We start from the raw sequence: 72089 nt of genomic DNA on the forward strand, positions 1-72089 counted from the left end.
TGATTCTTCAACTGTATTATTACATTCAACTACTCAATTAGGCGACAGTGGTAGTAGTAGACTGCCAGACGATCACGTCTACTAGATCGTAGCGGATTGGAAAAGGTTTTTTTTTTACACAGCACTTCCCCCTTCCTCTCTCTCTTCCTGCTACAGTAGACAGATGCGATTCTGAGAGAACGGGTTGATCCCGAGCCCCTTCGGCGGCGATGCCGGCCGGAGGTGGCGGAGGTGAGGTGCCGGAGTAGGGTTTCCTAGGATAGGAGTAGTTCCCGACGGTTTGCCGGTTAGGTGTGCAGTTGAAGCCCTGGTTTCTCGGCCAGATCTAGAGCGGGCCGTGTTTGGAGGTGCTCTTGCTGCTCCGGAGGTCGGAGTCCAGGATTCCTCCACCTCGACCGATCTCCGTAATAAGGCCTTCGTCATCTCTCGAGCTCCTGATGGCACCTCTTCTTCCACTCCTGGCCGGCCTTGGTGGTGAGGGGGATTGGTCGGAGTCGTCGTCAAGGACTCCATTTGGAGGTGACAGGGGCTGAGTGCCTCTTTGGTGCTCTGGCGCGGCACCAGGTGGCCCGTCGCCGGCGGCCTCTCTCCAGATCCATGGTGGATCTTGGACTGGAGCTCGTCGACGGCTACCCTCTTCGATAAGGCGCCTAGGAGTCAACAGCCGAACAAGAAGGTTGCCTCCTTGCCTCCTTGGTCGGCCATGGTGGCGGGGGAGGTGGGCATGGAGGCGGATTGCTTGGTTTTCTTTCGACCTGACCGGCCGTGGAGGCGAGGGGGCGGGAGATGCTGGACAGTTTGTGCTTCTCCCTCTAGTTGTTGACGCAGTCCTCGTCGCAGCTGGCTCTCTCGCTCGTTTTCTCAAGCCCCATGGTGGTGGTTTGATTGCGGATTTCGATTGCCGGCGGTGACGGTTTCGAAGAGGAGCTTCTCTCTGATGTTTCAATGGCGTTTTCCCGTCTTCGCGTCGGACCAAATGGTAGTAGGGTTGTCGCTCCACCGCTGCTCCGCTCCGGCCATCGGTGTACTCCTGTGCTTCGTCTCCAAGTGGCTTGTTCCCTGGAGGCGAGGTCGCAGTCCGTTGTCGGAGCTCGATCTGGAGGAGGAGGAGGACGGAGGGCTTGATCGCGTTTCCGAGTTCCCTCTAGGGTCCTCGTTGCTTATTTCCTTGACCCCTTTGTAATTCATTGTATTTCTTAGGATCTTCTTGTACTCCAGTTTATTAATAGCAGCTTTTGTCGGGTGGTTCCACCCGATAATCTTTTAAAAAAAGGTTTTTTTAAAAGCTTTGACAAACACCCTACATTCCTCTTAATAAGCAATCTATAAGAGCATAACATAACAGACAAGGAGGTTGTTACGTATGCGTATTCTTCTCTTTCCATTCTGGGAACGGCAGCATCAATCGGCGGGGAAGTCCCTTCAAGATCATCTTGATAGTCAAAACTTCAAGATCATCTTGATAGTCAAAACCTTAAAGGAATAACTCTGGGTCCAAACAGCCCTGCCATCCATTCTCTCATGTTTGCAGATGATCTGATCGTATGTGGACAGGCAGATGCCGAGGATTCTTTGGTCATCAGAGATGCTATCAATACTTTTTGCAGAGCCTCTGGACAAACTCCTAATTGGGAAAAATCATCTATACTTTTTAGCAAGCATGTTACTCATAAACAAAAGGTTTTCATTAAATCTCTCTTTCCGGTTCAAAGTATGGATAACACATCGGTACACTTAGGACATCCTCTTATCATGCCTGCAAAAAACAGAAATGAAGCTTATTCCTTTGTTCTAGATAAATTTAAAGCCAAATTGTCTACTTACAAGGCGAATAAGCTTTCTCATGCTGCTAGACTGGTTCTTATTAAATCTGTTTTTTCTTCAATCCCAGTTTATTATATGGCAAATATTATGTTCTCCAAAAAGCTACTCTCGCAGATAAGAGGAGTAATAAGAGATTTCTGGTGGACTGGAGTTCAAGATGAAAATGCGACCAAGCCTTTGTATTTGAAAGCTTGGACAGAAATATGCAAACCAACAAGAGAAGGAGGTTTAGGAATCAGAGATTTAGAGGCAGTTAACAAGGCTTTACTTGTCAATGCTGCGTGGAGAATTGTAGTCAATACTGAAGAAACTACCTCAAAAGTGTTAAAATCCAAATACTTTCCGGACACTTCCTTCTGGAGGTCTCCGGTTTCAGTTCCAAAATCTGCATTCTGGAGTTCAATTCTCAAAGTGAAAGATTGTCTTATCGACTCCTGTGTTCTGCAGATCTCCAAAGGTAACTCTAATATTTGGAACTCGCCTTGGTGTCCTTTCTGGAAGAATATTCATGATCATCTTATAATTCAAGACCAAGGTTTTGTGTATCCCTCTACAATTTCAGATCTTTGGTTGCCAAATACTCACACCTGGAATATGAATTTGATTGCTCAATTATTTGGTCGGAATAATGCTCAAATAATAGCTGAGATTCCGATCGATCCTACTGGTGATGGTGATACTCTTATTTGGAAGCACACTCCTTCCGGGATCTGCTCAACTAAGAGTGCTTACCAAATTTTTAAACCACCTCATCCTATGAATACCAATATGCAGAACACTAATCTTATGGCTCAAACTACAGGGATTCTTAAACAGGTTTGGAGTAACAAGACTATGATTCCAAGGGTGCAAACCTTTGCTTGGCGACTACTCCGGCAGGCTATTCCAATAGCAACTAGAGTTGCTGCAAGATCTAATCACGTGCTTCCTTACTGCAGAAGATGTGGACTACTGGAAGATGATATTCATTTATTTTTTACTTGTGATTTTGCCAGGGCTGTTTGGTTCATATCTCCCTTATGCCTAAGAGTGGATGGCATATTACAGCAAGGAGGGACAACTGTTTCTCACTTTATTCAATTCCTCTTGGACAATTACGAGGATCCAAATTCCTTAGAACTAATCTTTCTTATTCTTTGGTTTATTTGGAAAGCGAGGTGCGATTACCATTTCAATGCCAAGGAATGGAAAGTTCTCCAAGTCATCCATGCTGCCAAGGCGCAACTTACTGAAAGAATCCAAGAGATCAAGACACAAGGTGAAGTTACGAAAGACCAAATAATTAAAAAAGACTTTATCTCCTTGCAGATTGACAAAGAGAGAGTACAAGCAGGACCAAACATCTACACAGATGCAGCCTGGAAAAACAACAACACTTCCACTATTTCTAATTCTGCAGATACTCCTCAACATGCTGGACTAGGGGTTTTCATCATCTTCGAAGAAGATGGCATCAACCATGCAATCTACATCGCCGCAAAGACCAAGGCAAACTCTGTTCTGCATGCCGAAGCAAAGGCCATGGAGCTGGGATCTTCAGTAGCTGAGGCGCTGCACCTTAGAAGAACAAACTATTTGACTGACAACTTCACACTCGCAGAAGCAGCAGCAAAAAGAGAACCAAAAAACTATCCTGGTCACTGGAGCATCATGCCTTCTTTGAATCAATTTGTGCAGAATACAAAGAATCAACAGTCAAGGGTGTTCAAGATTAATAAATCCTTCAATGAAGTAGCACATAAACAAGCTCAGGAAGCCTACAGACTTCATGATATAGAAACTTGTCTTTTCTCTTGTTTAGGAGCTAGTCATAACAAAGATAACTGCCCCGTTGCAGCAAATCTCTCAAGTCTGAAGGTGCATGGTTGCACATTGTTGTATGTAACTTGTTTATGACTTCAATAAATGGTTTTAATTTTCAAAAAAAAAAAAAATCGGCGGGGAAGTAGCGCCATTTTCGTTTGATCATCCGTGGAGAACACGGAGCAGAGAGTCACAATCACAACACCTTGCCCTCGCCATGTAAACACCTACTTTTTTTTTGAACAAATGTAAACACCTACTACAAGTCTACAAAGGCGGAGTTTACAGGGAAACTACTCTCGCCGAACCACTCAGTGGCGGAGCTTAGTGCATGTCAGGGGGGCCACCGCTCCCCATGATTTGCACATGCACTGAAGATTTTTTTTGAAGAGCCTAAATTATGGATTTTTGTGTATTTTGCACCCATGAACTTATGAATTTCATTTTGCCCCCCAGCAACTTCCACTAAGCTCCGCCACTAACCACACTCATTGCCCCTGCGATGTTTTGTTTTGCACCCTTTTGCAGGAATGGTTTTGCACAACCTAGTAGGCGAGTACGGAGGGATAGAGCTCGGAACATGCTGAGTGGGATCGGGATCAGGCCTTCCCCTTCCAGGCTACAGTACGTGGACGCGCACCGTAGCACGGCAGATCTAGCGCGCAGTTTCCTCCTCCAATCCACGTCCGGTCCTTGTCCGAGTCAGGCGCCACAGGACACATCACATTTTCATCTTCAGATGAAAAACGCGTCTAATTTTTTTTTCAAACACAACGCGTCTAACTTGAATGTGTTGTTGCACTAGCAGCGGTACCGGTACTGGAAGCATATGGGCATCACTTTCCTTTTTTTTTGCGAAAAAAACCTTAGCATTAAAAGAAACATCAACAGTACAAATCAAGTCAACAAAAAGGAAAATTACAACCAAATTCTTGAGATGTCCTTCGTCTTCAACCTTGCCGCTCCTTCATCAGTTGGCATGACGCGTTGGATGCGGACGGGAAGTCGCCGAACGGGTCAAGAAGTCCACATCCGTCCCAGAGATGAGGAAGAAGGAATAACCGTTGATGAAGCTCCATGACGGTCCGAAGATCCTCCTAGCCAGAAAAGGTTCTCGAGAACAACACCACTCCCACAAGCTTCTCGACGTCGCCGCTGAGATGGGGCTGAAGCTGGGGAGAATTTATTGGAGAAGACATCGCTGCCGCCACCTGAGCGCCCTCTGTAACACCCCGACCACCCCTGGCCAGGCCTGTTACCCCTGGCAGCTCTCTAGGATCTCTAGACTAGTCCCACAGACCAACACATGTCTTTCCTGCGCACTTTGTCCTCACTAGTGTGCACCCGGGAACTACTTCCCGGTCGGTCACCCATCCTCAAATTACGCCGGGCCAAGCACGCTTAACCTCGGAGTTCTTCGCTGATGAGATTCCGGAAAATAAGTTGCAACTTGTTGGTATGAGTATCCTATCAATCCTATTAAACCCTGGGCCAGGATATCACACTCATCCCCCCTTAGAAGATCGACGCCCTCGTCGATCAGCCCCAGGCCAGGAACGTCCCCTCTTGGCACACATATGTGCGTCCAGTGCCGACACATGTGCCATGCCGTGTGCCACGACGGGCCACACCAGCCATGCGCCACATGCCCGAACCCCTGACCCGCACACGCCCGTGTAACCGCGAAGGTCGGCTCTGATACCAAATGTAACACCCCGACCACCCCTGGCCGGGCCTGTTACCCCTGGCAGCTCTCTAGGATCTCTAGACTAGCCCCACAGACCAACACATGTCTTTCCTGCGCACTTTGTCCTCGCTCGTGTGCACCCGGGAACTACTTCCCGGTCGGTCACCCATCCTCAAATTACGTCGGGCCAAGCACGTTTAACCTCGGAGTTCTTTGCTGATGAGATTCCGGAAAAGAAGTTGCAACTTGTTGGTATGAGTATCCTATCAATCCTATTAAGCCCTGGGCCAGGATATCACACCGTCCCACCAAACCTTCACCCTAAAACCAGAAAAACGGAGCCCTCCCGCCGATGGAAACCAGATCCTCCCCTCCTCCATGGCCTAAAGGCCACAGACTTGGGGCAGATCGGTGATGCCGGTGGGAGTCGGCTGGGAACTGAATCCATCGCCTCCTGATCGTTTTTTCCTGGAGGTTGACGGCATCACTTTCCTTGTGTACTCACCCCCTCTATAGTTATATATTAGTTAAAAGTTAAACCATGCTAAGTTTGATCAAATAATTACGAAATAAATCAATCTATAATGTTGAATGAATATACTGAGTAAATAAATTTTATGATGAATCTATTGATATTGATTTAGTATTTTAGATGGTAGTGCTTTTTAGTACAAATTCGATCAAATTTACAAGATGATGGTTTTTTACTAAATTTACATGACTTATGTTTTAGGAAACTACAGTAGCGTATTTCCTTGATCCCATTGATTTATCGGTGCCTTTCTCCAACAACTCTCACTAGTATTCCCTCCGTTAGGTATTATAAGGACCGAAGGCCAACTCGCTAAGACTACCCACAATAGAGGTATTATAACGTGTATCATGCACTACATGAATGCAAAAAACTGATGTGTCACATCAATTAATAATGAAAGATATGATAGTAGTATCATAGGAAGATACCGTATCGTAGCACGTAGAACTATAAAAATTAATTCCAAACAAATCTTGTACACAATTTTGGATTGAGATTCTACAAATCAATAAATATAACTAGGATATGATACTACTACTACATGATAGCTATTATATGATACTTCCAACTGTGATTACTAAGACTCAAAAAAATATAACTAACCTTATTAATTGCTGCATGCACCAATAGTTTTCTATGTACTCCCTCCGTACCGGTTTAGAGGGCAATTGCACATTTCGAGAAAGAAGTTTAACTACAAATTTAATCAACAAAATATAAGATATATGCCACAAAAATTACATAATTGGAAATCACTATGGAGGGAGTACTAGAGAGAACATGCATTGGGAAGAGGAGAATAAATAAGAGAGGCTTTATAATACCCCTATCTAATAATTTTAAAAAGCTCATAGGTCGTATGATCCCTAACAGAGGGAGTGCGTGCACGGTGCACCGCAATAAAACTCTACTTTTCAGATACGTAAAAGGGCAGTTAAAATTCTTTCATTCCTCGGTACCAGCCGCATGTAGAGATGCTGCCTTTGGCTGGCTAACCTTTACCGGTTCTCCTCTCGCGGAAAATGACAGCCGATGTCGACGGATGGATCTCCAGGGACGCAGCCACCGTGAAATACACGCCGGTCAGGCGAGATAAGGAAAAATGGTACGGCGCCATAGTGTCGTTTTGGCCGGGCTCACAACAATCAGCATCCTTTCTTTTGCGCCAAATTGCCAAGGCTTTCTGCCATTTTTTCGCCACCTTTTGGTGAGCTGGGATCGAATATTTCCACTGGCCGGCCGGAAAGGGGATCGGCTAAATTCGCCGTCTGTTTCAATGCGCGCATATATATTCGCAAAGCTGAAGCTGCTGCTGCTTTCTGCCGATAGGCTGATGCCTCCACGCACTCAGCAGTCCTGGACGACGGCGCCGGCGAGTCGACTGATTCGCACCGTCACCCGTCAGGTTGCACCCGTGATTAATTAATCAGCGAGGGTTAGACGACCTGCAGCAGAGACACCAACCGGTGAGGCAGACGTGTGCTTAACTGGTCTCATTTCATAAGGAAATGTGCTCTGTCTGCTTGCTAGGTTCTGGACGTGGACGGGTTTCCATCCAGGAGTCTCCGGGCTGCTACCTGCATAGCTTGACCGGAGCAAACACTTCACTTGTCCTCGTCGAACTCCTCTCCTCGGCCATATGTCTCCTACAGTAGTTTTGAATTGAATTAGCTTAAGACGCTGACAGCCAGCGATGACCATATTAACAAGGATCACCAAATAGTCTAGGAGAATTTGTCACCGACTGGGGGAAGCTAGCTAACAACGTAGGTGAGCTCAAATGTTTGGAGTCTTGGTGGCAGAGTGCAGACAGCCAAGACTCGAATTAATGGGTCCTCAGCGCGGTGTTCAGATGAGCAGCGCAACTTATCCGCTGATGATTCACTTCGACCGTGTCAAACGCACCTCGCACGCCAACCACGATGCGGCAGCCGCTCTTCTCCCAGAGGACAAGAACTTACATGAATTTTCGCTCATTTTTCGTCGACAGAGAGCACCGACGGAGAACGGCTGGGGTGCATATCTGGGCCTTCGGCCCGAGAAGATTACATGGACTGTTGGCGCTGCCTGCCTCCACGGGGATAATACAGAAAAAAAAAAACACAATGGGAAGGCGAATGTTTCGGTTGGGAACTGCAAACCAGCAACATTTGCACTGAATCACGGAACACTTGTTTACATGCCTCACCACATTTACATGCGCAGCAGCTGCCCGATGCTACGGTTCCGTCTACCTTAACAGTGCAGGCACATACACCGCGTGTGATTAGCAGGAAACGAGCACATGTTCGTCAGAGAACGCACCTACAGGCTACAACGGCCAGTCAGTCAGCCATGCTCGTCTTGGAAGACTTCGGAGGCTCATGCAGGGACAAGGTTACGACCACGACCGACTGACGACAACTGAGAAAGAAAATCCAAGACAGCAGTCCATGTCTCAGCTTGATGGTTGCTTACGGGCTCTGAGCGCTTCCAGAATGCTTTCAATCCACCTGCCAAGACCAACATGGAGAACGACGATGATACAATAGCCAAGGGATACGTACGTAAGTCATACTACCAATGTATGATGTGGACGCACAGTTCTGAATGTCCAACAAACCGACTTGTCCATAAGACAACCAAATAATGTTGTTCAGAAAAGGGACGATGGCGTGTGCGTGCGTACCCTTCAAGTCCAGGGGGTTGCAGGATAGTATATGCTATCTAGACCAAGTTTCTTCGCCGCTGACGCTGAGTTGCACCAGTTGTCAAGTTTCTTAGCCAACCCCTGCATCATCATAATGAAACAGTTGTAAGAAAGTAAAGGCAGAGCTTAGTGCAAGATGAAAATAATTACAGTGATCAACACCGGGGGCAGACAACAATATCATATTCCAAGCTCTGCATGATCTGTACAGAACAGTGTGTGCTTGTGGGCCAGCAAGCTGCCCTTAAATGAATGAAGCATAAGCTCCAATAAATAGGGATTTATGTTTACTATCTAACAACGATCCTTTGCACGGGTAATTGTATGATTGTGTACGCAAACATTACGAAAAACATAGCAACTGAACACTTGTGTACATGCCTCACCACATTTACCCTTCACAGTGCAGGCACAAACACCGTGTGCGCTTCAGAAGGAAACAGGCACATGTTCCTCAAACAACGCATCTGCAGGCTACAGCGTCCGGTCACCCATGCTTGTCTTCAAGACTTCAGAGTTTCGAGCCTAGTGCAGAGACAGATTTAGAGAAGGTTATGACGACCGACGAGAACTGAGAAAGAGAAATCCAAAGGAGGAGTCAGTATCTCAGCTTGATGATTGTGTACGGGCTCTGAGCGCTTCCGGGATGCTTTCAACCCACCTGCCAACAGCAACATGGAATACGATGAATAGTCAACGGCTACCTAAGTCACACGAATGTATGACGTGAACGCCAAATTCTGAATGTCCAATAAACCGACTTGTCCATGACGTGTGTATGCATACCCTTCAAGTCCAGGGGTTGCAGGATAGTATATGCTATCCAGGCCGAGTTTCTTCGCTGCTGATGCTGTCGTCTCCCCTATGCAATGCAAGCGACCGAGTTGCTCCAGTTGTCAACTCGTGACATGAGAATTAGCCAAGCCCTGTATCATCATGATATCACGAAACAGATGAAGAAAGTCAAAGAGCAGCTTTCCGCAAAATGAAACTGTATACAGACAGTAACATCATATTCCAATCTATGCATGATATGGACAATAACAGTTGTGTGCTCGTGGATCAGTAAGCTTCCCTTGTATGAATAAGAAAATAAAAGCTCCTTTAAACGGGGACTCATGCCTTACCATCTTATCATGGAGCACTGTATGACTATGTAAACTATTTTTTTATATATAAAAATAGCCAAGTACAATACCATAGTTACGGGAGTGCAGAAGGAAAGGCTACTGCAACAGCTGGTGCTGAAAGAGCAGGCTTTAAAATTTGTGGGTCGACATCTTGTACAGGTACATGCTTGTCAACAAAGCTGCTTCATAAATTACCATTAGCCCAAGCCCATGTGCACATAGACTGTGGAAATATAATTTGAAGGTCATGATATGCCACAGTCAACCTTACACAAATAAATATAGCACTGTCAGGTAAAAGAAAGCTAGCTGCAGAAGATATAAGATCATGAGGTAAGTATTGGTTCAATGGATAAGATTATGTGGTTCAACAGCATTGAGTTCAAGAGTTCACTAGAATACACGAACAGGCAGCAAATATTCGGTTCTAGTTCAGAATTATGTGATGTCTTCGTGATAGTTGCTTCATATGAAGCTTAAGACTGAACACACAAATAAAATTAGAATTACACAGATTAAGGAAAGATCAAGCTAATTAGCTAGACATTATAGGTACCATAGGATCACAGGAAATAGCTCACAAGATTAGGATTACTTGTTCTGTATGCAGGCTAGGGTAGAAACCGAACAGGAATTAAATATCATGACTTGAGTCAACAAAGCCGCTTCATAAATCACCAGTAGCCCAAGCCCATGCGCACATAAACCGTGGAATATAATGTGAAATTCATGATATGCCACAGTCAACCTTACAGAAAACAAATATGGCACTGTCCGGTAAGGGAAAGCAAGCAACATAAGATATAATATCACGAGAGATTATGTGGTTCAACTGCATTGAGTTCAAGAGTTCACTAGAATGAATCTAGATGGAGAAAACACAAATATCTGGTTCTAGTTCAGAATTATGTGATGCATCACAAAAGGGCAGCTTGATACGAAGCTTAAGGATGGACATAGAAATAAAATTAGTTCCACATTGATTTAGGAAACATCAAACTAAATATGTACATGATGGGTACCATAGATCACCGGAAAATAGCTCAAAACATGCAAACTTGTTCTGCATGCAGATTAGGGCAGAAAGAGAATGGGAAATAAATATGGAATACGTGAAAATCTTACAGTTATATATGTGTTGAGTCTTGTTACCTCAAACCGTCGAGCTGACAGCCCATTCTCTGCATTGCAGGGCAAAACTAAGTAACATAAAGCCAGAAAATATCATGCAGTTGTTGTGGAAGACAGGAACCACACAATGAGGAACACAAGAAGTTGAAACTGAAACGAGTACTTAAAAAGGTTTAACAGTACAAAAATTAACTACAAGAACGCAAGTACAAAGTTATTACAGATCTATAATGTGGATCGATTTGCAAAGCCCTGAATAATTCTCACCATAATTTACTCTAGAAAAAAAGCAGAAATCCCTTAGCTTAAATGAAGGGAATGAAATAAATACCGAACATATAAATGCCAATTGCACGGACACCAAACTAACTCACGAATTTCATGTCCAGCCTTTGCAGATGCAGGATACAGGGGAATCCCCTAGAAAAAAAACTCAATGGCAAGGCAAATGTTTGGTTGGCAACCGCAAAGTGCAAACCAGCAACACTTGCACTTCATGTCTGAATCACGGAATAGTTGTTTACATTCCGTACAACACGCCTCACTACAATTACATGCGCAGCCACTGCTGCGGTTCCGTCTCTCTTCACAGTGCAAGCACACACCGTTTGTGATTAGCAGGAATCAAACACATGTACCTCAAACAACACATATACAGCTACATCTGCCGGTCAACAGGCGATCATCTTCGAGCGTTTGGGGCCTAGTGCAGAATCAGAGAAGGTTACAAGAAACAAAGAAAAATCCAAGGGAACTGCCAATGTCTCAGCTTGATGATTGTTTATGGGCTTTGAGCGCTTCCAGGATGCTTTCAACCCACCTGCCAACAGCAACATGGGAAACGATTACGATGCAATAGGCAAGGGCTGCGTAAGTCACACAAATGTATGATGTGAACGCCAAATTTTGAATGTCCAACGAACTTTACTGTCCATGACAATCGGATAATGTTGTTCAGAAAAGGTGTGTGTGCGTACCCTTCAAGTCCAGGGGTTGCAGGATAGTATATGCTGTCCAGGCCGAGTTTCTTAGCCGCTGATGCTGTCGTCTCGCCTATGCAAGCGACTGAGTTGTTCCAGTTGTCAACTTGTGACATCAGATTCAGCCAAGCTCTGCATCATCACCACACAACAAAACAGAGAGTAAGACCGCAGCTTTGTACAAAATGAAACTAATTACAGGGAGACAGACAGTAACATCATATAGCAAGTTCTTCATGATATGGACAAAAACAGTGATGTGCTTGGTGATCAGTAAGCTTCCCTTATACGGTCCTATAAATAGCCACTCATGTTTAAATGCTAGTATCTCATGATCTGTTGCACATGTGCTTTATCTTACCATATTACAATGGAGTACTGTACGAATTACGTAAAGCAAGAATTATGAAAAACATAGCCAAATACAGTTAACATGTTTACCGGAGTGCAGAAGGAGAAGCTACTGCAACAACTGGTGCTGAAACAGCAAGCTTTAAAATCTGCGGGTCTACATCTTGCACAGGTACCTGCTTGTAAACAAAGCTGCTTCATAAATTACAAGCAGTCCAAGTCAATGCGCACATAAACTGTGCAATATACGGTGAAACTCATGATATGCCACAGTCAACTCACAAAAGACAAATATGACACAGTCAGGTAAGGGGAAGCAGGCTGCACGAGATACAATATCACAAGGAGATTATGTGGTTCAACTGCATACAGTTCAGCAGTTCACAAGAAACAACCTACAAGGAGAGAAACACACGTTCTGGTTCTAGCTCAAAATTATGTGATGTCTCACAAAAAGGCTGCTTCATAGAAGCTTGATACTGAACATACAAATAAAATTAGTACCACAAAGATTTAGGAAAGATCAAGCTAATTAGCTGAACGTGATAGGTACCATATATCACCGAAATAGCTCAAAAGATGCAGTAACTTGTTCTGCATACATATCAGGGCAGAAATGGAACGGGAATCAAATATGAAATAAGTGAAAATCTTACAGTTGTATACGTGTTCAGTCTTGTGACCTCAAACCCTCTAGCTCTCAGCCCGTTCTCTGCATTGCAGGGCAAAACTAAGTAACATAAAGCCTGAACATATCATGCAGCTGCTGTGGAAGACAGAAACCACAAGGTAAGGAACAAAAGAAGTTGAAATTGATACATATACTTAGAAAAGTTAAACACTACGAAATTTGATTACAAGATTGCAAGTATATAGCTATTACAGATTTAAAATGTGGATTGGTTTGCAAAGCCCTTAATAATTATCACTATAACTCACTCTATAAAACAAAAAGGAAGAAATCATGTTGCTTAAATGAAGGGAATGAAATAAATAGCAAACATATAAATGCCAACTGCACGAAAACCAAACTAACTCACGAATTTCATGGCCAGCCTTTGCAGATGCAGGATACAACACTTTACAGACAGTCTCACTGGACCTTGGAAGCTCTGAGGCCAAAACCTTGCCCATAGCTGGTAAACAGTTAAATGTAATAACTAATAAGTACCGAAAAAAAACACTTCAAGTCTTCTTGATGCATGAAGTCATTAAAGTGCAGGAATAGTACATCATACAGTAGTATAAACTATGGGACAAGATACCTTTGGAAGGAGAAAATGCAACCTCAAGGGATCCATCATGAGATTGCAATACTTCATCAAAAGTTCTTGCAGTACCTGCCCCAACGACTGCTATTCGCACCTTTGGTCTTCCAGCAGCCCTGGCATTGAGTTATTGTGTACATCAAACATGGTAGTCGTCGTAGATTACTTTTGAGTTGTTCTGGTGTATTCATGTAGCAATGAGTTGATTGCAGAAACAAAGTTCAGTAAAAAAAAAATGTACACATGTAAGACACATCATCTACTTTGTCAGCCAACAAATGAATCACAGAAAGCGCATGGACCTTCGTCCCACGAGTCCATGACTTAGGGCCCCTTTGATTCAAAGGATTTGCATAGGAATTGTGTAGGATTTGGTTCCTATGGGAAAATTTCCTATACATGTTGTTTGATTCATAGGAACATAGCCTATAGGAAAAATTCCTATAGGAATCTTGTAGTGTAATTCCTATAGGAAAAAAGCATTAGCCCATACCTCATGGAAAAATTCCTTTGCTACAATCAAACAAACTTCATCTTCCTATAGGATTCAAGTAAACATGTCATTCCAATCCTATACCTTTCCTATTCCTATGTTTTTCCTATCCTTCAAATCAAAGGAGCCCTTATGTGTAATGACTCGTGAAACGATGCATGCATATACTCTATTTGTGTAGCAACGTTGCGCACAATAACTGCATTATGTTTGAGTCTTACTTCCATCCCTCGAGGAACACTGCAACCGCCTCAGGAGATGTTACAGTGATCCAGTCAAACTTCTCATCTGTAAGCACAGAATAGTGAAGTGACTAAATCATGTGTTCTCGGTTGCGAGTTTCAGAAAGCAGTGTAGTATCTGTTGGAGCAAATGGATGTAAACTGATGAAAGAAACAACGAGCTGCAAAAGATAGACGGGACTGAACCACCTACCACGCAAGACAGCTGGAAGCCTATCTGTGTCAGGGCCTTGAACGTGCCGAATAAGGGGAAGCTCCAGAGAGCGCAGGTTATGCTTTTCCTGCACAATCCGGTTGCAAAATTGATGTGATCAGTTCCCCCAAAATCTTATCGAATGCGTATCTCCCAGCTCAGAATGGTCAAAATCAACTCGAAAATTTGTCTCTCTACAGTACAACCACGTTTCTCTACAGTACAGCCGACGATAAAAGTAAAATTCACCAAATGTTCAGGTTAACCACAAAGCGAGCACAGACTTTAAAGGCATCCCAAATCGGGTCTTCATCCCGAAGAACAATGCGAGAACTAGCACCACTGGGCGGAAAGACTTACCAGCGCGGCGACGAGCTTGGCGTTCTTGCCGTGCTCGCGCGTGACCACGACGTCGGGAGAGGGCGAGGAGTACGCCGCGAGCCTCCTCCCGGGCGCACCGGCTGGGGACGCTCTGCCGGGACCCGGGCGGTGGGATCGGTGGAAGGTGCCGGAAGGGGTGGCGAATGGGGAGGGAGCGAGCGAGGAAGGGAAGACCATGGCGAGGCGAGTCCTGTGAACTTGCGGAGAGGAGAGATGAGACACTCTGGACTTGTTGTTGTGGACGGGCCCCCAGGTTACCTAGATCTGGGCCGAGGAACAACAAACAGTACTATCTTTGTGCGATGGGCTATTTATGGGCCTCCTGCCATCGGATCTCACCCCGAAGTTGTCATCGGTACAGGGGGAATGTTCAGTACGGATTCCTATAGTACTGTTCCGGGAGTTGATAAGTTAATTCTTGTGGATATTTACTTGCCGGGCTGCCCACCTAAACCGGAGGCAGTTATATATGTCCTAACAAAACTTCGTAAGAAAATATCGCGAGAAATAGTTGAGGATCAAACTCTATCTCAAAATAAAAATAGATTTTTTACTACCAGTCACAAGCTTTATGTTAGGCGCAATACTCATACTGGAACTTATGAACAAGAATTGCTCTATCAATCACCATCTACTTTAGATATATCTTCTGAAACTTTTTTCAAATCCAAAAGTCCAGTACCATCCATTAATAAGCAAAAAAATAATTAATAATATCTTTAGAATATTTTAGGATCTTCTAACTTAGATATGCACGTCATAGTCTAATTTCTATTACTATAGACTATAGACAGAAATTCAAATCATTTTCTCGAGTCGTATCAGGAGAAAACCTCCTATACGTTTCTGGGGGGGGCGTTATTTATCTACCTCTATCCCAATAAGCTGTCTATCGAATCGTTGCAATTGATGTCCGATCTCGAAGAGAAGGAAGAGATCTTCGAAAAGTAGGTTTTTATGATCCGATAAAGAATCAAACTTGTTTAAATGTTCCAGCTATTCTCTATTTTCTTGAAAAGGGTGCTCAACCGACAAGAACTGTTTATGATATTTTAAGAAAGGCAGAATTCTTTAATGAAAAAGAAAGAACTTTGAATTTATTGAAGAACTAAATGAATAAATAAAGTAGAAGAAGATCACTAGTATTCCTCGTTCTCTAATTATTTAGACATAATTTACCTCCTTCTTAGTCCTATTTGGATTTATGTCGTGCCAATCCAGTATAAGCCCCTATTTTATTTACTTTTTCTATCTAATTTGTTTTCTTACCATTGTATTTCCATTGACAAAGGTCTATTGAACAAATAGAATTTGTAGATTATCTACCTACAAATTCTATTTGTTCAATAGACCTTACTCCATATTTATATTTTTCTGCCTACACTTAGCTCAAATGATAAGGGTGTTCCTCTTGCATGTATTTTCATACAAGATTTTTTTATTATAATAAAAATAGCTAAAAAAAGGAGCGTTTTGCCATCGTGGTTGGTTGGGGTCGTTCTTTTTTAACCTTAGTGGAATTTAACCGGACCTGTTCATTTTGGCATTTGAGTGTTTTCCATGGTCGATAAATTCTTTCTTTTGATGTTTTGACAGAAGCGGGTGGTGTAATTCCATTGATTTTTGGATTTCGATCGTATCTAAGATCTTTTTTTATCTGGGTTGCTAACTCAATGGTAGAGTACTCGGTTTTTAAGTGCGACTATGATATTTTACACATTTGGATGGACCAACAAATTCATCCAGACTCTTGGTAGAGTCTAGAAGACCACGACTGATCCTCAAGGGTAATGAATGGAAAAAATAGCATGTCGTAAAAAAATCAATTTCTTTTTTTCCAAGCGCAGGATAACCCCAAGGGGTTGTGGGTTTTTTTCTACCAATGGGGGCTTTCCCTTCACCGCCCCCATGGGGGTGGTCCACAGGGTTCATAACTACCCCTCTTACTACGGGTCGTTTACCTAGCCAACACTTAGATCCGGCTCTACCCAAACTTTTTGGTTCACCCCAACATTACCCACTTGTCCGACTGTTGCTAAGCAGTTTTGGGATACTAAACGGACCTCCCCAGATGGTAATCTTAAAGTGGCCGATTTACCCTCTTTTGCAATCAGTTTCGCTACAGCACCTGCTGCTCTAGCTAATTGCCCACCCCTTCCACGTGTGATTTCTATGTTATGCATGGCCGTGCCTAAGGGCATATCGGTTGAAGTAGATTCTTCTTTTCTCTCAAAAACCCCTTCCCAAACTGTACAAGCTTCTTCCAAAGCATACGGCTTTCTAGATGTATATGACGATCTCTAGACAGATGGATCTTATATGAATCATATGATGAAGTACCACATGAGTGGATATATAGGAAAGGAATCCAAATCTGCCGAATCGCTCATGTTATGATCTTCTACATCCTAGGTCTCCGCGTTCCGTCATCTGGCTTATGTTCTTCATGTAGCATTCAGATCGAATGACTCTATGAAATTACGTCGATACTTCCACATATTATGGGTAACGTAGGAGACATCCCTATTTTCCCCGGGGGTCTTAATTACCACTGCTTAGCTTTCAATTTGCCTCTGACCATCAAATTAAATGTGAATAACCCGTCCTCCTCTCTTTGAAACAAGGGGCGCTTCCGGTTCTGTGCGTGCTTCAAACAATTTTGTCTTCTCCATATTACCATATCTCTAGAGTCAATAATTTTCTATGAGGAACTACTGAACTCAATCACTTGCTGCCGTTACTCAACAGTTTTCTGTTGAGGTCTATCCCGTAGAGGTAGTCAAATTGGATCAGTGATCGATTTCTAGGTTTCGTCGTAAACCTAATTGGTTACTTCCAATTACGTAAATCAATAGTTCAAACCGCACTCAAAGGTAGGGCATTTCCCATTGATATAGGAACTTTTGTACCAGAAACAATAGTATCTCCAATTATAGCCCCTCTGGGATGTAAAATATATCTCTTCTCACCATCCCCATAGTGTATGAGACAAATGTATGCATTTCGATTAGGGTCGTATTCTATGGTTACGATTCTACCAGATATGTCTTTTTGATTCCGTCTAAAATCTATTTTACGGTATAGGCGCTTATGACCTCCCCTCTATGCCTTGCGGTAATGATTCCTCTGGAATTACGACCTTTACCACAACGGTGTCGTCCATGGATCAAATTATTTCGTGGATTGGATTTCACTTGCCTGTCTACGGTTCCCTTGCGTGTGCTCGGGATAGGTGTTTTGTATAAATGTTTCGCCGTATTATTAAGTATTCTCCTTTAGTTTTTTCTCTATCTAGAAGTGGAATAGAATAACCCGGTTGAAGGGTAATGATCATACGTCTGTAATGCATTGTATGTCCCAGAATAGGTCCTATTCTTCTACCCTTTCCAGGTAGTCGATGGCTATTCACAGCTACTACCTTAACACCAAAGAAGAGTTCGACCCAATGCTTTATTTCTGTCTTAGTGAATCCCGATTCGACATTAAAAGTATATTGATTCTTTCCCAATAAACGAAGACTTTTTTCTGTAAATACTGCGTATTTGATTCCATCCATAAATCGACTTTCCCTCCTATGCTCTGAGTTCCAGTATCGATAAGAATTCGAGTTCTTATTGTTCTTATGTTATGGTATGAATATACCATACCAATTCGTTATGTATGGATGATGGATGAGATTCCATGGATAGAGAACCAGTTCCAATAGACTTATGGAACGTTCCCGTTCGCGTGCATCCAGCAGGAATTGAACCCGCAAATTTACCAATTATGAGTTGGGCGCTTTAACCATTCAGCCATGGATGCTTAACAGGGATCATCGTACATCGTAAATAACAAATTTTCATATAGAAAGGCATATCATAGAAAAATGAAATCGAAAATATTAGGAGATGACTATGAAAACACCTCTCTGGATCCTCGAATTGAAAGAGAGATTGAGAGGGATCAAGAATCCTAATTCTTGCTATTTGGAATGGATCCAATTCTATTGAATCTGACTCATAGTGATCATTTCTCTTTAGCAAAGAATGACCTTGGTTATCAAAGGATTGAACAACCGGGATCCATTTACTTATGATACCTAGTTGGCATTGATAACAAGGATCCAATGAATTATGAGTTTAATAGATCCCCTTTAGCAGAAAGACCTATATTCCTTGCTCATTATCAGACAATCACTTACTCATGGAAAACCCTTTTCGTTCCGCTTAGCCCTATCGGGTATTTTAGTGATAGGTTCTATAGGAACTGGACGATCCTATTTGGTCAAATACCTAACGAAAAATTACGATTTTCCTTTCAGTAAGGTACGAGGGCTTCTTATTCCACAAGAACGAAAGCACCTTTTCATTCTTTCATATACTAGGGGTTTTTACTTGGAAAAGACAATGTTGCATACTAAAGGATTCGGGTCCATAACCACGAGTTCCAGTGCACTAGATCTTGTAACACTTAGCAACGAGGCCCTATCCATTAGTATTCCACATAAGAAATCCATTAAAAAAAAAATACAATTAGATTAGCTCTTCATAGACAAACTTGGGGTTTGCGAGCCAAGGTAAGATCGGCTCGGGATCATGGGACCCTTTTCTATCAGATAGGAGGGGCTCTTGTACAAAATAGACTTATAAGTAATAACCCCATCGAATCTATCTATATAAAGAGGCAATCGTGTCAGGAAGCGGGTTTTTCTTTGGCCAAAAGAAAAGGTACTTCGAACTTGGAACGAGCATGAATAGATTAACGAGACTTCTTTCTCTTTTTCGTTTTTCTGGCGGACCTGCCGCGCAAGATCTTTGGTCTTCCCCTGGCCTGGAACCGATGAAAAAAGTGGATCGCTTCTTATGTACTCGCTCAGAATGATTCTTCTCTATCTATAGTTCATGGCCTATTAGAAGTAGAAGGTGCTCTGGTGCAATCCTTACCGACAGAAAAAGATTGCAGCCAGGTTGATAATAATCGAGTGCCATTACTTCGTCGGTCCGAACCAAGGAATCCGTTAGAAATGTTTTGAAATGGATATTGTTCTCTCTTTGATCAGGGATTGCTATATGAAAAGAAGTGGAGTTTGAAAAAGGGAACGGAATGCTCAAACCGGAACTGCTAGAGGAACTAATTTTCAATAGCATAACTTGGGCTCCTAGAATATGGCGCCCTTGGGACAATCTATTTGATTGCAGGGTTTTGTTTTGTTCCGAAGCAAAGATATCCGCGGGGTCCGGTTCGTTCGTCCTATTCTGATATTCAGGACCAAGAGGTACTGGATTCTCTTTCGGATAGGCCCTGAAAGGAGAAGAAAGGCTGAAATGCCAACGGACCTCTGTCTATTCTCTAATTCACCCGATCCGATAGTACCCGTTTTTGGAACGTCCAGTGCCAAAGTCACTGAATGGGTAAGTCACCAATCCAATCCCTTTGACAAATCGGGTGTCATATTAGATATCATATTCTATATATATATAGAAATATCATAGAATAGAGATATAGAATTTTTGGTCGGGAAATTAGAATGAATCATTGAGTGAAAAAGGGGCTTTTAGCCCCGGTTAGTGAAGGACCTGAGAAGCTTTCTAGTTATGAATCGGGTATAGAACCCATGGGGGGAGCTTGGCTACAATTCCGAATACGCTATTACATGTTTGCGCTAGTTTTTGTTGTTTTTGATGTCGAAACCGTCTTTCTCTACCCTTGGGCAATGAGTTTCGACGTATTGGGTGTATCCGTTTTTATTGAAGCTTTTATTTTCGTGCTTATCCTAGTTGTCGGTTTAGTTTATGCATGGCGAAAAGGAGCCTTGGAATGGTCTTAACTGAATATTTGGACAAAAAAAAAAAAGAAGGAAAAGATTCCATTGAGACAGTTATGAATTTGATTGAGTTTCCCTTACTTGACCAAACAAGTTCCAATTCTGTTATTTCAACTACACCAAATGATCTTTCAAATTGGTCAAGACTCTCCAGTTTATGGCCCCTTCTATACGGTACCAGTTGTTGTTTCATTGAATTTGCTTCATTAATAGGCTCACGATTCGACTTTGATCGTTATGGATTGGTACCAAGATCAAGTCCTAGGCAAGCGGACCTAATTTTAACAGCCGGGACGGTAACAATGAAAATGGCTCCCTCCTTAGTGAGGTTATACGAGCAAATGCCTGAACCAAAATACGTCATTGCTATGGGAGCCTGTACTATTACAGGGGGAATGTTCAGTACGGATTCCTATAGTACTGTTCGGGGAGTTGATAAGTTAATTCCTGTGGATGTCTACTTGCCGGGCTGCCCACCTAAACCGGAGGCAGTTATAGATGCCCTAACAAAACTTCGTAAGAAGATATCGCGAGAAATAGTTGAGGATCAAACTCTATCTCAAAATAAAAATAGATTTTTTACTACCAGTCACAAGCTTTATGTTAGGCGCAGTACTCATACTGGAACTTATGAACAAGAATTGCTCTATCAATCACCATCTACTTTAGATATATCTTCTGAAACTTTTTTCAAATCCAAAAGTCCAGTACCTTCCTACAAATTAGTGAATTAGGAGGGATGGGGCTTTTTTGTGTAGAAAAATGAAAAGCCGGGCAATCTTTCTTGCATCCGAAATGTGAAATATTTATACAAAGAGGGAGAGATGAAGACAATGCAGCAGGGTTGGTTATCTAATTGGCTAGTCAAACATGAGGTAGTTCATAGATCTTTGGGCTTTGATCACCGAGGAATAGAGACTTTACAAATAAAAGCAGGGGATTGGGATTCCATTGCTGTCATTTTATATGTATATGGTTACAATTATTTACGCTCCCAATGTGCTTATGATGTAGCACCCGGTGGATCTTTAGCTAGCGTGTATCATCTTACGAGAATACAGTATGGCATAGATAATCCAGAAGAAGTCTGTATAAAAGTCTTTGCCCAAAAGGATAATCCTAGAATTCCGTCTGTCTTCTGGATTTGGAGAAGTGCCGATTTTCAAGAACGCGAATCTTATGATATGGTGGGAATCTCTTATGATAATCATCCGCGCCTTAAACGTATCCTAATGCCTGAAAGTTGGATAGGGTGGCCCTTACGTAAGGACTATATAACCCCCAATTTTTATGAAATACAAGATGCTCATTGAATGATAAAAAATTCATGCTCACTTATACAACACAATTCCAGATTTTATTCCAGTAAAGGGATATTTTTACGTTCTGTTCCTAGATGAAACGGAATACCTATTTCTAATTAAATCCTATTATACAAAAGCAGTCCAGATAGACTGAGCAAAAAAAAGGTTTCATTTAGATTCCCTATTTTGAAAATCACATATTAATTTCCTTCATAATGAACAGAAAGATAGGATGACTCAAAGAAGTTCTCTACCACGAACTTTGTATCGCGCACATGACTTAGCACAACTAGGAAAGTAAGATTAAGATAAGCAAGACTAAAATAAAGATTCGTCGGAATAGCAGAATATAAAATTAAGAAATGCAAAAAAAAATAAAGGGGGAGCCTAATCTAACCTCCTTCTGTACCATAAAGAAAAGATATATTTTTTTCTTTCTACTTCTATAAAAAGAAGTGCTTCTTTATTCTTTATTATAGACTTATCCACTTAGATGAATAAATCATACTCTATTTATATTATTAATGAATATGTATCCCAACCCATCTCGAGGTATTTGTATCAATACCTATTCGGTAGATCTTTTTTTTTCTCTGCCAGGAACCAGATTTGAACTGGTGACACGAGGATTTTCAGTCCTCTGCTCTACCAACTGAGCTATCCTGACCTTTTCTTGTGCATCATCCTAGTAGAGTATTTGTATCTATGTCAATTAAAGGGACTAAAAAATAAATTAAATAAAGGATTTCAAATTCGAAATTGTAAAATGGGGGGGGTAGTCCTATGCATTGTACATGGCTTACTTAATAATACTGAAAAATAGAGCGAATAACCGGGATTCTTTCCCGATACTCTAATAAAAAACAAATATATTATATTCTAGGATAAGATCCATTGAGTTCTCTTCGCACTCCTTTGTGAAAGAGTAGAATGAGAAAGCTAATGAATCTTAAACCCTGTGATAAAAAGAAAAAAGAGGATAAATACTATAAGTTAGGGAATAAAGGAGGGTTTGGGGATAGAGGGACTTGAACCCTCACAACTTATAAAGTCGACGGATTTTCCTTTTACTAGAAATTTCATTGTTGTCAGTATTGACATGTAGAATGGGACTCTCTCTTTGTCCTCGTCCGATTAATCCACTTTTTTAAAGACCTCAAAACTTTGAATTGAAGGATTTGATTACAAAATATTCAATTGGAATGGATTCACAATAAAATAATTCAAAAAAAAAAATTCTGAATTTTTGATTTCATAATCATTTCTGTTTAAAATTGCATTCTAAAAAGAATAAAGAACCTATATTATAATATGGGTTCCATGATTAATCGTTTGCTATGCCAGTATCTATACGTGTTTATTAGATGTATAAAGCCCTTCTTTCTCAAATTTAGAAGGAATTCCACTAACAACACAACGTAATTACCCGATTCGTTAGAACAGCTTCCATCGAGTCTCTGCACCTATATAATAGATTATAAAATGGATTCAATTCGAAATTTACAATTTTGTAATGAGATCTTCCCCTTATGCTATTTGCAACTTTAGAACATATATTAAATCATATCTCCTTCTCAACCATTTCCATTGTGATTACTATTCATTTGATAACCTTATTAGTTCATGAACTTGGGGGATTACGTGATTCGTCAGAAAAAGGAATGATAGTTACTTTTTTCTCTATAACGGGATTCCTAGTTTCTCGCTGGGCTTCTTCGGGACATTTTCCATTAAGTAATTTATATGAGTCGTTGATCTTCCTTTCATGGGCTCTGTATATTCTTCATACCATTCCTAAGATACAGAACTCTAAAAATGATTTAAGCACAATAACTACGCCAAGTACTATTTTAACGCAAGGCTTTGCCACATCGGGTCTTTTAACTGAAATGCATCAATCCACAATACTAGTACCCGCTCTCCAATCTCAGTGGTTAATGATGCATGTAAGTATGATGTTACTAAGCTATGCAACTCTTTTGTGCGGATCCTTATTATCTGCCGCTATTCTAATCATTAGATTTCGAAATAATTTCTTTTTCTTTTCTAAAAAGAAAAAATGTTTTACTTAAAAAAATTTCTTTAGTGATTTCTATGTAAAAAGAAGTTCTTTAAAAAGCACCTCTGTCCCTTCATTCCCAAATTATTACAAATATCAATTAACGGAGCGTTTAGATTCTTGGAGTTATCGTGTCATTAGCCTAGGATTTACCCTTTTAACCATAGGTATTCTTTGTGGAGCAGTATGGGCTAATGACGCGTGGGGATCCTAAGGAAACTTGGGCATTTATTACTTGGACCATATTTGCAATTTATTTACATAGTAGAACAAATCTAAATTGGAAGGGTACGAATTCTGCACTTGTAGCTTCGATAGGATTTCTTATAATTTGGATCTGCTATTTTGGTATCAATCTATTAGGAATAGGTTTACATAGTTATGGTTCGTTATATTAACATCTAAATGATTAGATAAAAGAAAACCCTTTATGAAGGGTTTTCTTTTATGTTTTATTTGAGAACCCCTTGAACGCCTTATCAAAGGGTTCTCAAAAATTCAAGATAGATCTAATTAGACTTCCTCATTAATAGACCGGACTGGTAAAAAATCTATTTAGGATAATAATTGGATACGAGGGCCTCCACCCTGTCAATGGATAGGGAGAGAACAAAATCTGGATAAATACCAATTCCTATTACTGGTAAAAAGATACAAATTAAAATAAAGAGTTCTCGTGGTCCAGAATCCACAAAATTTGCGTTTGGAACATTAAATAGCTTGTACCCATAGAACATCTGGCGTAACATAGATAATAAATAAATAGGAGTTAATATCATTCCTATTGCCATTACAAAAGTAATTAGCATTTTTGGCATTAACAGAAATTTTGGGCTAGAAATTAGGCCAAAAAAGACTACTAATTCTGCGACAAAACCACTCATTCCTGGTAAGGCAAGAGAAGCCATTGAAAAGCTACTAAACATAGTAATTTTTTTTGGCATTGGGATACTTCGAGATAAACAAGACGCATTCTATCGGAAGCCGTTCCTGCCAAGAAAAAAAAATGTAGCACCAATAAATCCATGGGATAATATTTGTAAAATAGCTCCATTGAGTCCAATGTTGGTTATGGAACCAATTCCTATAATTATGAAACCCATGTGAGATATAGAGGAATAGGATATTCTTTTTTTGAAATTTCGTTGACCAAGAGAAGTTGAAGCTGCATAGATTATTTGGATCGCTCCTATTATTACTAACCAGGGCGAAAATAGATAATGAGCATGAGGTAACAATTCCATGTTGATCCGAATCAATCCATATGCTCCCATCTTTAATAAGATTCCCGCTAAAAGCATACATGTACTATAATGCGCTTCCCCATGGGTATCGGGTAACCACGTATGTAGGGGTATAATTGGCAATTTGACAGCATAAGCAATAAGGAAGCCAAAATATAAAAGTATTTCCAAGGTTGCAGGGTATGATTGATTAATTAATCTTTCCATATCTAATCCCAGTTCGTTGGAACCATAACCATATAAGCCCATACCCAGAACTCCGATTAAGAAAAAGATGGAGCCGCCTGCAGTATTTCCAAAGATGGAGACGCCTCTTCCCCCCCACTTGGATAAAAGTAAGTAAATAGGAATTAATTCTAACTCCCACATGATAAAAAAAGTAAAAGGTCTCGCGAAGAAAATAATCCTATTTGACCACTATACATTGCTAGCATCAAAAAATAGAATAATCGTGAATTCCGGGTAAGCGCCTAGCTGCTAAAGTAGCTAAAGTAGTGATAAATCCTGTCAATAAAATAGATCCTAATGAAAGTCCATCGATTCCCAATCTCCGGTGGAAATCGAAGACATCTATCCATTTATAATCCTCCTTTAATTGGATTAAAGGATCCTCCGATTGGAAATGATAGCAGAATGCATAAGTCATTAGAAGGAATTCTAATAAACAAATGGATATAGTATACCACCTAACTATTTTGTTTCCCCTATGAGGTAAAAAGAAAATTAATGAACCTGCAAATATCGGCAAAACAACAAGTATTGTTAACCAAGGAAAATAACTCATGATAAAGTGGTAAAGACAAGATACGTTTTGACCAGAAAAGCCCGTGCTCGATTATTTCGAGCACAGGCTTCTTCGGTAAAGAGGAATCAGACAATTCAAATGAAGTTTTTTTGTAACGTATCAATAAGATAAAGCCATGCTACGGGTTGTTTCAGGCCCTAAATAAACGCGTACACTTAAAAAATCCGTTGGGCAAGCGGATTCGCATCTCTTACAACCCACACAATCTTCAGTTCTCGGGGCAGAAGCTATTTGCTTGGATTTACATCCATCCCAGGGTATCATTTCTAATACATCTATTGGACAAGCTCGTACACATTGAGTGCATCCTATACGTGTATCGTAAATTTTTACGGAATGTGACATTGGATAAATACTCAAACTCTTCCATCTATGTCAAGTGTGGCTACTAGGGCCACCAGATGGTTTTAACATTCCTTTGGTTGTATCTGTTGATGCTTAATAAAGGACGATCGAATTCTCAAAAAAAAAATGCTTCGCCGTTTAAACCGATGGGTAGGCTGACGGTTTTCTACTTTTCTCGGTTTTTGTTTCACAGTATTTTCATTTCTATGCGGTTCTTGCTGTTCTGTTTGGTGATATTTGTCGGGCGACGGAGTGATATTAAAAGCAACATAATAATTGTCGATATGATATTCCCAAGAACAAGTGATAAATAAATGTTGAATAGCTTTTCTGATAAAAAAAACATCTCATACGTCTATTCCAATTTAGTTTTGCTAGACTATCCTTACTGAGGATTAGCTTTCGGTTGAAGGAACCACATAAAAATACTGATTTTAAATGGACATAAGCTCTTATATAAGTAAGTAGCACAATATGTGTTTGGGCGTGATTTTCGAACCTCATTTGGGTTACCCTAAGTAGGTTTGTTTCACATCATTGAACATAATCTTCTGCACAACCCACCGGTTTGTCACTTACTTTGCTCCTTTGATTTGTGGTTCAATTCCTAGCTGCATGGCTAGTTTTTTACCCTTTGAAGAACTTTCTCATTGCACCTACTCAAACTTAAAAGTAAATTTAACACAAACAAATTAAAATCAACTAGAACTTTCTCATCACCTTGTCAAGCATAAGTTTATAGAAAATCAACTCAAACTTTTACCATTACATTTTCTAAGACAAATATAAGTAAAACTTGAAAACTAAACTATCTAGACACGTTTTTTCTTAACATTGCACTAGCTCAATGGTCATCCTATAACACCGTCGCACTCCATGGTCGCCAAAAAATCCTCTAGCCTACAAATGATATTTCACGAAGGAAGCTCCTGGATTTTGGCTATTGAGTCGATAAACACTTGTAGCAGCAATGCTATAGGTGGTAAAATTTGGCATCTCATAGATCTGCGTTATAAGCGAAGTTGGAATACTCTAATGGGCGACTTTGAGAAATCATAATGCTACGAGTACCCTTCCTAGTTTGCACAGTCTGATTAAACTGACTAGATTTTTGGCATGTTCTCTTTACTAAAGCATGGAAAATTTCTAGAAGGAGCAAAGAATAGAAAAGAAGTGTTAGATAGTCATGATTTATTGATGTAGGTGTTAATGAAATTTTTCTTGGCTAAAACTTCTCTTGACATGATTTCTCACTCTTAGTTGACTTAAGTATGAAACCGTTTGATCGTTCCATGGCAAAGCTAAGAGTTATGTAAAATAATTGGAGTAGAAACTTGTTCATCTAGTTACTTGTTTATAACATCTATATTATGATTTTCTTGACTTATAGAAACCTACATACTATTCTTGCCATTATCTACCTATGCTAGCTTTCAAACTGATGGAATGATGATGTATGAGACTACCGATTGTAAGTGATATTGTTTTCTCATTGTTTCGGTTCAAACATTGAATTATTTATGATCTTTTGTTTCTTGCTTCAGGACGGACAAGGTTTAAGCTTGGGAATGTTGATAGATGCATAATCCAGCATCTATACTCCATGTTTAAATCGCATAGTTGTCAAGAAATTGATAAATCTCTCTCTATCTTTGCCATTAATGACTAATTACCACCGTGTGGAAATCTTCTTTATGGCGAAATCCGAGCAAATTAATGAAGAATCACGAGTTGCTAATACTTTCAAGTCAATGGCCTCGTGAAGAAGACCTCCAGAGAGTTTAACGAGCAGTGATACAGGCAGAGCCCACCCGTATAGCTTCCCGTATCGGGTGCCACCGCCTCACCCAAGTCAACCCTAGCAACTTCCGTGAAGGGACCCCTATATAAATCAAACCCCAGATGTCGCAAAGCAAGAGAGAGTCACAGCCGCGAACACTATATCACGTCTGAGGAGATCCATCGTAAGACTATTTGATATTTATATTGAATCCATCTTTGCAATGTTTATCATCTTTGATCTCGTTATGAGTGAGTAGTACCCACGGGCTGCATGCTTGGGGTGAAGCCTCACATCGTTTATGTGCATCTTTTAACATGGAAATATTGTGTTGAATTTGAATAGGATTTTGTCCTTCTTTATCATCTCTTGGCTCGATTTAAAGACTTTTCAGGTACCCAAGTTCCAAGGATCGACAAAGGTATTGAGGGGGTATGAGTGGTGCTTCAACCTCTAGATCGAAATCCAGTGACAGAAGGGACTAATAGAATAGATGATCTGAGATCCATTTAGGGTTATGGTAACGTCACTATTTTTAATGATTTGATCAATTTAATTACTTAAAGACTGATTTACACCCTCGTCTGCGAAGGTGTGGTAGTGGCCAAAAGTTTATATTGGTAGCACCTTACAAAAGCTATAGAAAATTAGGACATGCCGTCAGCAATACTTATATTTATTTGAACATGTGACTCATGTAGCGCTTATTATTATTATCTTTATCCCATATGTATGCACAGCTGCAGGTGAATCCTAGGCCGGCCTATCTCCATCCATAAATACACAACAAAAAATAACAAAAAGTTAAGCTAGAAAGATCTGGTAACAGAAAGACAACCAAGCTCTCAAGGTTTCGACAAATAACGTAATCTTACACCTAAGCAAATTCTTCCCAAGGTTCGATTAAACATAGGTCTTCTAGGAAAAAAACTACTACACTGCATCTGTAATCCAGATCGAAGGTATCAGCGGTGCTTCCCTGGAAGGACGGGTGATAACCCACAAGTATAGGGGATCGCAGCAGTCTTCGCGGGAAGTAAAACCCAAATTTATTGATTCGACACAAGGGGAGGTAAAGAATACTTATAAGCCTTAACAACTGAGTTGTCAATTCAGCTGCACCTGGAAAAGCACTAGCAACGAGGGTGATGTGAAAGTAGCAGTGATATGAGAGCAGTAGTAACGAGTAACACGGCGACGTAGCGAGTAATATGAGAGCAATGGCACCGAGAAAATAGTTGATACTACTTCCAATGTCATGTAGAACGAGTATATGATGATGAAAGATGGACCGGGGTTCCCAGCTATCTACACTAGTGGCAACTCTCCAATAACAAGTGTTGGGTGAACAAATTACAGTCGGGCAATTGATAGGGTTGAAATAGCATTAAGACAGAACATCAAGATCATTAATCATGTAGGCATGTTTTCCATATATAGTCATACGTGCTCGCAATGAGAAACTTGTACAACATCTTTTGTCCTACCAGCCGGTGGCAGCCGGGCCTCTAGGGAATCTCATTGGAAATTAAGGTACTCCTTTTAATAGAGCACCGGAGCAAAGCATTAACACTCCGTGAAAACATGTGATCCTCATATCTAAGCCTTCCCCTCCAATTGTCCCAATTTCTGTCACTTTGGGGTCTTTGGTTCCGGACATAGACATGTGCATACAACTTGTAGATACAATCTAAGCAATAAGTATAGAGCTCAAATCTAAGATCATGCCACTCGGGCCCTAGTGACAAGCATTAAGCATAACAAGATTGCAGCAACAATAACTTCATAAACTTTGTAGATAGACAATCATAACGTAACAATCCATCGGATCCCGACAAACACAACACCGATTACATCAGATGGATCTCAATCATGTAAGGCAACTCATGAGATCATTGTATTGAAGTACATGGGGGAGAGAATACCAACTAGCTATAGCTAGAACTCGTAGTCCATGGAGGAACTACTCACGGAGCATGATGGAGGCGATGGCGTTGATGGAGATGGCTTCCGGGGCACTTCCCCGTCCCGGCGGAGTGCCGGAACAGAGACTTCTGTCCCCCGAATTGGAGTTTCGCGATGGTGGCGGCGCCCCTGGAGTCTTTCTGGAGTTTCGTCAAGTGGTCTCGCGTTTTTAGGTCTCCAGGGCTTAAATAGGCGAAGAGTCGGAGTCGGAGGGGCCACGGGGCCACCTCACACTAGGGCGGCGCGCCTCCCTCCTGGGCCGCGCCGGCCACACGTGTGGGGCCCCCAGGGCTCCCCTCTGGTCCCCCTTTGACTTTCTGGAAGGTTCCAGGAAAAATAGGATGCTGGGTCTTCGTTTCGTCGAATTCCGAGAATATTGCTCGAACAGCCTTTCTGGAACCAAAAACAGCAGAAAACAGGAACTGGCACTGTGGCATTTTGTTAATAGGTTAGTTCCGGAGAACGCAAAAAAACATTATAAGGTGCAAGCAAAACATGTAAGTATTGTCATAAAACAAGTATGGAACATCAGAAATTGTAGGTACGTTGGAGACGTATCAACGGGGGAGCAGGACGTAGTGGCAAGTGTTGAGGTGTGATGCGTGTAGTTGACACGTCCGTTGGGAACCCCAAGAGGAAGGTGTGATGCGCACATCAGCAAGTTTCCCTCAGTAAGAAACCAAGGTTTAATCGAACCAGTAGGAGTCAAGAAGCACGTTGAAGGTTGATGGCGGCGAGATGTAGTGCAGCGCAACACCAGGGGTTCCGGCGCCAACGTGGAACCTGCACAACACAACCAAAGTACTTTGCCCCAACGAAACAATGAGGTTGTCAATCTCACCGGCTTGCTGCAACAAAGGATTAGATGTATAGTGTGGATGATGATTGTTTGCAGAAAACAGTAGAACAAGTATTGCGATAGATTGTATTCAATGTAAAAGAATGGACCGGGGTCCACGAGTTCACTAGAGGTGTCTCTCCCATAAGATAAATAGCATGTTGGGTGAACAAATTACGGTCGGGCAATTGACAAATAGAGAGGGCATGACAATGCACATACATGATATAATGAATATTGTGAGATTTAATTGGGCATTACGACAAAGTACATAGACCGCTATCCGAGCATGCATCTATGCCTAAAAAGTCCACCTTCGGGTTATCATCCGAACCTCTTCCGGTATTAAGTTGTAAAACAACGGACAATTGCATTAAGTATGGTGCGTAATGTAATCAATAACTACATCCTCGGACATAGCATCAATGTTTTATCCCTAGTGGCAACGAGCACATCCACAACCTTAGAACTTTACGTCACTTGTCCCAGATTTAATGGAGGCATGAACCCACTATCGAGCATAAATACTCCCTCTTGGAGTTAAGAGCAAAAACTTGGCCAGAGCCTCTACTAATAACGGAGAGCATGCAAGATCATAAACAACACATAGGTAATAGATTGATAATCAACATAACATAGTATTATCTATCCATCGGATCCCGACAAACACAACATATAGAATTACAGATAGATGATCTTGATCATGTTAGGCAGCTCACAAGATCCGACAATGAAGCACATGAGGAGAAGACAACCATCTAACTACTGCTATGGACCCATAGTCCAGGGGTGAACTACTCACTCATCACTCCGGAGGCGACCATGGCGTGAAGAGTCCTCCGGGAGATGAATCCCCTCTCCGGCAGGGTGTCGGAGGTGATCTCCAGAATCCCTCGAGATGGGATTGGCGGCGGCGGCGTCTCTGGAAGGTTTTCCGTATCGTGGCTCTCGGTACTGGGGGTTTCGCGACGAAGGCTTTAAGTAGGCGGAAGGGCAACGCGGGGGGCCACACGAGGGCCCCACACGCTAGGGCCGCGCGGCCAGGGCCTGAGCCGCGCCGCCCTGTTGTGTCGGCGCCTCGTGGCCCCACTTCCTTTCCCCCTCGGTCTTCTGGAAGCTTCGTGGCAAAATAGGACCCTGGGCGTTGATTTCGTCCAATTCCGAGAATATTTCCTTTGTAGGATTTACGAAACCAAAAACAGCAGAAAACGACAAGCGGCTCTTCGGCATCTCGTTAATAGGTTAGTGCCGGAAAATGCATAAATACGACATATAATGTGTATAAAACATGTAGATATCATCAATAATGTGGCATGGAACATAAGAAATTATCGATACGTCGGAGACGTATCAGCATCCCCAAGCTTAGTTCTGCTCGTCCCGAGCAGGTAAACGATAACAAAGATAATTTCCGGAGTGACATGCCATCATAACCTTGATCATACTATTGTAAACATATGTAATGAATGCAGCGATCAAAACAATGGTAATGACATGAGTAAACAACTGAATCATAAAGCAAATACTTTTCATGAATAGTACTTAAAGACAAGCATCAATAAATCTTGCATAAGAGTTAACTCATAAAGCAATAAATCAAAGTAAAGGTGTTGAAGCAACACAAAGGAAGATTAAGTTTCAGCGGTTGCTTTCAACTTATAACATGTATATCTCATGGATAATTGTCAACATAGAGTAATATAAAAAGTGCAATATGCAAGTATGTAGGAATAATTGCACAGTTCACACAAGTGTTTGCTTCTTGAGGTGGAGAGAAATAGGTGAACTGACTCAACATAAAAGTAAAAGAAAGGTCTTTCAAAGAGGAAAGCATCGATTGCTATATTTGTGCTAGAGCTTTTATTTTGAAAACATGAAACAATTTTGTCAACGGTAGTAATAAAGCATATGTATCATGTAAATTATATCTTACAAGTTGAAAGCCTCATGCATAGTATACTAATAGTGCCCGCACCTTGTCCTAATTAGCTTGGACTACCGGGATCATCGCAATACACATGTTTTAACCAAGTGTCACAAAGGGGTACTTCCATGCCGCCTGTACAAAGGTCTAAGGAGAAAGCTCGCATTTTGGATTTCTCGCTTTTGATTATTCTCAACTTAGACATCCATACCGGGACAACATGGACAACAGATAATGGACTCCTCTTTAATGCATAAACATGTAGCAACAGTTAATGTTCTCATATGAGATTGAGGATATATGTCCAAAACTGAAACTTCTGCCATGATTCATGGCTTTAGTTAGCGTCCCAATGTTCTTCTCTAACAATATGCATGCTCTAACCATTAAAGTGGTAGATCTCCCTTACTTCAGACAAGACGGACATGCATAGCAACTCACATGATATTCAACAAAGAGTAGTTGATGGCGTCCCCAGAAGCATGGTTATCGCACAACAAGCAACTTAATAAGAGATAAAGTGCATAAGTACATATTCAATACCGCAATAGTTTTTAAGCTATTTGTCCCAAGAGCTATATATTGCAAAGGTAAAGAATGGAAATTTTAAAGGTAGCACTCAAGCAATTTACTTTGGAATGGCGGAGAAATACCATGTAGTAGGTAGGTATGGTGGACACAAATGGCATAGTGGTTGGCTCAAGGATTTTGGATGCATGAGAAGTATTCCCTCTCGATACAAGTTTTAGGCTAGCAAGGTTATTTGAAACAAACACAAGGATGAACCGGTGCAGCAAAACTCACATAAAAGACATATTGTAAACATTATAAGACTCTACACTTGTCTTCCTTGTTGTTCAAACTCAATACTAGAAATTATCTAGACTTTAGAGAGACCAAATATGCAAACCAAATTTAGCAAGCTCTAGGTGTTTCTTCATTAATAGGTGCAAAGTATATGATGCAAGAGCTTAAACATGAGCACAACAATTGCCAAGTATCAAATTATTCAAGACATTTTAGAATTACTACATGTAGCATTTCCCAATTCCAACCATATATCAATTTAACGAAGAAGATTCAACCTTCGCCATGAATACTATGAGTAAAGCCTAAGGACATATTTGTCCATATGCAACAGCGGAGCGTGTCTCTCTCCCATACAATGAATGCTAGGATCCATTTTATTCAAACAAAACAAAAAAAAACAAACCGACGCTCCAAGTAAAGCACATAAGATGTGATGGAATAAAAATATAGTTTCAGGGGAGGAACCTGATAATGTTGTCGATGAAGAAGGGGATGCCTTGGGCATCCCCAAGCTTAGACGCTTGAGTCTTCTTAGAATATGCAGGGGTGAACCACCGGGGCATCCCCAAGCTTAGAGCTTTCACTCTCCTTTATCATATTGCATCATTTCCCTCTCTTGATCCTGGAAAACTTCCTCCACACCAAACTCGAAACAACTCATTAGAGGGTTAGTGTACAATAAAAATTAACATGTTCAGAGGTGACATAATCATTCTTAACACTTCTGGACATTGCATAAAGCTACTGGACATTAATGGAACAAAGAAATTCATCCATCATAATAAAAGAGGCAATGCGAAATAAAAGGCAGAATCTATCAAAACAGAACAGTCCGTAAAGATGGATTTTATTGAGGCACCCGACTTGCTCAAATGAAAATGCCCAAATTGAATGAAAGTTGCGTACATATCTGAGGATCATGCACGTAAATTTGCATATTTTTTTGAGCTACCTACAGAGAGGCAGGTCGGAATTCGTGACAGGAAAGAAATCTGTTACTGCGCAACAATCCAAATCTAGTATGAACCTTACTATCAAAGATTTTACTTGGCACAACAATGCACAAAACTAAGATAAGGAGAGGTTGCTACAGTAGTAAACAACTTCCAAGACTCAAATATAAAATAAAGGTACTGTAGTAAAAACATGGGTTGTCTCCCATAAGCGTTTTTCTTTAACGCCTTTCAGCTAGGCGCAGGAAGTGTATATCAAGTGTTGTCAAGAGACGAAGTATCAACATCATAACTTGTTCTAATAATAGAATCAAAAGGTAACTTCATTCTCTTTCTAGGGAAGTGTTCCATACCTTTCTTGAGAGGAAATTGATATTTAATATTACCTTCCTTCATATCAATGGTAGCACCAACGATTCGAAGAAAAGGTCTTCCCAATATAATGGGACAAGATGCATTGCATTCAATATCCAAGACAACAAAATCAACGGGGACAAGGTTATTGTTAACGGTAATGCGAACATTATCAACTCTCCCCAAAGGTTTCTTTATAGCATTATCAACAAGATTAACATCCAAATAACAATTTTTCAATGGTGGCAAGTCAAGCATATTATAAATTTTCTTAGGCATAACGGAAATACTTGCACCAAGATCACATAAAGCATTACAATCAAAGTTATTGACCTTCATCTTAATGATGGGCTCCCAACCATCCTCACATAAAGCAGGTTTAATTTCAAAGAATTCTGCTGTAGTAGCAGGTGGAGCAATAGGTGTGCATAAGAAATCATTATTATTTGTGGTTGTGAAATCACACAACTTAGTATTTTCAGGAGTGGCCATTTTAGCGGTAGTAAATAAAGCAAACTAGATAAAATAAATGCAAGTAACTAATTTTTTTGTGTTTTTGATATAGAGTGCAAGACAAGTAAATAAAGTAAAGCTAGCAACTAATTTTTTTGTGTTTTGATATAATGCAGCAAACAAAGTAGTAAATAAAATAAAGCAAGACAAAAACAAAGTAAAGAGATTGGATTGTGGAGACTCCCCTTGCAGCGTGTCTTGATCTCCCCGGCAACGACACCAGAAATTTGCTTGATGCGTGTAGTTGACACGTCCGTTGGGAACCCCAAGAGGAAGGTGTGATGCGCACAGCAGCAAGTTTCCCTCAGTAAGTGACAAGGGATTAACTTATCAATGCCTATGGATTGTAGGCTAGGGTTTAGTTAGAAGTAGAGGGCAAGTAGATCTCGAAGGTTTCAGCCGAAAAGTACTCGACGAATATGAAAACTAGGGTTTGCAGACAATGATTCGATGATCTCCTCGTCCCTCGACTCCCCCTTTATATAAGAGGTGGAGCCGAGGGTCTCGTTTCGTACAAGTTACAGAGTCCGGGACGGTTTCTAACTCGTCCCGCCAGATTTACAAACAACACTTCCTATTACAATTCTACTTCCCTTAACATATCTTGGACTCTCGAACCTTCTTATTCTTCGGGTAGTGGGCCTTCTATAAATCCCGGGTACTATCTTTGGCAGGCCCATTTGGGATGCCTATGTCAGTAGCCCCCGAGATTTTGCTTGAATCGTAGAATCAAGGAAAATCTCCACTGCTTATTCTTTATTCCACAATGTAAACTTTTCTATATTTCTTTATATAAATTTCTATATTGTACAGGGATATCGGTATTTGGGGCTAGTTCATCTGACGGATCAGGTACTAGTTAACTGCTCTAGTGGCAATCCGCAAAAACCTACTTCAAGATCACGTCCCTGGACATGATCTCGGGATACTGGTGCAAACTTCGACAGGTGCCGCTTAAGGTCTTACCATTCTGTCGAGTCCCGGTCAAATTTATCGAGTACCTAACGCGTCCGTTAGGATTTTTCTTCGTATCCGTTGATACGGATAAAAGTAACGGAGCGCGAGTCTTCGGCGATGCCACGCCCGGCGAGAATAGATCCGGGGTCTTACCTTCGCAAATTTGCGGCATTCGAGAAATTGATCGCAACTTTGGCGTTACGAGAATATATTGTCGAGTGCTTTTCCGGCTGTTGGAATGGCACATTTTATCGAGTCACATATGACTTATATTAATCTCCCGATGGGAGTATATGTAGAGTTAATTATAACTCGAAATATACTCTCTTGCTGTTCTATCTTTCTTTTCTTTTTCCTTTTTATATTCCATCGGGCACGCGAACAGCGTTCCCGATGGGAGTAGCCCCCGAGGCTACAACCAAGAACTTGTGCTTGGTTGTAGGCTCAACATTTTAGTCCACCTTGTCGCTGTATTGCCATTATCTCCCGATATTCTTTCTCTCTCTTTTTCTTCTATTTTTTTTTCTCTCGGGTGCGCGAACAGCGCTCCCGATGGGAGTAGCCCCCGAGGCTACAGCCAAGAACTTGTGCTTGGTTGTAGGCTCCCACAATTTCTATATTTGCCATAGTCGAAACTTTACTTTTTTCGAAGTAGCCCCGAGCATTTGGGCAAAAACTTGTTTCTGACCAAAGGCTCCCGAAGTATGCAAATAACTCATCCTGTCGCCATTCTCCTTTTATTTTTCTTGTCGACATATTTTCCCTTGGCAAATTTTTTTCAACTCTATTAATGGTCGAGTTTGTTCTGCCTTGTGGGTCCATCGTTCCCACCACGTTGACACGTCGTGCAAGTGGGGGACACACGTCCTCCGCTTTTTCTGGCGCATGACAAAGGTATTGGTGCTAGCTCTGCTGCTGGAGAGTGAGGTTTTGCGGCAAACCTTTGACACGCGTCGCAAGTTCGTACTATGTCCTTAGCGTCCTCAATTGCTGTTAACCAGTAGAATCCTGCCCGAAAAACCTTGGCTGCGATAGCTCGACTACTTGCGTGGTGGCCACATATTCCTTCGTGTACATCCTTCGGAATTATTCTTCCTTCTTCGGGTGTGACGCACCTTTGCAAGACGCCTGAAATACTTCTCTTATATAATTCTCCCTTAACCACTTGTGAAAGCTTTGGAGCGTCGAATTACTCGCCTTGCCTCGACTGGATCGTCGGGTATTTCTTTCCGAGTATATATGATATGTATGGCTGCATCCACGGTATACGTATTACCATGACCAGGTCTTGCTCTTCTTCTTCTTCCTCTTGCTTCTCCTTGGTAGCCCCAGGGGTTTCTTCTCCTTCTTTTTTGATTTTGTCGACTCGGTGGATCTCTCTGTTATCTCTTCCCAAAATACACCTGGTGGGACCTGCAAGGCACTTGCGACCCGATGTTTGCAAGAACGTCGGCTTCGTCGTTGCTCAATCTACTAATATGATTTACTTCGCATCCATCGAATAACTTCTCGAGCTCATTGTACACCTCCTTGTATGCCATCATGCTATCATTGACTGCGTCACATTGGTTCATAACTTGCTGAGCTACCAACTGTGAATCGCCAAAGATTTTTAATCGAGTTGCTCCGCAGGCTTTCGCCATCTTCATCCCGTGTATGAGAGCCTCGTATTCTGCTTCATTGTTAGATGCGTTAGGGAACGTCATCCGAAGGATGTACTTCAACTTGTCGCCTTCAGGTGATATGAGTACTACTCCTGCGCCAGCCCCTTCTAGTCTCTTGGACCCATCAAAGTTCATAGTCCAGGTTCTCGACAAGTCTGGAGGTCCTGTATTTTGCAATTCCATCCACTCTGCGATGAAGTCCGGCAGTATTTGCGACTTTATTGCTTTTCTTTTTTCGTACGTGATGTCCCGAGGGAAAGTTCTATTCCCCAAAGGGAGACACGACCCGTAACTTCTGGATTGTTCGGTATATTTGACAAGGGAGCTTCGTTGACCACTATGATCGGGTGTGCCGAAAAATAGTGGCGCAATTTTCGTGCTTGTCGTGAACACTCCATATGCTAGTTTTTGGTGCTGAGGGTACCTTTGTTTTGAGGGCGACAAGACTTCGCTCACGAAGTATGCGGCCGTTGCACTCCATGGATTTTCCCTTCTTCTTCTCTTTCGACAACTAAAACCGTGCTAACCACTTGAGGTGTGGCCGCAATATACAACGGGAGAGGTTCCTTTTCCTTTGGAGCCACCGGGATTGGTGGTGTCGAGATTTTCGCTTCGGATCCTCGAAAGCTCTATCGGCCTCTTCGTTCCACTGGAATTTATCTCCTTGTTTTATCGGCGCATAAAATGGTAACGCTTTTCTCCTAACACTGGCGACGAATCTGCTCAAAGCTGCGACTCGCCCAGTTAGCTGCTGTATTTCTTTCAACTTCGTTGGCTTTCTCATTGTTACTATGGCTTGTATTTTGTCGGGATTTGCTTCAATCCCTCTTGCTGAAACTAGAAACCCCAGAAGTTCTCCTGCTGGGACGCCAAAAGAACACTTCGTCGGGTTCAGCTTGAGGCAGAATTTGTCGAGGTTATCAAAAGTTTCTTTGAGATCCTCGATCAGCGTTGCCCCCTTTTTTGACGTTATGACGACATCATCAATGTATACTTGCACGTTTTTCCCGATCTGTGTTGCTAAACACTTCTGCATCATCCTATGATATGTTGCTCCCGCATTTTTTAGACCAAAGGGCATTGTCTTGTAGCAAAACACGCCGTAAGGTGTAATAAACGCTGTTTTGGCTTCATCATCTTCTTTTAATCTGATCTGGTTATAACCGAGTATGCATCCAAAAAGGAAAGACGTTCACAACCTGCCGTGGAGTCGATGATTTGATCGATCCTTGGGAGGGGAAAGTGATCCTTAGGGCAATGTTTGTTGAGACACGTAAAGTCGACGCACATGCGAAGGGCTGTCGTGTTTTCTTCGGCACCATCACTGGGTTAGCTACCCATGTGGCTTACGTAGATATCTCTACGATAAAACCAGCTTCCTCTAGTCGATTTATTTACGAAAGCATGGCTCGCGGTTTGGTTCCGAAAAACGCCGTAAAGGTTGTACGATTGGTTTTATTTGTTGGATCCAAATTTAGGTGGTGCTCGGCAAGTTCCACTGGGTACTCCTGGCATGTCAGCTGGACACCATGCGAAGATTTTCCGGTTCTCACGGAGGAACTCGACGAGCGCGCTTTCCTATGCGATATCCATGTTGTTTGCAATGGATGTCGTCTTTTTTGGATCCGTCGGGTGAATGCTGCACCTCCTTAGAATTTTTCTCTCGTGTTGAAAGTTGATTCTTTGTTTGGCCTTCCAACGTACGGCGATGCGTCGTAATCAGTCATGCTTTTCGACGCCAAATATTCAGCTTGCATCCCGAAGGTTTCTGATAACCGATGGAAATCCTTGTCGCATTTATCAGCTAAGGCGAAACTCCCTTTGACCGTGATTGGTCCCTTGGGTCCAGGCAATCTCCATAACAGGTATGTATAGTGTGGTACTGCCATAAATCTAGCATATGCTGGTCGTCCCAACAAAGCGTGGTGCTTGCGATGGAAAATCCACGACTTCAAACTCCGGCTTCTCGATTCTATAATTTTCTCGGGTTCCAAAGCGAACGTCGAGGTTGATCTTTCCCAATGGGTAACTTGGTTTTTCTGGTGTGATGCCGTGGAACCTTGTGTCCGGTGGCTTCGGGTTTGCTAAGGATATGTTCATCTTCCTCAATGTATACTGCATACATAAGGTTTAAGCTGCTGCCACCATCTATGAATACTCGAGAAACATCAAAACCCGCAATAGCTGCTTGGCGAGAATAAGTGCTGGCTGCCCTGGTCGAGGAACTTGCTTGCGGATGGTCCGCTATGGTGAAGCCAATGTCTTGCCACGACCAATTGAGGTACTCAAGCTGTTGGTGCGAGGCATTTTCTCTGCCATGAACACTTGTCTCGAAATTACTTTTTGAGTTACGTTGGACGGCCTTCCCTTCGAATCATCGACACTTGCTCCGTTTGAGTTAGGATCAACATAAGGTGGTGGTGGAGGTGCTGCCGCTATTCGAGCTGATGCCGATTGTCTTACGTAATCGCGGGAGGTGGCGGTAGGTGAACTTCACTCCTGGGCTCCCGAGGATTTCTCGTGCTTGCTCGAGCGTGAGCATTTTACGCGTATCTAAACATTGCCTGAAAATTTCGACGGTCTTTACTGCAGGTGCCCTGACTGTCTTTTCCCGTTCTTTGTCGAGGAAGAAGTGCATGCGGCACGGTCCGTTCAGCATTTCTTCGGGGGACACAAAAGGTCTTGGAAACCTCGGCCCACTATTTTGCCTGTTGCGGGAGTCGTCCCTATTATCGTTTCGCTGCTCATTGCTTCTCTGATAATCATCTCTGTTGTTCCCTCCTGCGCTGGCTCGGAATCCAGCCGAAATTTGCCACTGGAGCGTCGTAGTTACGAGTGCTTGTCGAGGAAATCGTCGCCTTGATCGATAATTTCGACCACGGTCCTCCTACGGCGACTGTGTCGTTTATTGTGGACAGCGTCTTCTCCGTCTGCCCATCTATTTGCTATCTCCATCAACGCGGATACTGTTTTTGGATTGGTCCTTCCCAAATCCTCGACAAAATCTCCACGCCTAATTCCTGCGACAAACGCATCTATTGCTCTCTCGTCGGATATGTTTTCTGCCGAGTTTTTTATGATGTTCCACCTTTGGATATATTTTCTCATTGACTCATCGGCTTTTGTCGACATGCTCTCAGCTCTTCTAACGACGCAGGTTTTTGCACGTGGACACTGAAGTTCTTGACGAATACGTCCTCGAAACTTTCCCAGTTGTCGATGGATCTGGCGGAAGTTTTTTGATCCAAGATCGTGCGGCTCCACTTAAGTGCACCTGAATACTTTGCATGGCTGTTGCTCTAGTTCCTCCGAGTTAGTTTCACCGTCTCGAGGTAATCAATTAGCCGATCATCCGGATCTTGCAAGCCGTCGAACTTTTTGAAGTGATCGGGTAACTTGAATCTCGAGGGGACTCGAGTTTTTCGGACTCTTCTCGTGAAGCACGGTAGACCGCACATATCCTCGTCATTAAGCTCCGGGGACTGCCGATGATCTCTTCCGCTTTGCCTCGCTCTATCGACCCTTGCTTGTGCTCCTGTATCTCTTGCTCCACTTGGTCCTTCGGAGCTGCCGCCGTTGCTTGCCGCGGGTCGTGGACTATTTTGCCTTGCCGCTCCTTCGGGAGGCGTTGCTACGAACTGCTGTCCCCATAGCTCCAACCCCTGCTAACGCCATATTGTATAATGTTTCCCTTGGATCTCCTGGGGTGGTCCGGATGCAAGGATGTAAGCTTGTGTCGCCATATACCCGGCTTACGGTGTCTTAGGGATAATATTTCCTCTTGTATCTATCGACATAAAAGACATGTCGAGGTTTTGAACCAAGTGCTCTCTTTACGCTTCGGGTATGTGTTGTAACCTTGATCTTCCTCTGTTCAGAGCCTCCCTGTGGCTATCACCCGAAACTCTAGATTGTCCACTTAGATCTGCCCTTCTCCTGCTTGGATGCGGAAGCTGCCTCCTTTCTCTGTTCAACTCAGGTTGTCTATTTTTCTATTTCTCGGGCGGTTCGTGCGAGCCTATATTGATAAGCTTGCGAGTTCTTGAGCTGTAGATGTTGTCGTCATTGGTTCCGAACCATCTAGGGCTTTTGCCGCTCTATCCCAGGCTGCTCGTGGAAGTTGAACTCGACGCGTGGTGTGGGCCCGACATATTTAGTGCCCATACCTCTCCTTAGATACGAGGGATCGACAAAAGGATTTCCCAACTCGTCGAAAGCCTCCGATGTTTCCTCTTGATTTTCGATAGCATAAATCTGATGATATTTGGCACTCAGATCTATGTTGGGTTTGGTGACATCATTGTTGAGATTGATGAAGACCTTGCCCAATGTGATGGATTTGTCGATGAAGTCGTAACTGTCGACATCACTTGAGCCATCGCTTATATATGAGTCCGCAGATGACTCAAACGATGTGTCACTTGAAGATCTTGGCGAGTTTCTCTCTTGTTCCGATGCGACGTAACGTGTTGCCGAAGTTTCTTCTTCGACTCGGTTGACGATGCATAGCTTGAAAAATCAGAATCGACCGCCGACGATCCCGACGAAATCGGAATTTCGACACGATACGATCCTTCCTTCTCGACGCGAAAGTGGAACCTTCCGAACGTCATCTCCAAGGGCTCCGCCGGATACGCATATGCATCCAAACGGGAGGGTGGGTGAGGAACAAAATCAACAAGACCGGCGAGCGATCTGTTTACCTCGATCCATAGTGTTGCTTCCGGTTGACGATGTCGAAGATCTTGAACGTGCCATCGAGATCGGATCCTTACGCCTCTAATTCCCACGAGACGGCGCCAATTGACAAGGGATTAACTTATCAATGCCTATGGATTGTAGGCTAGGGTTTAGTTAGAAGTAGAGGGCAAGTAGATCTCGAAGGTTTCAGCCGAAAAGTACTCGACGAATATGAAAAGTAGGGTTTGCAGACAATGATTCGATGATCTCCTCGTCCCTCGACTCCCCCTTTATATAAGAGGTGGAGCCGAGGGTCTCGTTTCGTACAAGTTACAGAGTCCGGGACGGTTTCTAACTCGTCCCGCCAGATTTACAAACAACACTTCCTATTACAATTCTACTTCCCTTAACATATCTTGGACTCTCGAACCTTCTTATTCTTAGGGTAGTGGGCCTTCTATAAATCCCGGGTACTATCTTTGGCAGGCCCATTTGGGATGCCTATGTCAGTAAGAAACCAAGGTTTAATCGAACCAGTAGGAGTCAAGAAGCACGTTGAAGGTTGATGGCGGCGAGATGTAGTGCGGCGCAACACCAGGGGTTCCGGCGCCAACGTGGAACCTGCACAACACAACCAAAGTACTTTGCCCCAACGAAACAGGTGAGGTTGTCAATCTCACCGGCTTGCTTGTAACAAAGGATTAGATGTATAGTGTGGATGATGATTGTTTGCGAAAACGAGTAGAACAAGTAGTGCGAGTAGATTGTATTCAATGTAAAAGAATGGACCGGGGTCCACGGTTCACTAGAGGTGTCTCTCCCATAAGATAAATAGCATGTTGGGTGAACAAATTACGGTCGGGCAATTGACAAATAGAGAGGGCATGACAATGCACATACATGATATAATGAATATTGTGAGATTTAATTGGGCATTACGACAAAGTACATAGACCGCTATCCAGCATGCATCTATGCCTAAAAAGTCCACCTTCGAGGTTATCATCCGAACCCCTTCCGGTATTAAGTTGTAAAACAACGAGACAATTGTATTAAGTATGGTGCGTAATGTAATCAATAACTACATCCTCGGACATAGCATCAATGTTTTATCCCTAGTGGCAACAACACATCCACAACCTTAGAACTTTACTGTCATCGTCCCAGATTTAATGGAGGCATGAACCCACTATCGAGCATAAATACTCCCTCTTGGAGTTAAGAGCAAAAACTTGGCCAGAGCCTCTACTAATAACGGAGAGCATGCAAGATCATAAACAACACATAGGTAATAGATTGATAATCAACATAACATAGTATTCTCTATCCATCGGATCCCGACAAACACAACATATAGAATTACGGATAGATGATCTTGATCATGTTAGGCAGCTCACAAGATCCGACAATGAAGCACATGAGGAGAAGACAACCATCTAGCTACTGCTATGGACCCATAGTCCAGGGGTGAACTACTCACTCATCACTCCGGAGGCGACCATGGCGGTGAAGAGTCCTCCGGGAGATGAATCCCCTCTCCGGCAGGGTGCCGGAGGTGATCTCCAGAATCCCCTGAGATGGGATTGGCGGCGGCGTCTCTGGAAGGTTTTCCGTATCGTGGCTCTCGGTACTGGGGGTTTCGCGACGAATGCTTTAAGTAGGCGGAAGGGCAACGCGGGGGGGGGGGGGAAACGAGGGCCCCACACGCCAGGGCCGCGCGGCCAGGGCCCAGGCCGCGCCGCCCTATTTTGTCGGCGCCTCGTGGCCCCACTTCCTTTCCCCCTCGGTCTTCTGGAAGCTTCGTGGCAAAATAGGACCCTGGGCGTTGATTTCGTCCAATTCCGAGAATATTTCCTTTGTAGGATTTCTGAAACCAAAAACGACAGAAAACAGAATCGGCTCTTCGGCATCTCGTTAATAGGTTAGTGCCGGAAAATGCATAAATACGACATATAATGTGTATAAAACATGTAGATATCATCAATAATGTGGCATGGAACATAAGAAATTATCGATACGTCGGAGACGTATCAAGGTGTAGTGCTGTAAACTGTCACCAGTGGTGCTGCAAACGGTCACAGGCGGTGCTACCAGCAGTCAACGACGGTGCTGCAAACGGTCGCCTACGGTGCTACCATCAGTCAGCTGCGGTGCTGCAATAAGAAAGTGACGGTCCTACTAGCCGGAGTTGGGATGATGCGGGCGGTGCACCGACGAGGAGTAGTTGATGATGCTATGATGGTATAAACTTTTTGCTGCAAATGTTCTGTTGTTTTGTTACTTTAGTACAAAATCGTTGCTACAAGATCTCTGCCGAGGTCTGTTTAGCTTCGATAGCATAGAGTTTTTGGTAGCAGGTCTCCGGTGAGGTATGTGTCTGACTATTCTTTTCTGCTTTATTTCTAATCACTAGTTGAATGCCCGTGCGTTGCTACGGTCTTTATTTTTTTCTTGCAATTCATGTTATTTGAAGTACATTTAGATAATCGGTACAGTTTAGTTTGAATATGAAATAAATAATGGTGGCAAATCCCGGATATGAGCAAGCCCCGAGAAAAATAGAACACACATTAGGTATCTCGAAAAAATAGGCAATCCTTGTTGGCTTACTTGTGTACTCAATCAATAAGAATCTAAAATAAATGGATAGTTATCCAATAGAATCAATTAAACATGGAAAAACAAAAGACATTAGGAAATGGATTTTCAGTAGTACTACCAAATAAATTATTTGGATCCTCTTTGGCTGATCCAAGTCTTCGAAGCCACAAATGGTTCTAGTGGCAATTTTATAGTAAAAAGTGGGTAGTGGTTATTTCTTTGGAGTGTGGTTTTTAAGATATTGTGTATCCATCTTTTAAGTATTGAAGCTTAAAAAGGTGTTACTGTAGGAGAATCCTAAAGTTTTTTGCGCGTGCGTTTTTTAAGCCATTGTGTATCTATCTTTTAAATGGTTCCATCCTTGGAATATGCTTTCTGTGGCGATGTGTATCTACCTTTTAATTGGTAAAGCTTTAAAAGAGAAGTCTTCCTGAAGTTAATGTACGAGAACCCTAAAATTCTTCTTAGTTGTATTTTGAACAATTTCTTCCATGTGCTCTGTCTGATGATTCCACGAGCCGACCTCAATTTTCTCTGTACTAATTAGCGCCTTTAGCTTCATCTTCAGTTTGTTACTACATTAAATTCCGTTATGTATTAGAAACCATAAATTGTCACTACGCACAAAAATCATATTTTACCACTGCATAGAGTAACTACATTAGCAACAAAAATAGAAACATGGACAAAAAGTTAAGGGTGATCTTGAGAGTAGTACATAAACATAGTACAAATACGGTGCTAACAGGTACTAACACTGGATAGTTGCGGCCACGCTAGCTCTGCAAGGATTTGATGTTAATTCCTCAGGCACGGACTGTCTGGCATCTCAAAGCATTTAGAGTTGGCTTCAACAAACACTTGTAACTGCCATTGGCAAACTTTTGGAACTGATTGCTTGACCATGGACCTGCCCCTGCATTAAAATTCAAACAATCAGCTCCTACTATGTGCACACACGATTGGCAAATAATGTGGTAAGAATTTCATAAAACTCATCGGAATAGCATCTACTCAAAAAACACATCATCATTCGCGCAAGCAGTAGGACATGGTTCGCAGAGCAAACATATATGCGCGACAACAACGAAACTAACAGCAAGAGCATATTCTGTAAGGGGAAAGAAATCAAAAAGTGGAGTGTATATAGTAACCAAAGGGGAGCATAAATTTACTGAATGCACAGTAAACAAAGAAGGGTAAGCAACACAAACAAATCATAATGGAAAGTCAAAAATAGAAACAACTCAGAAGTCTGAAACCAGAAAAATCATAAACCAAGGCAGCGAGAGAAACATCAGATGAATGAGGCAAACGAACATTAGGAGATGGAATAGAACAATCAAGCTTCGAAGAACAAACATGCAAGATAGGCGTCCAAGAGCTGGCCCCAGACAAATGGGACTGCAGACCACGGCTCATATTAGACCTTTCAAGAGCACCGTCGTCGTCATCAGAATCATCACCCATTAGTGGCCAACAACAAAAAAACGTGGACAGTTGGATGTCATAGACTCTCTCCGATCGGATTTAATTGACATTGGCACCAAGAACGTACATGCACGTAGGCAAGTCACTCCCGTGCCGACTAAATGTGATCTGAGGTAGTAGTACCTACTACTATTGCAGACCCTGGATGTCATGTCATACTTCTAACTTTGGATTGTAATCTCACATTTGAATAATTTCAAGGAATAAATAAAAAAGGCGGGTTGGAAGCCAAAGCTTGTATCACCACAACTTCGGTAAAACCACACATTTATACTTCTTTAGTTCATAGAACTAATAAATAGGCAAGGCCTCATGGCCAAAGATATAGCAGCAGAATATAATTTTAGATAGTGTAAGCAAGATACATAGTTGATGCTTAGACCTCTTATCTTGTATGGCGCAATAAACTACCAGGAATGCAAATGCAAAATTAGCACACTATATTAAACATGTATCTCTGTTATTCTACTATTTGTACAACGGATGCATCACCAATTATTTATCAGGACGTAAGGTGCTCATATGTTGCAGATGAACCTCCAATACTGCCATGTCTTACGTGCACGCATCAGTGATTATTTCCATAATACCCTGAGTCAGTTCTGAAGATTGGAGACTGATTTCAGCCATACCTGTCGTGTTTGCTTCAACTGTTTTCTCCCACCTCCAGGCACCATCACCTGTCAAAGCATTTTACCAATATTGCCATGTCTTACGTGCACGCATCAGTGATTATTTCCATAATACCCTGAGTCAGTTCTGAAGATTGGAGACTGATTTCAGCCATACCTGTCGTGCTTGCTTCAACTGTTTTCTCCCACCTCCAGGCACCATCACATGTCAAAGCATTTTACCAATATTGTCAGAAAAACTAATATGTCGGCAGAAGAAATAAACCGTGGAGCTCACCTTGGAAGGAGAAACAGCTCGGCGAGGTGGTCGCCGAAACTCATCAGCAGCACCTCTGGGTGGACGCCGACTAAATCACCTCGGGAAGGTGATCATAACTCATAAGTTCATCATCTGTGCCTCCCCGCTGTTATTTCTGCACCTCGGAGACCTCCTTCAGATTGCGCCCCTCCCGATGGCCGCAGCCATAGCCGAGAGCCACCATCGCCTCGCCTTTGTCGTCCTGTCAGCCTGGAGCTCCGCCACCTACCCTGGCCTCGGCCTCGGTTTGCTTTCCCACTCCCCTCGGCTCGTCGCCATGGTGCGGCCAACCACAGGAGCAAGCGCGACCATGGTGGGCGTCCGGCAGGCGCCTATGATCCGACGTGTTCGTCGTTTGTGGGGTGCTCCGCGGTGGCCAGGAGGAAGAAAAGCGGAGGATGGGCACCTAAGCGCCTAAGGCCATGCTTAGGTTTCCTGGTGGGTTGGAGAAACAAATCCAAAATCTACCTCATATCTTGCTAAAAATTTGCTCTCATTATCATTTGCCAAAAGTTGGCTTAATCAATCAAATCTCATTGACTCATTCCCGTGGGCACAACATCCCTGGCACACGTGGATTTGATTTGATTGGGTTAGTAAAGGTTTATGATAATGAGAGACATTTTTGGCAAGCGTTTTGTCAGGATGGGAGATTTTTTTTGGCAAGTATTGCGTGACGTGCAATCTGTTTTTGATATCGTGATTACCTTATTTGATATCCTCATACCGTGTATTAATTACCTTGATTGTGATTGATATATAAATTTGGCAGTCAAAAGTACAAAGTGCAAAGTGGACGTAATATAATAGTAAAGATTGATTGAGCATACGATTTTCTGAATGGGTATGTTTCCTTATGACCGTGATTTGTAAATATCCCTAATTGATATCCTCATACCGTGTATTAATTACCTTGATTGTGATTGATATATAAATTTGGCAGTCAAAAGTAGAAAGTGCAAAGTGGAACGTAATATAATAGTAAAGATTGATTGAGCATACGATTTTCTGAATGGGTATGTTTCCTTATGACCGTGATTTGTAAATATCCCTAATTGACGGTGAATTGGTTTGTTTCCTTACGCGTGTGTGATTAGCGCTGGATGTGTGATTAGCGCTGGATGTGATGATGAACGGTTGAGATCTTTCGAATGTTTGATGTTAAAGTGATACCATCCCCAACTCCAATATAATAGTAAAGAGAAACGTTTTTTTTTTGTTTTACTTCGATGAAGCAAAATCGACGGCACTCGGAGGGCCGATGGTTTGTTTCCAGGCATCGGTGCTGTTTTACGAAGCTAAAATTGGAAAGAAATACAACGTTCTTTCAAAAAAGCTACGGTTACAAAGAAACGCAAGGTTCTTCCAGAAACCGAAGTGTACGCACACATATATCTCTGCGCAAATTGCGCTGGCTATATATGCCAGCTCATGCCTATCGATCGCCCTTCAATCGCCAAAGCTTCAGCAACACTACCCGAGCTCACAGAATTAATTGGTGGAATCCCATTCGAACAATGGAGATTACGGGCACCACCACGATGCTGAAACCGGTGTACTCCGCGCCGCACCCGCTCGCCGGCGAGAAGGTCCCGCTCACCGTCTTCGACCGCGCCGCCCTGGACATCTTCATCCCCATCCTGTTCGCCTACTCCGCGCCGGCGCCCTCCAACGAGGCGCTCAAGGAGGGGCTTCGCAGGGCCGTCGCGCCGTATCCTCATCTGGCCGGGCGACTCCTCGTCGACGGCCAAGGCCGGCGCTTGCTGCACCTCAACAACGAGGGCGTGCTTGTCATCGAGGCCACCGTCCCGTACAACCTGGCGGAAGTGCTCGTCGACGGCGCCATGGCCGCAAACGTCTGCGATCTGTACCCTGCAACCCCAGAGGTAACTTGTTTGAGACTTTTTCTGCTCCGTTGGACTCCTTATCGTGCTGTCAACTTGTCATATGATTTACTTACGGTTTTGTTGTTAATAATCAGTCGTTGTCTGAGAATTAGTTCAGGTAGTCGTCGGCGTGAGATCCTTGTCACATTTCATTCTTATTATTTAACTCCGATATCAGAAACTACATTTTCCCCCGAATTAGCATTTTTTTTGCGAAACATAATATGGACACAGACGCTCACGAATACGTACGTACGCTTACCTCTATGAAAGCACACACCCATACTCTACCCCTATGTGCACCTCCGAGAGTCTGAGTCGTAGAAACTGATCCGACGGGTCTTAAGGTTGACGAAGTCACCACAGACGCATCGGTGTTGACGGTAACGTGGCTTACCACCAAAAAATAATTCGCTTTTATGAGACATCAGTGTCAAATCTAATGTCAAAATCCTAACCACCCAACCACAGGTTGGTTCTTAGATTAGCATGTTGTTATTAGTATAATCCATGAACATTATTTTCATATGATCTAATTTAAAAATTAGTTACTCCCTGCGATTCATATTACTTGGTATTAATATAGATATATTTAGACACATTGTAGCTGTAGATACATCCATTTTAGCATCAAGTAATATGGACCGGAGAGAGTAATTCTTTTTGGATGAGACTACACCCGATTTTTTGCAGATAGAGATTACTCCATTCCAAATTAATGGAGACAGATTACATATGAATTTAGACACGTTTTCAGAATGTAGACATATCTGCGACATTAATTAGGAACAGAGCAAGTAAATACCTTTTAATACGTGTAAATCTTTTTGTAAAATCGATATCGATTCCATAGACAATTAATTAAACAACAACGGATTTTTCCTCTCCGTTCCTAATTGGCGTGTCGATTGCATACATTGATCATTATGGCATGCCATTCCAAATTAATGGGAACATATTTATCTAGTTACGCATGTATTTAGACATGTTTTTTGTGTGAAGGCATATGCAAATCTAAACAAATCCGAGTCACTAATTCAGAACAGAGCAAGTAAATATTTTTTAAATATGTAGTATCTTTTTTGTCTAATCCATGTCGATCACATAGGCAATTAATTAAACAACAACAGATTTTCCCTCTCTGTTCCTAATGGACTGCCGAATGTCGATCGCATATATTAGCTGAATCTAGAAAAAAAAATTAGATGAACAATCTGAACCATATATTAGCTGAATCTAGAAGAACACATTAGGTGAATCGAAATAGTTTCCCGTCCCGAATTTTTTCTAGATTCACATGTATCCTACATACTAAAACGCTTCTTAGATATTATACAGATGGAGGGGTAGAATACATTAGATATTAGTCACTCATTAGATATTATACAGCCAATCTGACTGAATGTCATCCATTTGCTTCTATATACATCATATATATACGTACCTTTCAGATTTTCTGTGCGAGCTCTTGTACACATTGAGTGAATTCTAATCGTCCATTCGTGGAGATCTAATGACCGAGATTTACCGGTATTCCTTCGCAAGTATGTAGAAAACCTGATTCGTCTACATCGCTACAAACCTGACACTCCACTAAATCTATTATCGACCAAGGTTTACCGTTATTCCTCCACAAGTCTAGCCGTTGTTGACATGCTGTTGTTTAATACTCCATAATACTAATGCATTGCAGGAGAACTTTGGGGTGCCACTGCTGCAGATCAAGCTGAACAGGTATAAGTGCGGCGGCCTCGTGATCGGTCTATCATACCACCACCAGACGGCCGACGGTGTCTCCATGAGCAACTTCATCACCACGTGGGAGAACGCGGTGCGCGAGGGCAAGAACTTCATCGCGCCGACCCCCTTCGTCGACCGAGCCACCACTGTCGTGCCTCGCCGCACGCCGGCATCGGTGTTCGACCACCGGTCCATTGAGTTCAAGAACGGAGAAAGCGGCGGCTGCACTAGCGAAGGCCGCAACCTCATCCCGACGGCCAGGATCAAGGACCTTAGGGTGCATTTCACGGCCGAGTTCGTCGCCGAGCTCAAAGCCCGCGTGGGCGGCCGCTGCAGCACGTTCCAGTGCTTGCTCGCCCACGTGTGGAAGAAGATCACCGCGGTACGGGGCCTCCGGCCGGACGAGTTCACGCAGGTGAGGGTGGCCGTGGACTGCCGAGGCAGAGCCAACCCTCCCGTGCCCATGGACTTCTTCGGGAACATGGTGCTCTGGGCGTTCCCCAGGCTCCGGGCCCGGGACGTCCTGAGCTGGAGCTACCAGAGCGTGGTCGGCGCCATCCGCGACGCCGTGGCGCGCATCGATGAGGAGTACATCCAGTCCTTCGTGGACTTTGGCACATTGGCGGACGCCAGTGGAGAGGAGCTCGTGGCGACAGCGGCTGCCGGCATTGCGTTGTGCCCGGACGCAGAGGTGGACAGCTGGATGGGACTCAGGTGCCACCTGCTAAACTTTGGCACCGGGCCGCCTTCCGTGGTCCAGCCGCCGGACTTGCCAATCGAGGGGCTCATGCTCTTCGTGCCGTCTCCCACGGTGAAAGGCGGCGTCGACCTCTTCATGGGTGTCGCCGAGGATCAAATGGGGGCGTTCAAGAAGATTTGCTATTCCTTTGATGATCTTCTCGCGGCTAGGATGTAGGATAAGGAGTGTTTGCTAGGTAGCAGCTCCCCATGCTTTCACTCGAGCGAACTTCTATGTCGTGCAAAAAGATCTCAAGAATATTGGGGACCTCTAGGTTATTCGGTAGACCATGGTGCCAACCAAGCTCACCCCTAGAGGGTACGACTGTACTTTGAGTAGTCAAAATAATTGCCTAAAAATAATTACTTTTAGTAGGAAACATTTTTCCTTGAGTCATGTTATGCTCGCGCACTTGACGAAAGAGCTTTACAAGCGGCATTGCCCTTCTTCACTCACGCGATATTACTGGATCGGGCTTTCGTCCAGTGTCCAAGACTCTCCACTGCTCCCTGTTGTCCCCCGTGGGAGTCTGGGCCGTGTCTCAGTTCTAGTGTGGGTGATCATCCGAAAAGACCAGCTAAGCATCATTGGTTTGGTGAGCATTTACCTGATCAACTACCTAATACTACGAAAGCTCATCAAATAGCGTTTTCTGAGCATTTTTTTAGGATTTGGCCCGAACTGTTCGGCATTACGCACCCGTTCGCCACTTTGTTCTCAGCTATTATGATTCCAGCAAACGGACGCCGTTAGGTCAAAGTTATAGGGCACGCCTGTAGTTTTGAAGTAGGGTAAGACAACTTTAGCTAGGAGTCTCTTTTCCTTCCCCGAAAACAAGGTTGACTTGCATGTGTTAAGCATATAGCTACTAAGAAAAGTGGCTGTCAGCCTATGCAAAACTTTAGGACCGCACACAACATTAAATGCAAACTAAATCTGTATTAAGCTTTTTAAATGTTTATGTTAGCTATGTTGCTTGATTTCATCATGGATAGTTTCTCATTAGGTGTTTCTGTATTTTTATGCGGGAATGTGGTAGAAGAATAAAACTAGGAGCACCCTTTCATGATCAATGGGGGGGGGGGGGGAACCAAACTAACTCATTTTTTTATTGAAGACTGTTAGTGGAAGAACAAAGTTAGGAATGCATTTTCATTTACGCCACGTCCTTAAGTTCCAAATATTTATTTAGTGCTTGATTTGGGCAAACCATTTGTTATCCCAATTTTTATTAGTGTCATGTGGCCAAACCATGCATTTACTTATTAGGAAGTGTTTGAAGTAAAACCAATTTTCGAGCCCAAACTAAACTATAGGGGATTGTTTTTTTTCCGAAATGGAGGTGAAGCCCAGCCTCTGCATCAAAATGATGCAAACAACCATTTATTACTTAGTCTCCGAGTAAACTAAATTTAGTAGTATTACAAAAAAAAACTTCATTGATCATCGAACCAGCGCTTTCCCGCATTCTAGGTCTAGGACTTCTAGGATATTATTTTCACTACAAGAGGATTTTCGTGCTTCTGCCAGATCCTCCCTATCTCCTGATCGAGCTGGCAACATGAATCAACCATCGAAAAAGAGAATACAAAACAAGCATACAAATCATGTATTCTATTAGCACACTGTCAGCCACCCTTGTTGAAGATAGCATGTACGGCTGCCATCAAGTCGAGTGCATACAATATCCATATATTTCCGCTGATCCTCGGGCAGGAGATACAACCACATGTTGATCCAGTAAGTAGTTATGTGGATAACTTAAAAAATTGAGAGTATCCGTCGTTGTTAAAGATAATATTGTTTCGGCAATTTCATATAGCGCATTGGTTGAGTACTTGAGTTGTCTAGGCACTGCTCTATTATGTTGAGTTTGATTCCTGTCCTCCATTGAATTTCGTTAAATTGGTTCTGAAAGTTGAGAGATTTTGCGAATCCGTTTTATACTTAAGCAGCACATGGGTTATGTACCACTTTAAACATAGCAAGGTAAAGACGGCATATTACTTTCACATGACCCTGTTGGAAACTCTAACATATTTACTTGGGATTTCAGTTCAGGCAGACAGTTTTCCTAAAGATATCTAAAATCTTCCCGCTAATTCAGGTCATTTCTGTAGAATACACGAATTCTTCTCACTGTTTCCAAACCATTCCCCCAATTTTCGGAACCTGGAAATGATATCCGCAGAATAACAAAAGCTCTGCAGCTTTGAATGTATTTATATCAGTGTTTAAAAAATATGAAGTTCTTTCATATAGCTTTAAAAGACAATCGATCCAAATATATGCATGCATGGAATTAAGCAGTCAAGCTTCATATAGAGTTTTCGAGATCTTGACATACTAGACTAGTTGCATAAATAGTCCCTTCTGAAAATAGAAATAAGCAAGATGATTTACTAGCTAAATCTTCAATTTCATGGCATCCAACTCGGAGAAGTCACGGAGCAAGCTTTGCGACTAACTCATCCAGAACAGAGGGGCAGCTGGTCCTCAGGTGCTGAAACCCCTCGCTCGCCATGACTGCTTTCAGGTTTCCGGGACAAGTGAGAAACTTGAAGCAGGCATTCTTGAGCGCACTGCAACCATGCTGCTCAGCCAGCACCAGGGTAGTCGCCACAGTGCTTTTGCATAGGTAGTTGCAGAGCTTCTCCTCGCAGATCAACCTTAGCCTCTCCATGTTGTACCTATCTGCCGCCACAAGCAAATGCTGAGCCATCGCTGCAGCCGTGTCATTCTCGTCCATCTCAGGCAATGAGTCGGCATAGATGAAGTGCAACAGAGCTCTAAACACTCTGGCTTCCATGTCGCTGATCTGTATGTGAGTGGCAGTATTTTCCTTCATCGGACCAAGGAGCTCCGCCCTGAAGACAGAGGACCGAGCAGCAAGAATGTACCTATGCGCGGGGAACATCTGGCCGCCAACCTCAAAAGTGACATCCGAGCCCTCGCCAACGGAGAATAGATGGGCAAGATGATGGTGTATGTCTGAAGGTGGCACTATGACTGCCGGTGTGATGAGCTCAGTGACAATCTCCTTTACCACCGTGAGATCACACCTGACTCTGAAGACATCATCCTTCAAGTAAGCCGATTCCTCCAATTCGTTACTTTTGATGAATTCATTGTAGCCCCACTTTTCTCCTGTGGCTTTGAAGTCGCACAGTAGCTGGCTGCTTGTGCTGTGTGATTTCACTGCTTTCCCGTGCTGATCGAGTAAACTAATATTGAACTGTGCCTTGACCTCCTTGACGTCGGTCTGGTCAAGATGAAGAACAATGGATATCCAACCGGCGTCATCTGAGCAGCGACCGTTGGGATAGTACTGCATAAACCAGCGATGGCCTCCGATGTGAAATGATTCGGACTTGATGAATTTGCCGTTGCCGAGCCCCTTGGTGAGGGAGTACCCGTCGATCTTGAGGACGTGGGACCTGGACACCGCCTGCGCGACGATGGCCGATGCGGTCAGCGACGATGCGCTGCCACCGTCGATATTACCGACGGCAGACGGAGAAGAGGTGGACATCGCGACAGCCGCAAAGTTCTACTACTGGAGTGGAGTTGGTGGTGGAGGGGACTGATCAAGCCCAAGAGGTTCCTCCGTCTTCATATACTAGATTTAAATGTGCGCCTTGGCGCACGATCCCGTGAAACTCGTGTCGATGCAAACTCTGTATAACGACCCTAAAAATAATACTCTTTTGTAGGTTTCACAAAAAAAAAGTTGATAGGACAAACTTAGGATAAAGCACACCACATTACAAACATGGCAAACCTACAAAAGCATGTCATTGTGACAATATGGTTTTTAGATGCTACAGCGGAGGAAGCATAAACCAGCTGCAAATGAAAAGTTAAAATGAAAGAAGCGGGAAGAATAGACGCTTAAGTCATGTTTGATACTTAGTCATTCGTTGCATGGCAAATAAATGGTAAGACTTACTCGTTCCAAAAGGAAATACATATTGTGGAATGCAGCTTACCGTCACGGCTCCCACCTTCCGCATTGGTATAATATTGTTAAAACACTATGCTAAGCACTCATACAAACGGAAGATAATTAGTCAATAAATAGACAGATAATGTAGGAAAAAATGTTACACATAGCAGCAACAGTTTATGTTAAGATCAAAATATACTGCTATTTCATGAGTGTGAAGCAATGGAACTCGGCGACATATGATCTCGCGGGAACTCGGTGTTTCATTGGTCCAGCAACACATCTGTGGTCCAGCGCTGGAGGTGTGCTTTACGTATACAAGTGGTGAAAACTAGGCACAATACATGTCTCTGGGCCTGCTTTGTTGAGAGGGACGAATTTTGGTTGATATTTTAGGGCTGCAGCTGCTTCATGACTGCAGTACCGCAGGTCATTATTATGAGTTTAGGCAGAGACGTCTGCACTCTGCACTAGATATGCAGTGGCGACGTCGCAGCTCCTCATCTCCGTCCTCAATCGCGCCCTATCTGTAGAAGCTCACCCTCGCCGCCCACGCCGCCTCTGGCCGGAGCTCGCCAGCGTCGTCCATCGGCCACTGCTCGTGTAGTCATGCGCCGTGGCGTCCGGAGCTCGCCGATGCAGCTCGCGGTCGCTGGACTCCGGACTCGGGGACGGAGATGAGGAGCTGGCTGGCGCCATGATCCTATCCGCGCTCGCCGCCATGGCCGCAGGGAACTACCCGTACCCGCGCTCGCCCGCGGCCGTCCCCAGTCGGAGATCGCTCAGGCGCGCCATGGTCAAGCTCATTCAGATGTGGTCCAGTTGGTGGCCGCACTGGAGACCGAGGATGCTAGCATGATAGCAGCTGCTCATGCGGCGGCGTGCAGGATACTTCGTGCTGCAGAGCTTCGAGCTGTTGTTGTCATGTTCTAGCACGTGCAGTGAGTCCGGGGCGATTATTCATGATACATGCATCGGTCTCCGGACCGGCAGGAGCTTCGGCAGCCTGGCGGTGGAGCGTTCGATCACCAGGGTCAGGATACCATCGCGTGCCTCTGGACCAACAGGAGTTGGCACAAACGACGTTGACGAGAAGGTTCCCCTAGTCCGGGAAATTTGAAGCCTTGAAGGGTTCCGGCAAGCCCCTCCGCGTGCGACGCTGGTGCAGCCCCGCTTGCCTGCAACTATGACTCAGCCCGCCGTCGTCAACAAGAGACGAAGGAGAGAGAGAGCAAGAAAATTTGGGGAAGATACTCTGTTCATTGTTGGTGGAGTAAAGATAGAGAGGGCAGTGGACACGGCTTGGTGGACGAGTGGACACGGCTTTACCATTAATGCTTGCCCCACGTGTAGCGTATTCTGCTGGTATTGTTTGCTGTACCAAAACAATGGCTGCTGCTATAGTGGGTCCTATCTCCGCGTGGACCAACAGAAATCAGGCGCGTGCCCGGATCATATGTCGCCCGGTTCAACCAGTCATTTTCCGCTATTTCATACATAAGGTTTCTTCATACTTAAGGATACATGAGAACCTTCAGGTTCCTTCACTACGATATATCCAAATCATCACAAAGCTCAGTTGGCAAAATGTCATCAATTTATCTGTCCTTGCATTCAGCTATCTTAGGAGACATTCACCATATTATTACTTCTCTTCACAACCTACAATAGTTGTCCCTCAGCTATCATTTAATGCATGTTTGCACACCATGATTGCCATGGAACATCGGATCAAATAGTAAATCATAATTTACCATAGTATTTGTAGTCTTGACCTTGCATACCCCAGCCTCAATTTTTGTATGTCCGATTCATGCGATCTTGTCTTCTTGACCTTGCATACCCCAACCGAAGTTGTGAACCACCTTTGAGGCATGCCACAAACTCGTTGTTGATGTGCAGGTCAGCGAGATAACTTCTTCCAACTCTTACTCTTGGCGTGAAGAGAAGGCTCTGGCTCTCCCGAGTGCCCAGGAAAGGTTACCTTCTTCCCCGTGGCAGCAGATTTTGGAGGCTCAACCAGCTCAACACGAATTTCAAATGTACTTTACACAAACCGGAGTGACTGCTCTTACAAAAATCTGAAGTCCACGGGACAGGAAAGAAGGCATCATGGATCTATACAAAAATATCATCTTATTTCCTTCATACTCGATTAATTTCTGTAATAGGAGCAACATAAAGAGAAGGCAATATTATGACAGAGAACAGGTGGAAAACAAGAATGTAGCAGGTTGTGCTTAATACTTTCTCTATACTGCATATACAAAAAAAAACTGATGTGATTACCTGGTTTCTGGAAGGGAACCACATGCAACCTCAAACATTTGATGCAGTGGGTTAATAATAATTATATAATATGAGTACTATAACATAGAGTGTATAAATATATAGGAGAAAAGGAAAGCAAAATGGAAACACACAGTAATTCTGGCAAAGCCAAGTATATAACTGAGTTCACTCTTTTTTTAACAAAACAATTATATACAAATAGCAGGTCTGATTACCATGCGCAAAAGAGGAAATTATTTAGAACTCCGGAAGGCCGAACAGAAAAGAGGAGTACATTAAAAGCATGGCTAGTTTCACCTTTTAACCGTTTTTCCTGAAAATCTACCGAGGCACTCTTTCTCACTGTTATTGATGGGCATATCCTTCAACCATTCAATATATATAGGGAACTTGAAGATGAAATAAAATCAGCAGCCCATTCAATATATATAGGGAACTTGAAGATGAAATAAAATCAGCAGCCAACTAACTGTAATATCCCAAGTGACAGAAGGTAATTTTGCAAATTCAAAACTATCTAGATTAAGATTTTAGGTAGTACAGAAAATGAAAACATGGGATGGATAGAGGCAAAAAAAAATAGATGCACTGCTGTTTGTACACAGCATAATGGTTTCCCTGAACCAAAATAATTGCGTTGATGCTTAAGTTAAGTTATTTAAGATTTTAATGTCCAGTTTTTGTCAATGGTGGATGTCAATACTAATAAGCCTCTTTGTTATCGTTTTTTATCTTTCTAACATCAAAGAAACAGTCTACAAATATTTTAAGCAATTATTAGTATTTATATTGTAGAACTCTCGAGTCTTGATTGAGAAATGGAAACATCTGACTGTAAAGGTCAATGGTGAAATAACATTCATAAACAAACTGAATCAATGTGTGATCATGGTAGATAAAAAGTGCATCTCTTCACCTGAGTATGCTCCAATGTGATAGTCCTGGCCTCCTGGCCATGTTCTATGCTGCCAATCCTGTACTGGACATCAATTGGTTCTGCCTATGAGTGCAACAGAAACAATATAGAAAAGCATGGTATGATCATCTTTGCGCCAACTGATATGTTATGCCAACAATCTAAATTATGGTTAAACTCAGTCATATATTCACCACGGTTGGAACACTATATCATGCTAATGTAGCGGCATGCCATCCTACCATATTAATGTTTATAAGCTTTAGCTTAATGAACCTGAATTACATATGACTACTTGTTTACCAGCTTTGCTTCAAACTCCACCAGCTCATACTACTATTTTCTATTTGCAAGCTTGACCATCGAATTAATCATATCAATTGAAATTTGTTCGTTGCACTAATGCAGAAGAATAGCATCTTCCACGGCTAGTACCATGAGATCTAATCTATCTTTTGCCCGTTTTCATGGCATGCCCAATACTACAGAGTTAAAACATGGTACATGTAGCCGCTGCTTGGAGTGATGTGAAGGAAACAAGCATTTGCATTACGGCTGGTCTGCCAGTGGAGAGAAGGCCGTGATATATCCCAAATTGTTGAGAAGCTTCCTGAGAGAAACCTTATCACCTGGTGGAAACAGATTAAAAAGTAGGGTCGATATTAGCAAGAAAACTGGACCATAAGAAATACTCTTGGAAATTGAAACAACCTGTTGTCACATTATAAGAGAAAGAAAGTCACAACTACTGAATGTATTCTGTGCATTAACAGACTATTCAAATATCTTAAATATTATGAATCGGAATAATGTAGCTGGAACAAATTTAGAGGTGCTAATGCTTTTGACTTCATTTACCTTGAGTCACCTTTCCTCCTTGTATTTTGTACATAGGAGTAAACTTGGCTCCATAGACTCCAGCCAAATCATCACACCAGTCTCTTTTACGGAAGTTTAAAACTTGCCTTAGACAGAATATATCCATTGGCGGAGAGAAGGATCATCAGAACTTCCCTTAGAGCCAGCTCCTGGACACCTTTTGACGATTTCATGGATCTGATGTACGACAAGAGCAAGATGTAAACATGAATCGGTGCACAACATGTAATTGTAACTTTATAATGATACATAGAGAAAACTAAGAAAGGCCTCTAGCCCACTGCAGCAAACAATCACTATAGCTCTTGACAAAAGGCTCTAGTGGAGGACGGAACGAAGGAATGAAAAACAAAACTATTTGAATGCGCGCCAAGGCGCGGTCCTGGTTTTTCACGCCGATGATCGCTTTTTAATACATTTGAAAAGGCAATAGGCACAATATGATAACAGGTTTGTTCCAAAGATCTTTTAGTCAATTTAGCCAAAACCCCTTATATAGGTGGAACAAATAATCCCACCAACATATATATTCCCTTCGATACATATTACTTGACACTAATATGAATATATCTATATTAGAGGCAACTATATGAATCAGAAGGAGTATGTAAAATGCCAAAAACCATTGGTCAAGGTTACCTTGCAAATTCAGCCAGAGAACCATCAACATAATTAGTCTCCAAAATAGCGGTGGACGGGATCTCAACGTGCTCCATGAAGCTGCTGCCATCAAAAATATAAACATTAGAATACTTTAAGTAGATATCAGTATAACAAACTTTCTATTTGTATCTATAAAATCTTAGGTTACGACACTACTTCTGCTAACCGTGTCTGAACGTCTAACTGCATAAAGTGTGATGTCATATAGAATGTGGACCTGACCAAACAACGAAGCTGCAGACCCACTGCAAACATGACATCCCACTGGATCAGAGCACATGTTGAATTACTAATATAACTATCTAACTGAACAACAGCAACTACAACATCCAGCAATCGGTTTTGTAGCATTTGAGTAAATCAGTTATAGCCTAAATCGATCACGTGTGACCTAATATGAACGAAATATAAGCACATGAGTACATTGATATTGCCATTCATATGCTAGAGTTTGCTAAATCCATATAGAATTTTTTAATGCTTAGGAGAAGGAATTACAGAATTTGATATAACATACTACATATTACAGATAACGAAAGTATCTAAACCACATTCTTGTTGATAATCTCACAAAAGGCGCCTCCTCTGCACGACTAATATTTGAGGGAAAAATTAGTTCAACTGATTCAATATTTGTTATTGCGTACTGCTCCAAGAGGAACACACAAGTTGAGAATAAACTATTGCGAGTTAAAAAGAAACAATCTTCGTGAGTTGCTTGTTTCACGAGCTAACTCGGTGCTAGAGGCGCGGGAAACCACCCCGAACTTGCAAAAACATTTCCACTCTAGATAAAAACCCAAGAAAACTAATAGCTCACAGATCCCAAGGAATCATAAGGAAGCTAACAGTTTGTGGTTGTAGCATATAAAATCAGCATCTAAATCTAAATGAGCATCATCTGCAAAATCACAAATATGAGCCTCGATGCCCCCGGATTGTTATTCTTTCACCACTTCCAGCAGCAGTGCAAAAGGGAAGACATCCTCCAAATAATCAACTTGCATTGTGGAAATCATTAGGAAAAATCTAAATTGATATGAGTCCGCTGTCAAAGTTCAGTATTTCGCCAACCAATGGATATGATATTACAGAGTGAATTTTTTTAACCTCTAACGCTTGACACAAACTATTCTCACAAGAATCGGGAAATGAAAATAAGCATGATGCTTTACTTACCGTCATGATATAGGCAAAGCTGAGCCAGGTTTAGTCAAATTCAGCCTGAATGCCAACATACAAAAGCACAGGAAATGATATTAGATACCAATAAAAAGAAGTATGGTGGGTAATCAATTGCAAATATGAGATGTGTGTGAGAGAGAAGGGTCTGTGTACAAAGCAATAACACAGCCCAATTTCAAAACGGAAGTTAGCTCTAGCTAGACATCACTGATTCCATTTGTCCATGACTCGTTGTGCCCGACACGACGGTGTTCGGTCGCAGAGCTACCACTGGATGTCGTCTCCTCCTAAGGTAAGCACCTCCACCTTTCCCTCCTCGTCACCAAACCCTATTCACCGTTGATAACCTGCAACATAGCCCCCAAATAAACAGTTACATGTCTTTTAATCTTCTTCACTACACAAATTGCAAAACTGTGCCCCTACTTGCCAAGAAAGAACCTAGCCACAATGTTTCTGGCTCCTCCACATCTCTGCCTACTCCACTCTTGTAGACTTTGTAGTCTTGCTTCTCCATATTTTTATTTCTGTCCGCTTACTCCTCCAAGTTCTCACGGGAGTTTGCTGCTGAGCACCACCACATTGACCCCTGGAAAAGGCACGAGATACACATGAAGGGGCTGAGATGGGTAGAAACCTGATGCACAAAATTAAAGAGCAACCAGAAGGAAGAATAAAGAAATAGAACAAATCCGACCTGGGATGAAATAGAACACAAGAACGAAACAAAATCTGAGGCAAACCAAAAGAAAATCTCATAGAATCTCAAATCTAGAGCGAATTAGAACAAAAGAACAAACAAATGGTAGACAAACCAAAAGGAAATCTCATACAATCTCAAATCTGGGACGAAATAGAACAGAAGAGCAAACAAATCTCACATAAACGAAATCTCTTCTCTGTACCAGCACAGCTCCTCCCAGCGAAGCCATGGCGTGTGGCGGCGAGGCTGCTCCTGCCGGCTACCACCTGCTCGTCCGGCAGCGGCGGCGCTGCTCCCGCTGGCCACCACCTGCTCTTTCGGAGACGGCATGACGGGGACGAGCCGCTCCTCCCATAGCGCGGCGGCGTGCTGCGACGGGGACGAGGGCGGGCGAGGAGACCGACGGCGGGGAGCGGGGAGCGGGAGCCACGGCTGCGGGAGCGGGAGCGACGGCTGCGGGAGCGGGAGAGGCGGCGGCTGCTGGATTGGGGACGACGCGCCAACGCCGGGCCGGATGGGCTTTTCATCGACCCGTGGATAAAAAGCGGGTCGCGCGAGGGCCTCGCGTCCTGGACTACTTCACCAGTGAAAAATGGACGGACAAGATACACAGGTGGGGAGATCTGACGGTCTAGAAGCGCAAATCGCTGTGAAGTCCCCTATGGGGGGCATCATATACAACGTTAGATGCAGTCCTTCTCTTTGGCTTCATCGTGCGCGACATCCCAGCAGTCGGCCGCGTGTTGTGATCGCGCACGCCAAGGAGACGCATTGATGTCTAGCAGCAGCAGGAGGAGTACACACCCGTGTGGCATGACCGGTGCATGCGAAGTTGGGCAAGAGCCGACGAGGCGAGATGGAAACGAGAAGCCGCCGGATCATTTTTTTTTAGAATCCTGTCATCGGTGTGTTTAGATAAGGAAGACAAACATCAAATCAACCACTTCTTTTTTTTTTGTGGGGGATCACATCAACCACTTGTTCCTGCAATTTGGTAACCTGCAACTCCAGCATCTTCAGTTGAACCGCGAAGCTACATCTACCTCCACATGCAAGTGTGGTTGTTATCACTCGCAAATGTCAACCGTTAAATGAGAATTCAGATTAAAAAAAGAAATCAAAAAGTAAATATGTAAAGAAATTGAATTCAAACATAAATCCATCTCCAAGTAAAAAAGTATGGGAAAAGATGAAGATGCAGATCAATTATTCCTGCCAGCGAAAAATGATCACGGTGAAAAACGACATCTAAGAGTTCTTGGTGCTGCATAACACTTTGGAAAATAGGGGTTTAACCCGCCCCTATAGCATGGCTAGATTAGAAGCTCGATGCTCCAAAAGGAGTGGGAGCTAGATGATGATATCCCACTCATGGTGAACACTAGCCAGCGCAGCTACCCGTAGGATGCACTACTCACTAGAATCCTAGTTGCTGCCGCATGCCGCCATGCGTGAGATGCACAACTCGATGGAACCCTAGCCACTACTATTAGCGCAACTAGTGGACGACATAGAGCATAGAAGAACTTGGAGAGGGGATGGGAGAAGAGACCACATGGGGACTCTTCTTTCCTCTCCCCTCTCCTTTCTTTCCCTCTCGAAAGCTCCTCTCCTTTTGAGAGTCAGCGTGGCCCCTAGCTCCGGTCCCTCTTGCCGCCGCCGCTCGCTCTGGTTGGTGCAGAGATGGATTAGGATGATGGGTTCTTCTCTCTAGTAGTGATAGGTTTAGGTTTAGATCTAGGTTTGCTGGTTTTACCCTTGTTGAGCCTGGTGTGATGCCATGGAGGAGAACATTGCTGGAGCTTGGGAGAGGTTGTTGGTGGTGGCGGTTGGTTGTGGTCGTCGGATACGGTGCTCCATAGTTTGGAGTCGATTGCATCCTACGATGACGCCTCCCTCTCCTTGTCAATAAAAATATCCAGGGTTCGGTGGTGGGTTTGATCTGTGGAGGTGGAACTCCAATTAGATTTCTTATACGTCCTATCGTGGTGGCGAGGGGAGAGGAGGTGGTGGAGCAGTGGTCTTCTCCAGATGGCGACGACCTTTGTTGTGGTGGTACAACTTCGACAAGCTCAACCAAGCTAGATGCATCATCGCCTCTATTGTCTTCGGTCATCTGGGCGGCGCATCTTCAACCTCCATTTTGGAGGATCTTCTCCATTTTTGCTACTGGAGCTCGGCGCTTCTTCTTCACCAAGTGGTGCGTCCCCGGTGGCTTGGAGGTGTCCAGCGGCGGCGGATCTTCGTCGGAAGGGGGCACTCGAGCAATTTTCCCTTGATCCTCGGTGATGACGCCCTGAGGACGCTGGCGAGCGGTGGAGGAGGCACCTAGGGACTGGATTGCGTTTTCATCTTTTGTTCATGGTGTTTTGTGCAATTGTAGAGGCCTTATCTTCAAAATTTGTTGTTTTGGGCCTTCTTGTAACTTTTACTGCCACCTGTATGAATGAATATGCCACCAGGGTTCTTAGACCCCTCCTTTATTAAAAAAAAAGACGAGACCACACACTTCAGTGCAAACCTCTCTCTAGAATGGCAGGATAAAGGTCGACGTACTAGTTCTCTATAGTAACGTGAGAGTCTCTCAACAAAAATCTGGGCACCAATATAGTTGTTGACACGCCCCCCCCCCCCCCAAATTCAATCTATTATTACGAAAAGGTCAAAAGGGGCCATGAACCATGTTACTTGGGCTGAAAACCATTAATGTTCATACTCAAAAGACCATTATGTGAATCATGTTTTTACCCATTTTTATTTTTTTACCATTGTCTACCCAGCTCCATCTTAGAGCATCTCGATCTAGCCGATGCCCCAAAATTTTGAGGAGCAAACAACAGACTAAAATAGAGGAGAATATTTTTTCTGCTTTAAACGGTGGCCGCAAGATTGGAACCCCTAAATCTTGAAGTACTAATTTTTTTAACATCATTTTGCAAACATCTCAAACATATAAAATTCAAACATGCGTACATATTATCCAAAAAAAACAACAAATTGGTCAAGTTTGATCCAAAAGCACAACATAGCATGTATATGTTGTCGAGGCTACCACCACCTCGGCCACCTCAAACACCACCACCACCACCATTCTCTTAGGCCAAGATCTTCGCCCATGTGATCTCCAATATGCCCTAGCTTTATCATCCAATGAGCTAGTGTTCATGAACATGATGGTGTGGTCGGCATCGTCCCTCTCCTTGGCCGACATCTCCGCCTCAAGTGAAAGCCTTTTCTCCTATATCTTCTTCTCCTTCACCATTCTTTCTTCATCTAGTGATATCCTTGTTTCATAAACCGCCAACTTGGACCGCAACTTCTCGTCCTCAAGAGCTCTGAGCTCCCTCCACCTAGCCCCCTTGTCCTCTTTGCGTTTGGCCACCAATGCTTTCTTGGTCTCAATGATAGCATTGAACTCATCCTTGTAGGCGGCCGAACCTCCCCTTTTATTCTTCTCTTTTGCTAGCTTGACACCTTTCGGCCTCCTGTTGAGGTCATCATCATCATCATCATCATCATCATCATCATCATCATCATCATCATCATCGATGTCAATGGACATGCTAATTCTTGCCCTCTTTGGTGTGGTCTCATAGTTTCTTCTAAGCCACTTCTCATTTCACTCTAGTTCCTTGTAGCAATGAAACATACCAAAGGGTTTGTGGCCACCTTTCTTGTTGCGGTGCTTGTATATGTCTTGTTGGGTAGGTCCATATTGGGTGATTGGCACACCACTCGGTGGTGCATTGGTCACCGACTCAATGGCTCTGGCCCATCGGTTGCAACACCCAAGGATTGCGCCCCAACGATGACTAAGAGAGCCCTGGGTTTGGTATGATGGAATCTTGGCCAACTTGAGGTAGTTCTCCTCAATTCTTTGCCAAAACTTGTCCTTGATTTGATCCGTGCCAACCGATGAATCAAGCGACACATTCATCCAAGAATGGCACAATGCAACATCTTCTTCTTCCCTATAGTTGGCAGACCTCTTGCTCTTGGCGTTGACCTTGTCTTTTAGCTGCGCCACCTCAGTCACCACGTCCTCAGACTCATCTTCATCGGCCTATTCTTCCTCGGCCATCACTTCTGCGACCTCCTCTTCATCGCCGAAGTGGAGGTCATCAAGCCCTTGATTGTGCGAAAAATCTAATTGGGACATGAATTTGACAACCCCAATCTCGGTCGCCCTTGATTGAGACTCGACCATTTCATCGACCGAGTCACGGGCGGCGACTTGGGGACGAGCTACGCCGGTAGCCACGGCCGGGGAGAAGGCGTGGTCGTTGAGGATGCTGGCGACACCTTGGCCTTGCGTGTAGCCATCAAGTTCGTTGAAGAACATAGTGACTACTAATGGGAACACGGTGAATACTTTTGCTATACTATTAGGAGTAGGAGTGCTTGCTGTGGTCGACGACTAGTACAGTAGTACTGGTCAGAGGGAGAGATGAGTCGATGAGACTGGTACTTACGTTGACGTGTTTACGACTTTACATACGACAGAGCGGAAAAAAAGAGCGGAGCTTCAGCACGCCGGTACGACTAGTTGCCTTCTTGGTGCGCACGCACGAAAAAGAATGTTTGCACTACCGCCGCATAAAAATCTAGATCTCTGAATTTTCCATCTTCGTCCTGCCTCCGTGGTAATCCATAGAGAAAAAGACTGCCAATCACTTCTGCGTACACTATATAATACGCCAAGTCTACATGCCTCTTCGTTCACCAAAAGCGCGCGCACCTGTGCAACTCTAGGCTATACAGATCAGTACGAACAACATACGTTCTGAACTTCTGATCAATGGAGATTACGAGCAGGACGATGCTGCGGCCAGCCTACTCTGCGCCGCACCCGCTCTCCGGGGAGAAGATGCCGCTGACAGTGTTCGACCGCGTCGCCATTGACATCTTCATCCCCACCGTGCTCGCGTACGCAGCGCCGGCGCCGTCCAACGAAGCGCTCAAAGAGGGCCTCCACAAGGCCGTCTCATCGTACCCTCACCTGGCGGGCCGCCTCGCCGTCGACGACCAGGGCCGGCGGTTCATCCACCTCAACAACGAGGGCGTCCTTGTCGTAGAGACCACCGTCCCGGTCGACCTGTCGGAAGTGCTCGTCGACGGCCGCATGGTCGCCAGCGTCGACGACTTGTACCCTACAATACCGGAGGTACCCATAATTTCTCTCTGGGTCACCACGACTTACGTCACATGCATGCATGCTGTAACTGCTTGTACGTAAAATTTTCAGGAGAGCTTCGGGGTGGCACTGCTGCAGATCCAGCTGAACCGGTACAGGTGCGGCGGTGTGGTGATCGGCATAACCTCCCACCACCACGCGGCCGACGGCCACTCCATGAGCACCTTCTTCACGACGTGGGCGAGCGCGGTGCGCGAGGGCAAGGACTTCGTCGCGCCGTCACCTTTCCTCGACCGCGCGGCAACCGCCGTGCCTCGCAGCACGCCGGCGCCGGACTTCGACCACCGGTCGCTCGAGTTCATGAATGCACACGACAAGAAACCCGTCCCCATGAACAGAATCAAGAACCTCGCGGTTCATTTCACGGCCGACTTCGTCGCTGACCTCAAAGCCCGCGTCGGCTCCCGCTGCAGCACGTTCCAGTGCCTGCTCGCGCACGTGTGGAAGAAGTTGACGGCGGCGCGGGACCTGAACCCGGAGGAGTTCACCAAGGTGAGGGTAGCCGTGAACTGCAGGGGCAGGGCCGACCCTCCCGTTCCGATGGACTTCTCCGGGAACATGGTGTTGTGGGCGTTCCCGAGGCTTCAGGCCCGGGACGTTCTGAGCTGGAGCTACGGCGGAGTTGTCGGCGCCATCCGCGATGCCGTGGCGTGCATCGACGACGAGTACGTGCAGTCGTTTGTCGACTTCGGCAATGTGGCGGACGCGAACGGGGAGGAGCTCGTTACGACGGCGGCCGATGCCGGCACCATGCTGTGCCCGGACATGGAGGTGGACAGCTGGCTGGGGTTCAAGTTCCACCAAATAGACCTTGGCACTGGGCCGCCGTCCGCGTTCCTGCCGCCGGACTTGCCGGAGGGGCTCATGATCTTCGTGCCGTCATGCAACGGCAAGGGCGGCGTCGACCTCTTCGTGGCCGTCGCAGAGGAGCACGTCGAGGCGTTCGACCAGATCTGCTACTCACTGGAATGATCGATACAGACGGCCGGCCCCATGCATGTCGTCGTTTGTATGCATGGATATGCATGCCATGCATAAACAGTGTCACGTTCATGGCATCGGCTCCATCAGTCATAACTTGTGTATTAGTACGTAGATAGGGCTTTTCCCTAGTGTTCAATTATTTTGTGTGTAATCAGAAACGTGGATATTATTGACATGTGTAAAATGGTCAGATCTTTTTCTATTTTACAGTGAGAATTTGTGAGAGTCCAGGCTAAACATACGGAGATATTACCTAAAAGAACATACAGAGATATTAACTCCGTTTCGAAATATAAACCTTTTTACAAAGCTAATTTAGCTTTTCTTAAAGCTCACATTTTGGAACGGAGATAGTACTAGCTAGCGAAGTGCCAAGACATTGCTGAGAATTGTGTCTCCTCCTACAACATTTTTACTTCCTAAAAGGACCGACATGGATTCGAAGGTGTGATGCATTTTCCTCGCCTTCATGTAGCCCACCGTGTCGAGGAGGACCCAGGCAGGAGGGGAGGAGGTGGTGGTCGGAACGGCGGGAGGTTGGGAGGAAGCAGTGAATACCATGGCCGAGGAATTTCTGAAAGACGGGTGATCCTGATGGATTTCTCGAAGATTTCAATACTGTATTTTGAATTTGCACCAGTAAAAAATGGGCATTTTCCTGTTACCGGGGCGTACACGACCCCTGTAGTACAATTTTGCTTGCCGTAGCCAGAACAAGGAGCGAATATTTCTATGGATGCGACATGAGCAATTCATCTTTAACAAGTACAGAAGGCATGATTACTGCAAATTGGATAATCGCAAAGCATATATATTTTTAGTCTGGAACGAATGAGCCATTGAAATCCATTTTCCTGGCTGCTAGAATATCGTCGGCAGATCAATGGTTCAGCTGAAGCAAGGAATTACCAACACTTTGGATGCTGCACTGGGAACTGCCGCAAGCCTGCCGGCATGCAACGCTCACGGAATTTAACTGGAAAAGGATTTGCCGGGACAGACCGGCCGTCGCCTTCCCCTCCCCTCCGACGCGCCCCCTCCTCTCATCGTGGTGATCGCCGGGAGAGACCCTCCATCCCCTCCCCCTCCATCGCTTGGATTGCCGGGACAGACTGGTCCAGGGAGCAAAGAGATGAGAGACGGAGAGGTTGAGGGTGACAGAGAGGATCGGTGAGGTTGAGAGATTTGGTGAGAAAATGATGGCAGCTTTAAGATCTTTGTATAAATGATTAATTATTTGTGTCTTTAAGATTTGTTGAATATATAAGCAAATATCCATATGAAATAATCCGTACAAGTAAATGATAAATCATGACTACGAAAATAACAAATAAACTAATCATGCAGACTAGTAAGGTAGATGAGCAGATCACATCTAAACAAGTTAAACTGATCGCATCTACCACACAAACTAGAAGAAGAAACTCTAACAGAAACTGAAGGAGAGACGATAAGATCACATACTTTGCAGCAGCGTCGTTGTCGCCCATGTTGAGGTTGCCGAAGAAGTCGCTGAGGTCCGGGAAGAAGTTGTCGCCCATGTTGAGGTTGCCGAAGAAGTCGCTGAGGTCCGCTGAAGTCGCTGAGGTCCTCGTCTAGACGTATGGATATAATCCAACGCTATAACTCCGGAGTTTCTCATTTTCCTGACAGTTTTTAGTCTCCTCTTCACATGCCTTGATGACTTCATATTATCCTTAGAACTCTTTACTTTGACGATCACAGTTTGATTATCACAGTTCATAGGAATAGCGGGTATTGGTTTCTCAACCACAGGTAAGTCCATCAAGAGCTCACGAAGCCACTCTGCTTCAACAGTGGCTGTGTCTAATGCTGTGAGTTCTGCTTCCATAGTTGACCTCGTAATGATGGTCTGCTTGCAAGACTTCCAGGAAACAGCGCCACCTCCAAGTGTAAATAAATAACCACTTGTGGCCTTAGTCTCATCAGCGTCAGATATCCAATTTGCATCACTATAACCCTCAAGTACCCTTGGATACCCAGTATAGTGAATGCCATAACTCGCAGTGCCTTTCAAATAGCGCAAAACTCTCTTAAGAGCATGCCAATGAACATCTCCAGGTCTAGACACAAAACGGCTGAGTTTACTTACCGCAAAGGAGATGTCAGGCCTCGTGGCGCTGGCTAAATACATAAGCGAGCCAATGATCTGCGAGTATCGCAATTGATCTCTAGCAATTCTTTTATTCTTACGAATTATCACACTAGGATCATAAGGCGTTGGAGAAGATTTACAGTCGCTATACCCGAAGCGACTTAGGATCTTTTCCACATAGTGGGACTGAACCAATGTAATCCCACCATCGTCATCCTTCAGCAGCTTGATGTTTAAGATCACATCAGCTACTCCCAAGTCCTTCATCTCAAAACAACGAGATAGGAACTCCTTGACCTCCTTAATCACAGTAAGGTTGGTCCCGAATATCAATATATCATCGACATAGAGACAAAGAACAACTCCCTCGCCCCCACCATGGCGATAGTATACACACTTGTCAGCTTCGTTTACAACAAAGCCTTCAACGGTTAAAGTTCTTTCAAACTTCTCATGCCACTGCTTAGGCGCTTGCTTAAGCCCATATAAAGATTTCAGTAATTTACACACCTTTCCTTCTTGACCATCTACTACAAATCCATCAGGCTGCTCCATATAAATTTCCTCTTCAAGCTCTCCATTTAGGAAAGCAGTCTTAACATCCATTTGATGAACGAGAAGACCATGTGAGGCAGCCAAGGATAGTAGCACTCGAATGGTGGTCAATCTGGCAACAGGTGAGTATGTATCAAAGAAATCTTCACCTTCTTTCTGGGTATAACCCTTGGCCACAAGACGTGCCTTGTACTTTTCAATAGTACCATCGGGCCTAAGCTTTTTCTTGAACACCCACTTGCATCCTACAGGTTTGCACCCATAAGGACGATCGATGAATCGATGCGTGTAATTGACACGTCCGTTGGGAACCCCAAGAGGAAGGTGTGATGCGCACAGCGGCAAGTTTCCCTCGGTAAGAAACCAAGGTTTAATCGAACCGAGTAGGAGTCAAGAAGCACGTTGAAGGTTGATGGCGGCGGGATGTAGTGCGGCGCAACACCAGAGATTTCGGCGCCAACGTGGAACCTGCACAACACAACCAAAGTACTTTGCCCCAACGAAACAGATGAGGTTGTCAATCTCACCGGCTTGTCTGTAACAAAGGGTTAACCGTATTGT

The 72089-nt window shown here is 43.5% G+C and overlaps 4 protein-coding genes, 1 non-coding gene and 1 pseudogene across 5 annotated transcripts; 2 read left to right on the forward strand and 4 right to left on the reverse strand.

The window, feature by feature from the left end:
- Positions 1-11250: 11250 nt before the first annotated feature.
- Positions 11251-14884, reverse strand: LOC124696310 (uroporphyrinogen-III synthase, chloroplastic-like). Its single transcript, XM_047229045.1, has 9 exons — positions 14687-14884; positions 14327-14414; positions 14113-14179; positions 13396-13514; positions 13171-13266; positions 12787-12842; positions 12221-12306; positions 11777-11911; positions 11251-11619 (listed from the first exon to the last, which is right to left on the reverse strand). Exons 1-9 carry the CDS (start codon positions 14882-14884, stop codon positions 11565-11567), a joined length of 900 nt encoding a protein of 299 aa, XP_047085001.1. The 3' UTR covers positions 11251-11564.
- A 1728-nt stretch (positions 14885-16612) lies between these two features.
- Positions 16613-47753, reverse strand: LOC124694889 (annotated as a pseudogene).
- Positions 22412-22484, reverse strand: TRNAF-GAA. The gene has a single exon. It is a non-coding gene; the product is annotated as a tRNA-Phe (tRNA).
- Positions 47754-49247: 1494 nt separating the features above from the next.
- Positions 49248-52272, forward strand: LOC124696314 (tryptamine benzoyltransferase 1-like). Its single transcript, XM_047229047.1, has 2 exons — positions 49248-49616; positions 51310-52272. The coding sequence occupies exons 1-2, from the start codon at positions 49248-49250 to the stop codon at positions 52270-52272; spliced, it is 1332 nt and encodes a 443-aa protein (XP_047085003.1).
- A 2266-nt stretch (positions 52273-54538) lies between these two features.
- Positions 54539-55627, reverse strand: LOC124694891 (BTB/POZ and MATH domain-containing protein 2-like). The gene has a single exon (XM_047227819.1). The coding sequence runs from the start codon at positions 55625-55627 to the stop codon at positions 54539-54541; it is 1089 nt and encodes a 362-aa protein (XP_047083775.1).
- Positions 55628-67468: 11841 nt separating this feature from the next.
- LOC124696319 (tryptamine benzoyltransferase 1-like) lies at positions 67469-68845 on the forward strand. The gene is made up of 2 exons (XM_047229052.1): positions 67469-67843; positions 67925-68845. Exons 1-2 carry the CDS (start codon positions 67478-67480, stop codon positions 68843-68845), a joined length of 1287 nt encoding a protein of 428 aa, XP_047085008.1. The 5' UTR covers positions 67469-67477.
- Positions 68846-72089: the final 3244 nt, after the last annotated feature.

The sequence above is a fragment of the Lolium rigidum genome, chromosome 3, assembly GCF_022539505.1.
Source record: "Lolium rigidum isolate FL_2022 chromosome 3, APGP_CSIRO_Lrig_0.1, whole genome shotgun sequence".
Lineage (NCBI taxonomy): Eukaryota > Viridiplantae > Streptophyta > Magnoliopsida > Poales > Poaceae > Lolium > Lolium rigidum.

What these genes read in the sequence shown, in the direction of transcription:
- LOC124696310 (XM_047229045.1), bottom strand. Translation starts at nt 14,884, where the DNA reads ATGGTCTTCCCTTCCTCGCTCGCTCCCTCCCCATTCGCCACCCCTTCC. An exon ending in GCTTCCAGCTGTCTTGCGTG is followed by an intron (nt 14,180 to 14,326) that starts GTAGGTGGTTCA and finishes CTGTGCTTACAG; the next exon opens with ATGAGAAGTTTGACTGGATC. An exon ending in AAAGGCTGGCCATGAAATTC is followed by an intron (nt 12,843 to 13,170) that starts GTGAGTTAGTTT and finishes CCTGCAATGCAG; the next exon opens with AGAACGGGCTGAGAGCTAGA.
- LOC124696314 (XM_047229047.1), top strand. Translation starts at nt 49,248, where the DNA reads ATGGAGATTACGGGCACCACCACGATGCTGAAACCGGTGTACTCCGCG. An exon ending in TGTACCCTGCAACCCCAGAG is followed by an intron (nt 49,617 to 51,309) that starts GTAACTTGTTTG and finishes AATGCATTGCAG; the next exon opens with GAGAACTTTGGGGTGCCACT.
- LOC124694891 (XM_047227819.1), bottom strand. Translation starts at nt 55,627, where the DNA reads ATGTCCACCTCTTCTCCGTCTGCCGTCGGTAATATCGACGGTGGCAGC.
- LOC124696319 (XM_047229052.1), top strand. Translation starts at nt 67,478, where the DNA reads ATGGAGATTACGAGCAGGACGATGCTGCGGCCAGCCTACTCTGCGCCG. An exon ending in TGTACCCTACAATACCGGAG is followed by an intron (nt 67,844 to 67,924) that starts GTACCCATAATT and finishes TAAAATTTTCAG; the next exon opens with GAGAGCTTCGGGGTGGCACT.